This window comes from Amblyomma americanum, chromosome 5, assembly GCF_052857255.1.
Source record: "Amblyomma americanum isolate KBUSLIRL-KWMA chromosome 5, ASM5285725v1, whole genome shotgun sequence".
Taxonomy (NCBI): Eukaryota; Metazoa; Arthropoda; class Arachnida; order Ixodida; family Ixodidae; genus Amblyomma; species Amblyomma americanum.
Window position 1 is genome coordinate 119,112,560 of NC_135501.1, and position 72,089 is coordinate 119,184,648.

At 43.6% G+C, this 72,089-nt stretch overlaps 1 protein-coding gene and 1 non-coding gene across 2 annotated transcripts; one reads left to right on the forward strand and one right to left on the reverse strand.

The window, feature by feature from the left end:
• Positions 1-25,212: 25,212 nt before the first annotated feature.
• Positions 25,213-59,298, reverse strand: LOC144132623 (actinia tenebrosa protease inhibitors-like). Its single transcript, XM_077665155.1, has 15 exons — positions 59,205-59,298; positions 53,760-53,812; positions 51,055-51,124; positions 48,029-48,202; positions 47,440-47,483; positions 44,727-44,808; positions 41,337-41,510; positions 40,796-40,857; positions 39,364-39,430; positions 37,168-37,341; positions 36,753-36,796; positions 34,276-34,351; positions 31,121-31,294; positions 27,508-27,567; positions 25,213-25,843 (listed from the first exon to the last, which is right to left on the reverse strand). Exons 1-15 carry the CDS (start codon positions 59,245-59,247, stop codon positions 25,641-25,643), a joined length of 1,500 nt encoding a protein of 499 aa, XP_077521281.1. The 5' UTR covers positions 59,248-59,298; the 3' UTR covers positions 25,213-25,640.
• On the forward strand, positions 55,403-55,474 carry TRNAS-ACU (transfer RNA serine (anticodon ACU)). Its single transcript has one exon. It is a non-coding gene; the product is annotated as a tRNA-Ser (tRNA).
• Positions 59,299-72,089: the final 12,791 nt, after the last annotated feature.

Below are 72,089 nucleotides of genomic sequence, written 5' to 3' on the forward strand. Positions count from 1 at the left end.
AATCCATTTGAAACAAGATGCATATCAATGCCACTGCGTTTCCAGTAGACTATTTTAGCCACGAGCCTGCGTTCTTTTTTCTTTTATTAGTTATTTCTGATATTCTGTTCTGAACAGGCCTATCTTCTTGGTTAGATACTGGGTACACAACTGCATTTATGCCCTATTCCATGTATTTTGTCATTACACGTATTTGCGATTCATTTAACTGTAGATGTTTTGCAAATGATCTTTTCTAAACAACAATCTCAATGATTTCATGCTACACGCCCTTTATTCCAACAGCGGCAGTCACCAATTTAATATGCAATTGCAGAAATGTTTTGCAGCTATCGCATATAATAAATAAAGGAAAATAAACGATTTTCGTTTTATACAAGCCTTTGGATCTGGCACATTTATATTTTCAATATATGCCGCCACAGGCCTCTTAGAACAGCAAGGATAGGGTGAACGACAACGGCAATGTGCTTGAGTACTTCCTTATCAGGGGTGAAGCGCTATTTTATTCCTTCGTCATGCATAGCCCGTTCACGTACGTTTCGCCTGGGATTTAGGCGATAGTAGGTGCCTTCGGCTAGGGTGATCGGACCAATGATGTCTGTGAAAAAGACGTGAACATAGCGTTTTTTTATCACTATACATTGAATAAATTTTTGTCTTGGCACGTTCATTCTGTGGACACAGGAAAAAGCTTTCGGCAGGCTCCACCGACAGATATCCGTAGGGCATAAGTGATGATAAATTATTTAGCAAAACGACGGTTACGCCTGCTTCCCTATGACTAAAAAACCGCAACAGACGCAGGACAGAGCGAGAAGACAACACAGGGTGGTCCGCCCTGTGTTGTCTTCTCCCTCTGTACTGCGTCTGTTGCGGTTTTTTAGTGTTAATGTCGCACCAACTGGCCTACAACTTTACCCTGTTAAACGCCTACTTCCCCGCTTTCTTTACACAGGTATGCTCCTTCCAATTAAGGAATAGCCCTATATCTTGGCTGTTAATGTGAAATTGTTTTTGATATATAAATCTGGTTTTTTAAAAAGAAAGAATAACTGTTCACACATGTGCCTCAGTTTCTCGAAAGTGGCGATATTTACCAAATTTCATGTCGGAAAATGCCTTCCCAGTCATCCTGAGAGCCACAGATTATCGTTATTTCTGAAATGGATCGGTTACAATGAGACTGACATATGCAGTAATCAAGCGGTTTTAAATTATACAAGAGAATTATCCCACTCACAGGGACAGTTGTTCTTGCACTGTTGAAGCGTTTCGAAGTTGTTGGCGTTGCCTTCGCAAACGCCCTAGATAAACTCCTCGCATGTCTTCGAAGTAACGTCGTAATAGTAACGAGGGAAGTAGCCTTTGCAAGGCCCAGGTTTCTTGTGGTCGAGACAGGCGGCGCTGATGAGAGCTGAAAAATGTAAATGTGCAAGCCTTGATAACAATCCTTCTCACAAACATAATATTAATTCCATTCTTGATGTTGTCAAATGCATTTACTTTTGCAGTCATCTCTTTATCCTCCACATGCCCATACCACTCAGCAGCTGTTTTAGTTCTTTGTTCAGACATCGAAACACAGGAATAGTCTTCTTACTGAGTGTTTTACTCTGCAGCTTTGCACAATTAAAAAAAAACACCCGTAAAAGCGGTCTCCTTAAATATATACGCTACACTTTTGCTAATACCTTGAGCTGTAATTTCTGGCACCTCTCCACCGTAATTTCAAATAAATAAATAAGTAATCTCCTGGCCAAAGTCCCACTCAAAGGACGAGATTGTCACATCTATGACCCCTCCTAAAAAGTGCGATGAACGCAGGTGCTAAAGGCATGCCCCCTCCCCCGCCTCCAACGCTTAACTCTTTACTGCGCGTTGTTGCATATATGCAACATAGCCATAAATGGCACCAAGAACGAAAGGAATTTCGAGTTAGAGCTGCCTGTGCTCGCGGTTGCTTTTCTGAAACATACATATGAAACATGTGCCGCTTTGTGCTGCCATCTCTACTTCTTCAGCGGAATTATGGCCAAACTAACATGGTGGAAGCTTCTCGAGCTTACGTGCAATAACGCCGCTAAGTGTTTGCAATTTTATTAAGTTTCTGTACTGGATAAACTGAACAAAACTTTTTTGCGCTTTGATACTTATCCATTTTATTATGTAGAAGCCACTAAACTTATCTTGGAGCTGTTAGGTTCTGACGACTGAAAGTTGGTATGTTGCGCATATGCAACAACGTGCAGATGGAGTCTTTTCTAGTCATAACAGGCGATGGACCCTTAAACCTTCTATGGCCGGGCGATTCCTTCGGAAAGCCAAGAGAGTGATTTTTTCCGGTAGTGGCGATGATCCCGAGAGTATAAGATTATTGCCTAGAGTAGGTTTGTTTTGTGGAATGCCTGAATTTTTTCGCACGAGTGCTATTGTGGGGGCCCAAAAGCACTCACTCCAACAAAGAATGTCAGGCTCGATGAGGTATAATTTTTGAAACATCATGCCTTGTTTCATCATGCCTTCTTTTTTTAAAATTATCCTTAATTTGTCTCCTTAGTGTTATCTTTTCTGTATTGTATTTATCTCAATCAACCACTCCGCTCTTTAATGGCCCAGGCCTTGAGGGTAAAATAAATAAATAAATAAGTGCTAATAACTGCATTGCTGTTTTCAGGTAGGTGACTGGGTCCTTAGGAGCGAGAAGAGCCAGCGTTGAAAGTTTCCCAAATGCACAGCGATGTGTATGAGCTACTGCTCGAAGTGTAGTACTTACATCTCCTCGACAAACAAGAGCAACTGTTTTCTCTAGTACCACACGGCGAAATGACGCATTTGCTGTTTCATTCAATACTCATTATCTGTATTTCATTCTCATCATGCGCGGCATTCATTTTTGTAATGTGTTCTGTATTTTCATGTTGTTGCAAATATGCAACATACCTAGTTCGGGTCAATAAAAACTGTACAAGACCATTGAACCAATTTTCAATGTGCACACAGTGATTTTTTTTTTTGGCTGCCTGCGTCTCCTGAAATAATTTTATGATGAAGCAAAAATCATGAATTAAAGAGCTAAGGGCAATGCGTGTCCTAGGAGAGACCTTGTTTTCGCCACAACGTAAGATATTTTATTTTATATTTGCTTTTCGATGCTCTCAAAGCCATCAGGAGTGCGAATGCTAGCTGTCGTTATTAACCCATGGCCGTCGTCCGTGTAATCCTTTCTCGAAATGTGCTTCATTTCATATTTCGCTTTTCATTCAGAATCGCTACTGATGGCATCTATTGGGAATGACATTAAAGAACACCCTGCTATTGAGAGTTAAAAATGGTTAAAAACTGTAATAACTTGATGTCTATAATCACTGGACCCTTCCCTTAAAAGCCACATAATGCAGCAGTAATTCCATTTAATCGTCATCGCGCATGTAGTCAAAATGAAACGAGCTTTTTACTGCAACCATATGGTATTAGAAAAAGTTCCAAACACTGACTGACACTGACTTTTTTACTTTGGCGCATGATGGCCTGAGTTGTCTATAAGCTATAAAACCCAGTCCAACACAACACAAACACTGTTTAGGCATCTTACGTTCTAGCTGAACCCTTGTGCACTATTTCATATGTCCCTCGCAATTTTTTCGTCCTTTCAATGTCTTTCCAACTGCACTACAACTATAGCCTATAGCTGCATTAGGAAACAGCGGTTGTTTTGGTGTCAGCAATTCGTAGTGTGTCTTGCGAACGGTACTTAGATTCCCTCGTTGGATGCAGTTATATGCCCAGTGAGCGGAGCGTGCCACGGTTAATTTTTAATGCAGAAATGCATTCCACCTCGCAGTTTCCATGATCGTATTCGTTTTCGGACATTTTCTTTTCGCTAGAAAAGTGATGTGCCGGAGAAAAACATGTGTCAACTTTTAGCGCCCCACCTTTTGACCGTGTCGGTCGGTACCACCTCTGACAGCGCTGCTATGTAAGTGGGAAACGTTCTTGTACAGATGAGATGACAGTTGCTTGCACTTGAGCAGTAACCAAAGGATATGCGGCTGATATCGTAAGCGTGAACATGAAAATGAATTTATCAAATGTAATGTTTTAAGGCCAACATACTGATCTCAACACGGAGTGTAAGCTGCATTCTGGTCCTGCGCGTCCTGCGTTAATGTTTTCTGTTGTAACAGTGTGTCCATGGGCGCACATGTAACTGCTCTGTAACAGTCTTGAATGTGAGGATTTTTTTAGTAAATTACAGCGAGTCCAACTAAAACAAACTGTGCCTAATTGCACAGGGACGTGTAAAAAGCTAGTGGACGATGTTGATGCTCTCTCGCGGGAGTTTCCTCACGACGAGGGCCAAGACGAAAATCATGGGCATAAAAAATCTGGCAAACAACACGTCTATTGTTGTGAATGCATGTGGCAGAGAATAAAATTTAATTCATGTGAAATATAGAGAGCCTGGGATAGCAGAGGGATCTGCAGATGCTGGGCTCCTCCAGAAAGCGTATGAAGTTACTGTGTGCAAAGCGTGATGGATGTATTCATTGAACACTAAACGTAACTTAATTTGGGGATGTCTCGCAGTTTGCTAGACATGCACTCATTGAGCGTTCCTGAGTAGATAAAACGTTTTTGCCGCCGTTAGAAATTATAACTCGCGAGGAAGCGAAGAGTTTTAATTATTCAGGCTGTTTCACTGAAGCTTATTTGTATTTTTTTTAAAATGGGTACTTTGAATCAAATAATGTGTTGACAGTAAATGACAAGAGCAGATACGATGCATCGACGGTTATGGCATTTGGTCCTGTGCTTTGGTGTTTCTTAAATCGTATCTAACAGGTGTCGAAGGCGCTTGCGGCTCCTTCGCGGATGCATTCTGAACACTGGCTGAAACAAAGACTCATATTTGAACAGAGAAATAATACAACGGGACACAACAAAGAATGGACACTACAGGCGCTGCGGTGTTCATTCTTCGTTTTGTCTCGTTGTTTTATTGCGCTGTTCAAATTTGAATCAGTACCAACTCGCCCAGTTCGCAGCCTTAAGAAGCAAGGGCTATTGAAGCGAAACCACCAGTCACCATGCTCGAAACCGCACCTGGACGGTATCGTTTGCTGCGGCAAATTTCTTTCACTCCATATGACTTGCGACCTATAGTGTTGAGGGCTCTTTCAAATATATTGCTTGTGATCGATTCATTTAAGAGATCAAAACGGACTCGCCAGAGACCTCCGAATCTGGCTCTCGAGGCAGCTCCCGACCGTCATAAACTGATGCCGATAGTTGAGGCTCCTGCATGTGTTTTTGCAGTCCGCTACAAAGGTAAAGGTGACAGAATCATAAGGCACGGCCAGCTGCAGGTAGCTGCAGGAATTTTTGTTTTGAATCCATCTCAGAGCTCTCCCAAGGCCGTCTCAAATGTGTTCTTAATGCACTGCAGCTTTTCTCAGGAAGGGTAGGAAAAATATCTGGGCGGAGAGCGACGGAAAAGAAATACAGGAATTCAAAAACTCCCATAATTGATTGCGGCCTTCATGCTACATATTTATTTTAGAAATGATCACCATTGAAATTTTTAAATGATTGGCATGTCAAATGCTCATAATATTTTTGTTAGCAAATGAGTAGTCAAAGTGCCGAATGTAAACATAACTTAAATCATTTTCAGTCCTTGGAAACAGAAATACGGGTAGCAAGAAGTGAAAACACAATGTTACAGTGCACTACGCTGAATACTGTTTGCCTGTGAATTCCAAGTAAAAAAAGGAGATACAGAACCGCACACCTTTACACAACCTTGCGCCCGAATTAACTTCTTCTCTCATCCGTGCACTTTTGAAGTGTGCACTAGTTAGAGCTCCGCCTTTAAGAGGGCACATATGTTTACTTGTTACTGCTGACGAATTTTGGCGGCAAGTGACAACATCTGAGCATTGGGACTGTAGTGGCTCACATTACCGGCACTAGTGAAATTCAAAACGCCACTGGTGTTGGCAGGGTGTCGTCTACCGAAGCGGAGGGGCCTACCACCACTTTATATAGTGTGTCTGCGGTGTCATCATTGCTGTCAATCAACTATCATCCTAGAGTATCATCATGCCATCATAGCTCGAAATGCTGTTGCTGAAATGTGGTGCCGCAACAAAAACCGACTTGCATGGCCTACACAGCAGACGTGCAAAGAATTACCTGCCATTTCCAGAGAGCTTTCTAACATATGGCGCATTATATTTTGGCGCCCAACGCGGACTTAATATTTTCAGTGATATTTGTTACTGAGATATTCTCTGAGAAAAATAAACAACCGCCGCGAGTACTCGCAGGATTCCCTAACAATTTCGAGTTTTCCTGCCTTAACCGTTTCCCTCTATACCCCTTTATTGGGCTACACTAACGCCAACTCCCCTGTTAATTTACACAACCCTATAAACAATTTAGTCTGAACGTAAGCAGCCATCATTTCTGGCACACTCATATCACTAAGGTGATACCATCTGCAAACATATATTTTAGGTTTTTAAACCGCCACCTACGGCACGCAGCACAGCACGCAGAATTACCACCGCAGAAATCGCTTATCTCAGTGAGACTTCAATGCGCATCTGCAATCTGGCAACCACATGAAACTCTTCAAGCCAACCCATTTGAAGCACCAGAGAATCGAGTTCTTATCGAACTCTCAACTAGCCCACATGGTTTCAAACGACAGACGTGTCATCTTATATGAGAACTTTTAATCAGTTGTGCTTTCCTGTGCATTCGATTTTTTTTCTAAGTTATGTTGGGCTTATAATTTCTGATCAGTGCCCCGCCATGGATAGCATTTCATACGTGTTCGCATATATGGTCGCGTACATGCTTTTCTCAGCTGCCTGTAAAATCTGTTCATTCTGCACAGGTTTAACACGTGATCCTTAACAAATTTTAACTTATTCCTTGAATGCAACTTGCCTTGTTGAATGAACAGGGGAGTCGGCTTGTCTAGCTGTTTGACAGTAGGTTTTTACTGCCGTTCCCAGAATAAACATGGTTCGTTACCTGTACTGACGTTCGCACAAGAAAGAATAATATTTGCACCCCTGCGGCAACTAACCCCTTTAAAAACCCAGCATGAGGTAAACAATATATTAGGTAAACCTTCCAGAAATCTCTTGAATGCTTTCCTTCACTCGTAAAACGCGTTATTTTATTCTTTGGAGAGTCTAGGCAGTTTAGATACCTTCGGGCGTCTAGTCTTTCCATAAGCGCCGACTTTTTCGGCCCTGGATACGGCTGTGAAAATGGCGTCAAAATATATTATATTCGTTTCAGAGCCTAAATACAATATGTTGTTGGTCGAATAATACTGAATATCGGAGCAGTTAACTGCAGTCTACACTGGGGGACTTTCCTAAAGTATGGGCGGCTGTGAATCTATTACTTATTCCTTGCTACGGTACCTTCGCTATGAATATTTCATAGGCGTTTCTACGCCGGTATGTTCCTTCAAATGAAGGAATTTTATGTGGTGTATATTTTTTCTTTATGCAACCTATTGTGACATGCATCAGCGATGCGTCTTTGTTGAGTCTGCGGTGAACCTGTTGCAAAAAGACGATGTTCAAGTCCCGACAGCTCTCGTTCAAAGTCATCCTACACACCGCATATGACAAAGAGGGGAGAAATTATTACTCCATATAAAACAGCTCATAAACCAGACAGTAGGTTTCTGTCGCTAGCTAACTTATTTGCCGTGCGAATGGAAGCCGACGCCTAATCAAGAAGTTTACCGGCATACGGCCATGCTGCTCTGTTTAGAATCTGTCCATCATTACTCTTTTCGTAACTATCCGTGTGGTGAAACGATGCTAAGCACGTCTATGAGGCAGTGCTACAAGAAGAAATACTTCTAGGAGTTATTAATTTCGCTGCCTCTGAAATTCAAACATTTTGCCGAAAAAGGCAGTTAAAGAGAATGTATATTGCTACCAGCCTTCAAATCTTGCGGATTTCCAGAGCCTGCTGCTGATCACGAAGAACATCTGAAATAAAGTAACATTTGATATCCCAGTGCAGTACCACTAAGTAGTTTATGTCCCGTCTGTAAGTACCGCGACTAAGGATTTTTTCCTTTTTGAATGAAAGAATTTAGACATCAGCGGACCTGAACTGAGGATGGAGTGAGCGCTGGACGCCACTGCATTTCGGGGCCTCCAAATAATCATAATTGCATGACAATAGCGGGAGAGGTAAACAGGGATATTGAATATTACAGTGTTTTAAGAGTTTTGTTTTCAAAAATAGCGTGAAAAAAGCTGTCTTGCCTTGTGCCCAAACATGCTTTCCTTAACACATCTATTAGCCTTGTTGTACCAGCCGTTCCCTAACTTTTCTTATTATCCCGTTCCATAAAAGGTTGTTGAAATGCTAAACTCCACGATATCGATTTAGAATTGACTTCTCACTCGGTAGTCTTGATTTTAGCTCGTAGTTTAACCATAGTCTGATGTAGTCTTATACGTCTAATTTAGAGTGTGGGCTGGAAGAAACTGGTAACACAGATGCCAGCGCTCCTAACAATGCCCATTTCGCTCTCTTTGAGGGTGCTTCTCCTTGAGAGGTCAAAAAAAATGGAAAACTCAGCGAAATATACGCTCACATTTCTATGGAGAGGATCTTTTAGCTGTAACTTTTAATTTTAGAGATTTCTTCGAACCACCCTCGTAACGATGGGTTCATGTGCGAGAGGCTTGAAAACTTATTTCTTACTTTGCGGTGATTTCTGCCTGGTCGCAAATTTCTCGTCCTTCGTCGCGAGAACATGTTACGTACAAGGCCTTGCGGAAGAGCACTATTGAGGTTCTCCTCCGGCATTCGTACCATACTCTAGTCCCAATAGATAGTGGATAAAGATGCGTAATTGCCTACAGTTGTGCTGAGGATTACGGCCCTGAATGATAGTGGTCAGTAAAGCCCAATGTGAATGGGTTTTTTTGACAGGACACAACCTTTCATCCAGAATCTAGCAGCAGCGTTTCACGCAAGAAAGTTGACTACAAAATCAAAGCCTTTTTGAGCTCCATCGTCCCTTAACTAGAAAGAACGTTTGAAGTATAGTAGAGCATACATCATCAGTATAGTTAAACTCCTAGAATAAAGAGGCGTAAACGCTTGCACAGCAACGACCGAATAAATTCCCGTCAGTACTGATGCATTCTGCACTGTCTTTCCTAGAAGTAATCAAATTGCCAGGTTTTGTTTGGTTAAAAAGCTCAAGGGATGAGGATGTAGACACAAGAGGACACACACAGCGCTGACTTACAACTGCAGAAATTCACATGTACATATACATATATTAAAACGATGCATAAAAAAATAAAAAAACGATGTAGCTAATTCCAAGGACCGCAGCCTGCCACACCACTGCCTGGAATGCACAGAGAAACACCAAAGAAATGCAAACTTTTGTTTGATGCAAGTCCAGAACTGGCAGAAAGAGTAAGGAATACATCAAGACAGAACTAATTGAGGCTGAAAGAATTGTAGAAGTTGGAGAGCGCTTTTTTAGCACCCCTTCCCTGGCGTTATCGGACAATGAGCTAACGTACTTGACAAGCGGTAAAAAAGATAAGCAGCTTTGGTTTTTCGCTTGCGCATCGTACCTGCTTCCATCCGTCACGCCTCGAACAACGCATATATATATATATATATATATATATATATATATATATATATATGTATATATATATATATATATATATATATATATATATATATATATATATATATATATATATATATATATATATATATATATACACGTGAATTTCTGCAAATAAATCAGTTGTAAGTAAGAGTGTCGGCATCTGTCTACATCGTCGTCCCATGGAGTGTTTCATCAAACTTAATCAACCAACAGGCCGCACGTCAACGCCGCTCGTAGGTAGCATAGTTTGCGTCCCACTAGTACAGGAGAACCGTTACTGTTTCCCTAGAAATAAAAAGCTTTTGAAGCTGAGAAAAAGGCTTCTCCTCACCTTACGAGAGTTAGTGCTTGAGGGGTAACAGAAGCGCTTCACTATACGTGCAAGTAGCAAACGGTGCAGCCTGATTACTTTTGAAGAGCACCTTTTCAAATGATATTGCTAAATTTTCTAATTTTCGTGCAAATGTAAGAACTACAACAAGCGTGCTTCCGCAAAGCAATGCAGCCATTCTACGACTGAACAAAATGGGTGCGAATAAAATCCTCAAGAACTGTGTATAATCAGAGCACGTATTTCGAAGGAAAAATTAACATCTCTTTTTGGGCTAGTTGGTGCACACTTGAATTGGTGAAAAAATAGAAATCATGGAATCCATTGTGTCTTGGCTTTGTTCGTTCTTGTGGTTTGCATGGCTTGGCGCTATTTTGAACCAATTCACAAGGTGAAGCTAACCGGGGGTTCTTAAAAGAAATTGGATGGATTACAAGAAAAGGTTAGCGCAGCAGGAGACAGCTATAAGTCAGGGAGGCGGTCGAGACTACGAAATTTGCGGGTATAAGGCGGCCGCAGTTGAAACAAGACCGAGGCAATAAAAGGGATATGTGAGAGGCCTTTCTCCTGCAGTGGATACAGTTGGGCTATCATGATGACGATGACTACTGGGAACCAAATTTTGCCGCGGTGAGAAGAAAGCAAGTCATTAAGCTTTGCTTAGACTGTCTCCGGGCATATAATGGTGTGGCTTGAGCGGAACATAAATTACCAGGCTATCTGTTGTTAGGCACATTTCTCACTTTTGCGGAAGTGAACTGGATGATTACGAATAGAGAAATGCCTACACCGACAAGTAAAAATGTAGAAATGTAAATTGCATTTGGGGGGACGCTATGGTCTCTTCGACAATTTTTACCTGATCAAAAAGCTCTTACTGTCGACATTCTGAAGCAGCACTGAACATTCAGTTTCCTAATTCGTTAAGTGGCTAATGGCCTAACAAACAAGATTCAATGGTCAGTCTAATTAGTAGGGGCAGGTTTATAAGCAAAGGATTTGAAAGAGGGTCTAAGCATCAAGTTTTTGCACACGACGCCACTTATTCAAGATCTTTTCATTATGGATAGTACCCTCAAGCGCATAATATGCTATGAAATTTTTTTGAGGAAAACTTTTGCGAATACGTAGCTTAAAACGCCAGGTGGACGTTCACTGTGTATTCTTACATTAGGCGCAAAAAGTGGTTTTTGAATACGGTTGTGCAGGCCCGCCCAAATTGCGAGCGTGTGCATAACGAGGTCGCATTTGTTGTGAGAGCAGTCAGTATTCAGTGTGCGTAATGACAGAGTGAGCAGTTATTACAAACGCAAGTTTGCAAGGGTGGATCAATTGTAGAGTGTTTCACGTGGTGCCAGGATTGTCTATTGCGAATCTTGTACAGAAGCATTTCAGCACTAGGAAAACTGAACATGAAGAAATCGATCACGGATGCTTTCTTATTGCTTAAGCCACATTTCTAGCTTATTACGCAGTGCTTAAACGAGAGCGGGGCCAAAAACAAAGTGGTCTTAGTGGATTCAAAGGAATCCCGAGTTAATGAAAATTAGTTTTTCATTGATTGACCACTACTGAAAGTGTGGCATACGTCGTTCATCCGTAAAAAACTGGACAGGAGAATTCACAAATGCGCTCAGAAATTAGGCGCACAACTGCAAATTACCCGCAACATAAATGAATTTTCTAGATCATCCGAGCTTCTGGTGAGTAAGTCTTCATCAAGCATACAGTTTGGTTCCCTCCAAAAGCATTAGTAGCCTGAAATGCAGTGACTTAAACTTGCTGATTCGCCTCATGTTTTTCGAATATCAGTCTGTACTCAACTTTCTGACCGTTTCGACACAGGAGCCCTGCAAGCCACACCTTTAGAGTTGACGCCACAGTTGCGTAATTAGCGTTTCTAGAGCAGTTTTCACGCCTCAGTATTTCTCAACTTCCACTCTTATGGGTTTCGCGCAGCGCCATGGGTTTACTTCCGCAGCCCAAATGTCCGCCGTGTTGCCGCTCCAAACTCACCGGAGTTAAAACTATCTGAACTTTTGCTTTGGATCATCTCCGTAGACTTTACAGACAATGGAGCGCTGAGAAAAAGATTAAGACACAAGCTCACTCACACAGTGCACTGCCGCACAGTGCCAGCAGCACGACCAACTTCATGCTGTGTCCAGGAGCGTCGAGGTTTAATAACAGAGGTACACTGCAAACACCAGTTTTTATAGGAACGGGGAACCCTTCGGAGATGCTCATGAGCGAAGAAGATAAAGAGACCTTGGCCGACCGTCTTTTTTCAGTGGAAAAGTGCCGCACTCAGACGAGTCGGCTATCAGTTGCTGTCTACAAAGGCGTACAGGAGTGATGTTGAAAGAAAGTCTTATAAAGCGCTTGTAGGTAGAAAGGCTTGTGCAGTGCTTCACAAGCGCTATACAAGCCTTTCAGTGCTATACAAGCCTGACACGTGGCGTCTAAGGTTTCGTGTGACCGGCTCTTTGAATTCGCTGCGATTGTCCACATAATGCAAAGCTTCCAAAATGATTTCCATCTGAGCACGTATCTAGCTGCCCCGTGACCCTTACCTAATTTCCTTCCCTTTGTAGTGTTTCTGACGAAACACTTTTTGCAAGTCTTTTCTGTTGCCAATATACTAGGACATTAAGCTGCAGATTTTCAATTAGCTACAGTTCAAAGACTGTCTCGCAAAGGGACAATTCCTCAAGTTTTGTCCACCAAGAAGTTTCAAACATGTATTCAGAGGGCTTGGTTGGTAAGAACAGGCCATTAATTTTAACAGAGAGCGCAGTAGTACCCTACTACTTGCGGAAGACATTGCTTCGTTAAGCAACTTGACAGATGTACAGCAGCACATGACAAGAAATGACGCCATCAGGTCATAATATGGGTCTGTGAATTAATATAAACAATAAAAAAGCTACTCTCAGTCTTGAAAGTGGCTAACAGTTTACAATGTTCAGGTGGGGATTGGAATTTTGTAAGGGAATACATCTGTCTAGGCGCACTAATAACACGAGATACGGAATATTACGGGGAAATAACCCGGATATAAGGCATGAATAAGGAGGTGAAATGGATTTCGCAGGTATTTTTATGTAAACAAACCAATGTCATCAATATATTTCAAAAACAGATCGCATATAACTCTATTATGCAAGTGCACACCTGTGGGGCAGAAACTAGGATGCAAACGGAAAAATATATTGTACTAACGACTGCGCAGCGAGCTATTCAAACAAAAATGATGAGGTAAAATGAACAGACAGAACGAGGAAATGTAGCTTAGGGAGCGAAGTGAACTTGGTAGTTTTATGGACTGGGTGTATGGCTTAGGAAAGAAAGTGACATGGGCAGGCGAGTCAATTCAGAGACCGGATCATTGATATTCCTCTTAGGATAACGGAATGGATTTCAAGAGAAAGTAAACGTAGACAGGGTGGACAGAGAGTCAGTAGGAAAAGTTATATTAGGCCGTTTCTGTGATTAAGATTGTGACGAAGGCGCAGGACATGCCTAAATAGACATCGATAACATGAAAAGTTTGGCCAGTTGTGAAATGCCGCACACAAAAAGATACTAGGAAAGGGCGTACACAATGGTGGAAATTAGAGGTCAGTATGAAATACCCTTGTCTTTCAGTGCAGGTAGTATGTCATATGATGGTGATAATGCCCCGTTAAGTACAGCAGTAGCCTACCTGTTGCAGTACCACTGTTTGAAGAAGCGTCGTCATCGGCTTAGGCGTAGGATGTCACATCTGATAAGTTGGCGTTTGCAAAATGGCGCTCTAGACAATGTGTCCTGAGCAAATCATATGATCGTGAAGGCTGTAGCCTTGTCAGATTCTACAATGGACGCCCCTTTCCGCAGAGTCTAGGATAACAAGGTCATCCTGTCATTCTCGCTTCTTAGCGTGAACAGAAATTAAAATTCGTAAAGTATTCTGGGCTTTTCTTTACCATCCCTTTGTATTTATCACAATACTAGGCAGACATAATGCCTGTTCCATGAGTTGATTTCGCTAACGGCGTTTCATTACTGGTTTCTTAATGAAGTGATGAATTCAACGGCTACATTGTCACCTCCCTTTTCCGCATATTTTCGTCCAGCAGGTTTTCATCTACCAATAACACTTCACAATTTTGAAAATTAAAATAGAGGAGAAAATGCGTGGTTCCTGAGGGATCCGAGCCCAGGTTTCTTGGGAGCAAAACTGGCACTATAACCACCCGGAAACTGCTATTTATTTTCATTAACAAACCGAGACGATAAAATAAACACTGTACACTATAGAAGAAGGCTGAAAATGGTTAAAAAAGAACAACAGCCCTACATAAAGAGGTGGTAGTGCTTCGATGAGACGTAGTCATTCTGGTATGGGATTCATGTTCCTCAGTGCCAAAAAGAACCGACTCGCCGACTACCGTAGTACTCCCGGGATGGCCGAGCATCAGTGTCTCCGTGGCGTGCAGCCATTGCACGGAGCCATATGCTGTACAAATCCCGGAGCATTATCGCATCAAAGGGGGCGCTATCCTCGCTATTGAATGCTCCGCGCCTGTGATGGCTTAGTTTATTTTATGGCGGGTATAACTTCCCAAAGCGACTCTGGCTATGAGGGACGACGTAGTGAAGTGCTCCAGAAATTTCGGCCACCTGGGGTTCTTTAACGTGCACTGACGTCGCAGAGCACACGGGCCTCCTGAATTTCGCCTCCATCGAAATTTGACCGGCGCGGCCGGGATCGAACCCGCGTCGTTCGGGTCAGCAGCCGAGCGCCACAACCACTGAGCCACCGCGGCGGCACCCGTGATGGATACTTAGTGCGCTGTGAACGGTAGGGCACAGCGGGCAATGTGACGCTACAACAAGGGATAAAAGCGAGAGTCTGCTTACGTGAAGGAATGCAGAAGCGTTTGTTTTGAGGATAACTCGTGGCCTCTTTTTGCTTCCCTTTTTCGTATAAGGAGGATTTCAGAAGAAAGTTCGCACAGTTACCGTAAAAAAATCCGCATTTAAACTCAATCATACATTTTTGTTTTTCAAATATGGCGCCCATTGCTGCTTTCCCGTGCACCTACTGTATGCCGGCCATCCTATTCGGTCATCCAAAGACTTTTGATTCTAATTAATTAACTAAATATTGTATGCCAATCAAGCTTATTCTCATTAATTATCACTCACCAAAAACATTTCAATCCATTTCAAACTTAATTTCCACTTCTTTGCTTATTTTCACTGACTACATCGACGCCTGCGCTATTTCGACGCTTTGTCAACGTTTTTGGCTCCAATTAATTAACTAATCATCCTATCACCACCAAATTTTGTCGCACAACATGCTCACATCATCCTCTATCAAATTACAATCATTCGTTTTATCCTAGTTGTTCTAAGAACGACAAAACGGCTGAGGACACATTTTGTGGACACGACCTCGCCGACATAGCCAAGTAATGCTTACGCATTAATAACGCAGCTCAGTAAGATAGAGCTTGGACATATTGTGAAACGCGGGCAGCACAGAATAAAATATGCGAAATACGCCAGGAAAACTAGGCGATGAAGTACGGGTAGCTGTAATATTTCAGTACTTAATAGCATTAGACGAAAGTTGCGGAGGAGGACTGGAGAACTAACCAGTGAATGTGGAATCCATGAAAGAGATATAAAAAGCTTTATATGCATGGAGTGAAAGGGAGAGCGAACAACTGAAAGATTCAATAGAAAAGAAGTGACCCTTGACCTCGATCGAAAGGGGAAATCGGCTGTCGTATTTCAAGATATTTATAATATACAGGCCGTAAAATGGGGACTGAAGGGTAGAAAACACAGGACAAGGAAAAAAAACAGTGCTTGTCCTGTGTTTTCTACCCTATTGTCCCCGTTTTCCGCGCTGTATATTTTCAAATATGTTTCACCAACTCGCCCGCCTTGTTATCGTATTGAATTTCATTTCTAGTACTACGGGCTATGTTACGTGTCCTACGGTTGCTGTGTGTGTGTGTGTGTAAGGCTCGTGTACCTTCTTGGTATGCAAGGAAAGGATTATGTCCACCAGAACTTCAAGTGATTTTCGGGTTCCTGCAACCGTCCAAAGGACACGCACGCCGCATGTGTAAAATCCTGTCCTCGGAATGGTGGCACCAAGGCCGGTTTTTCGAGGACAGCCTGAGGGTTGCCTGTGAGCACAGCGGAAGTATATCTCGCCATCCTCAAGTGTACCGTGAATGGTGTACAACCACTGACATGTGCACGGAGCTCTTATGGATTAGGGCGCGACCGCATCTGCCGTCAAGGAAGGGAACCTCGCCACCAGCAGGAAAAGTGATTATACTTGGTGATACGCCATTACCAAAATCGCATGAGAACCTTCTTCGGATGGGCCCGCCGAAGTTCTGTGTTGAGCCGCACCTACGCAAGGTAGAAAAGGTGATCCTGGCGGGTTCGAGTTCTCGCCTGGCACCGGATGAGCATCGTAGCAGGTGAGTTGAGGAGTGCACTGTTGTTTTAGCTATGACTTCTACGGCGGTTAAACGTGGGAAGGTATTTGGGTCACTGATTAACTTCCTTGTTTCCAATAATTTGCTATTGGTAACTGCTGATAAAGAGGGTTGTTCTAAAAAACAGCGCTTGTCCTGTTTTCTACCCTTAAGTCCCCGTTTTCCGCGCTGTATATTTTAAAATATGTTTCACCAACTCGCCCGCCTTGCTTTCGTATTTCAAGATGCGCGGCCCTGCAGTTTGAAGAGCGATCAGCATGCCTTAGGAAACGAAGCTGCAGAAATTTAACCACTGTGATGACGCATGCGGTATGTATGCTAAATCTGCACAAATAATGAAGTATACATGGCTGCAATATGGCTATATCAATTCGCATGTTCATGCAGGCACAGTCGCATTGCACGAGGCCTCGAAGCCTAGAAACAGCGGTAATAATAGTATTAATAATCATGTACGTGCTCTAAACAATCGTGAAAAACGGTTCTTAACGGCTCTTAACCTAATATTACGCTCAAAAGTTTCGTCCACTTAATGTTGGCATTACGAATTTATGCTCTCAAGTATGCCCTCATCATCACCATGCTCTCATCATAGAGCGTTAGCTCTATGATGAGAGCATGGTGGCACCTGCCACCGTCCTGATTCAAAGGGAATGCTCTTAACACCCCTCGACCCATGCCAGTGCGCGAAGGCAGAAGCGGAGCTGTCCCATCGGCAGTGGATGCCAGAGGTGGCGGCTATCGTTCAGAGCTGCGCTCAAGAGCCAGACAACCAGAGTAAGCGCAGGCAAGGTCCTACAGTGAGAGCGTGACCAGGAAGAGTGCTGCCACCAGATCAGCGCCAATAGTGCCCGTGCTTACCTCAAGCGGAGGAGGGCTGGGTTTTTGACCATTCCGGACCGTCGACAAGTGCAGGCAGTCGTCAGGTGGGTTAAAAATTAGAAAACGCAACAAATCAAGTTATAAGCTAGCACTAGCATTGAAATTGCGACCAAGAATACAAGCAAGACGGGCTGCAACGCAGCGGCAGCATCCGCGGTGAATGACGCGTTGTGCCACATAGCTTAAACACCTCGCAGAAAGCTTTGGCAGGGGTTACATCATTTACACGAAGAACCTTAAGCTTGCGGTATAGTTTTTCCTCGCCTGCCATCTCGGTCTAAATGTTGGCAGTAGCAGAATTTAATCTCAAAAGTATATTGTGATTTCTTCTTTTGACGCGCCATGATGTGTTTCCTTTGAAAAACTCTTCTCCAACTAATTGGTATAATTCGGACCTCAGAACGACATTATGTAGAATTAACCACGAATCACTGGCGGCTGACTTTTCACATGAATATGCAAAAATTTGTACAAAGTGTCATAAAACATGAAAACTTCATAGAAATGCCGCAACGTTTCAAGCAAATACCCGGAAATCCCGTAGAAATACCACCTATTTGGAAGATGCACGTTACGGTTGAAATTGTGAAAAAAAATTAATGTTACTGCTGGTGGCTAAATGTGTCTGAACAAAAATGGTGGACGATGTGTTACCCCGCTCGCTGTTTCGTGAAAAGTTGCTTACTGCGTTTGGTATATCCCCCAAAAATGCACACTATTTTCGACATCGAGGATACTAAATTCATCTCAAAGAACGAAGTCACTCCCATGTGCACCCCACTCTCAGAAAAAGCGGGGAGTTTCTACAGTACACAACTGTGTGCATAGCTTGTCAACGTGTAGAAATTAGTGTCTACACTGCACCTTGGTGCCATTCTGAACGGTAAATCTCTGAGACACTGAGACACCTAGATCTAGAGTTGCAGTGCGCTTAACCAAGCAGTAATTACGCACGTGCGAGGGGTAATTGTAGAGAAATGAGAGAGGTTTTTCCCTGCAGTGGGCACAGTAAGGCTGATGATGATGATGGTGATGATGATGGTGATGAAGATGATGACTGAATTCTTAGCTCTCTTGTCGTTTGATAAAGTACCGAGCCTGTTAAGCTGTCGCACCACCTGAGAAGAGTGAAGGTGAAATTTGGAGTTGGTGGGTTTTCAGCAACCCCCAAGATCTCTAAGCTCTCCGCTTCAGTAGACCATGAAGGGGCTCTCAATCCAGCATGCGGAACAAAACACAGGAAGCCGTTAGTTACCTGCACCACAGACACTGCGCACTTGTTTCCTCTCACCTGTTGCAGCGTGCGAATAGCGTGTACGGGAAGATGTCTGAAAGTAAGGCTGCGGCATCATGCCTTTAAGCTCGCATGAAAAGTGCTGAATACCTGCCCCAGCACTGAAATGAATATAAATATTGTTTTCAAGTTCTAAGTCATACCGAAGACGTCGCATTCCGATGCCGTCTTGTAGCATTGTGAAAAAAAAACCCTGTGCACCAGAACCTAAAACTCGAAGCCACACACTCGCCTTACGCGAACATTAAAACTTGCCGGCTAAAAGCGACCAGGACGAATGTTACGTCCACCATGCGCTTCCTACGGACGAAACCAAAATTCACGTTGGGTACCAAAGTGTGGGCGACCTTTAAAACTTGTCTGTTGTGTAAAGCATGACAGTGAGGAGGCCAAATCAATTAGCAAAAACAGGATTTTTACTGCAACGGTCAAACAACCCATGTATCGCTAAGTGGTCTATGAAGTGATGCCCCCTATTGGCCAAATGAGGGGGCTCTTGGGAGCCCCGTTGGGATCAATGTTGATTCGGCAACGAGGGCCCCCGTGGGCCCCCGTGAGCTCCTTTCTGGCGCCCACAAGCGCCTTGATCGGTCCCATTTGGGACCGATTTAGGTAGCTCATGTGGAGCTCTCCGCAATTAGCCTACTTTGTCTAATGTGGGTAGCCCACCCAGCTCGCCCATTGCTCCTCGTGGTGAGATGTAGGTAGCACCTGAGGACGAAGATTAGGTCTTCATCTCAGCCTTTTCAAACTTTACATGGGACATACGCGGGTTCTAAACGGGTAGGCCCGATATGCTCTTGCCCACATGATACCCCAGGGGTCTTCTGTGGATGCTTTGGTGGCAGCCCCAGCCCCATTCGTCCCCAAGTAACCTGAAGGCGTATTATCAAGCACTATTTTCTTAAATGTGTCGCCTTACCTAAACAGCACACCAAAATTTTCTTAGTAAGCCCAGGGGAAATATGGGCTGCCCGCACTGTACGCAGATGGGATTTGTGCAGGCAGCGCGGTTTTTGTTGGCCTTTTCGTAGGCAACTCAGGTGCGTGCTTCAAAATATAATAATGTTTGCCGAGTTTTAAATAGTGCAGTGCATCCTGATAGGTGAGCGCAGTTATACCTGCGCATGTTCTGATTATTTTGCGCAATGCTCTTCAGCGCTCGAACCCAGAGCGTATAATTTGGAGGAATCTATTAAAAATGCTGTGAATTATGCTACAAATTATCTGTAAGAGTAAGTTATGTGTGCTTATAAGACAAATTATTGAACTGAAAAAAAATGCATACATGATATGGCAGAGCAACGCTGGTGAGTTCAGCCTCGCTGTAGCCTATGTAGGACGGTCTACGGCAATGCATCAGCAGCCCCATTTGGGCTTGCCGCGTATTGGACGCGATAGCATTAAGGAGCTCGTGTCGCGGAAATTCTCGCGTCAGCGCCGTTGACCGTGAGCACATAATCTACGAAAAATCCCATGAGAAGCCACCAAATCATGAAAACCAAACTATATTCCAAATGAAAACCAAACTAAATTACGTAGAGCGATACACGCCAACACATACAACCCAGGTATTGCTGCCCAAAGTTGGGAAGTCTCACGTGATAAATGAAATATCTACGCCCTGTGGCAACCTCCTCTGTCTACTTTCTTTTCGTTCATACCCGCATGAGGCTGTAGATGGCTCAGACGTTGGAAAACAAGCTAGTAAAGGTGGCTAAGCAGCCACGCTTCCAGTATTGTTATGTATTTTCATTTTATCAAGCAGCAAATTAACGCACACAAAGCAATCTACACTAGCTGTACGATATCGAAATATAACAATCACACAAGAACCCGAAGTAAGATCTCGATTATACGCTTTGAATATCACAAAAACATCAACCACATCGAAACTCGATGCGCGCCAGTTCTTTCCTTCCTCCGTGCTGCGCGCCTACATGGGTGCCGCCATTATGTGCGCACCACGTGACCACGAGCGACGAGTTGAGTAGCAGCTGGCTTCGCAGGAGGGGCCTTAGCTTCTGGTGAGTTTTCCTTCTTTTAGCAAAGCCTAATAAATATAACATGTTGAAATTTTATATTTTTATGTTTCTATCTTCGTTACTGTAACGTGTTTTAGGGCTTAGAACATTCAGTGCAACTGTCGCAACTTCTATACTCTTAAAGGTGCACTATAGAGGAATCTGAACTCGTGTTTTTATCACGAGAACTCTATCTACACGTCCCAGGCATTCTTATAAACGTCGAATTATTGTCTTGTGTAGCCGATTTTCCTAATTAAGTCGGACTAAATGTCCCGCCTCCCGCCTTTTTTTGAACTCAACGTGGTAGGTAGGAGGAACCAACCAACGCGACAGCCAGTCCCGTGGCGGCTTGCCGCTCTACCATCGGCGGAGTGATATGTAAATCAAAAGGTGCACGCGTATTTTTATTTCCGTGGGCCTAATTCGCGGCTATATTGTCTGTGTCTGAAACTGTTTATTCCCAGAAGCCTAAAAAAGAAAATAAAAACGAAGCTTCCACTGGACTGTCTGAAAGCACTCCACGTGTTGGTTGACTCCGCCTACTTACAGCGTTCAGTTGAAAAAAAAAAAGGCGAGATCCGCGACGTGTCATTCGATTTAATTAGGGCGAACGGGCGCACAGGCAGTAATTCGAAGCTTCTAAGAATGTACGGAGCGCGTAGATCGAGTTCCCGCGGTAAAAAGACGAGTTCAGGTGTTCCTCTTTAGTGCTAATATTAAAACTCGAACTACGTCCTGCGTTCGAATCAGCAGTGAGTTTCGTTTTCGCCCCCTGCTACACTTCCCTTCTCTTGGAAGGGAAGTGTAGCAGGGGGCGGCAGAACGTCAGGTTGGAGGATAAGATTAGGAAGTTTGCGCGAATGGGGTGGCCGCAGCTGACACTGGACAGGGTTGATCGCACAGATATGGAAGATACCTTTGTTTCGAAGTGGGCGAAGTAAGGCTGATTATGATGAAGGACGAATGGCTCTGATTGGCATTTACGGATTATGACTTGTTCCGGTCCTGGGTCAGACTTGCGTGTCCTGCTGGTGTGTAGTTGTGCTTTCAGCATATTCTGCAATGCGCTAGAATGGCCTATCGATGTCGTCAGGACGCATACGGTGTCCATTATAAAGTTTGCGGTGAACAAACATTCAGAACTCTAGAACCCTGTCAACATGTTAAATGCTTATTTTCCGTCTGCGCGAAGACACTATATCTTGTGCTGTCAAAAGTGAATGATTCAATAAAAGGGAATGAAGTTGAGCGTGTGACGGAATCTCGTCTGGCCGGGAGAGTACATTTGAAAAATAGGAGACACCGACCAATTAAAAAAGGTTCGTTCTTGACATTTAAACGCGATATACGCACTCTCTTTGCGCCGATTATTCAACCATATTTAAACGACCCTTGTTTGGTGATGAATTCATTGTGAACAAGGCTTCCGTGTGGGAGCCGAAACGTCAAGAACAAACCTTTTTTCACTGGTGGGCGTCTCTTATTTTGCAAATCAATAAAAGGGAGCATTATCTCTTATATTATGCACAGAATAATAGTGGTAATTCATTCCGAGGAAAGCTAGAGATAAACGCCTGATTGAAGAGATACAGGTGGGGTAAAAGGAGAGAGAGGGAGGAAGAGTTTGCATTCCGCCGTCACCAAAAATTTGGATAACGCATTGGCAACCCCAGTGAGAAATGAACGCGATAGCGTGTGGTACTACCACTCTAGCTTATGATCACGATTACTATAGGCTGCTCCCTTTGCACCGGGCAGACACGACGTAAGCATCCTAGCCGGTTTGAGGTGTGCTTTTGTGGGACGACCTTGCGCGGCATCTCTTGGTGCTTCGGCGTAAGAAGTCGCACTCGTAGTTCACATGGTGGGGCATAGTGTGTTTTGCAGCTTCTCCATCAGCAGCTCCCCTTACTATTAGTCACATGTGTGTTATATTGGAGGTCATTTTTAAGTATATGTATACAAATATTCGTATTCAAACGCTGAATTTAGAGCTATTCTCAACTGTTTAAAAGTCTTGTGCGTGCTTCCTTTTATATAAGGCAACCTGGCATGAATTTTGGCGTGCCTGCCGAAGAGTCGCAACATGAAGGCAAGATAAAGAAGGAGGCATTGTTCAGGTGCATTTATACGGTATCTCAACACTTCTGCCACACCTTTCGAAGGAAGAGCTTGCGCACTCATTTGAAGCCACGCCTGTCTTGCGTCCACTAAATTGCCTTCGCCATGAGCGCCAAGGTAAGAAATGTGATAAGCCAAACATGGACCCCTAATAATTCAGAATGTGGTCGCGCACTTGTCAACGCCAAAGCATGTTATGGCGGCGACATTTTTTAGACAGCGCAGTAAAGCAACTCCCGCTCCGCCTCTTCACTACACGTTGCCTATAAGACGCTTTTATTGAGCAAAATACGTTGACTTTTGTTCTTAACGTACAATTTTGCAAGATTTTGCAGTAAGGATGCGATATGCTTTTGGCGGAGTATTTAAAACTCATTAACGTCCTTGATGTCCTAAAATACCTGCACGACTTTCTGATATAGGGAGATAACAGCTATTGAGGGTTTTCAACATATTCAGGGATTGTTTCCTTCCTTTAAGTCTGACCCATGAGCTTCGCTTGACGATAGCATTCATTTCCCCAACTTATGCCTTCCCTTTCTGGAGCACCACGCACGTCAGATTTTTGAACCGAAGGAGAGAAACTGCTTTTATTGTAGGACTCAGAGAGATGATTCAAAGAGAGATGGCGAGGCCTTTTTTCTAAATGGAATACACACATGTTACTGTCACGCTGTAGACGAATGTATAAATAAACAGACCGTTTTACTTGGAAGCCGCCACTGTGACTCAGTGGTTATGGCTCTCGGCTGCAGACCCGAAAGACGCGGGTTCAATCCCGCAGGGGCCGTAGAATTTAAGTGGAGGCGAAATTCTAGAGGTCCGTTTACTGTGCGGTGTAAGTGCATGTTAGAGAATCCCAGCCGATCGAAATTTCTGGAGCCCTTCACTACGTCGTCCCTCATAGCCTTAATCGCTTTGGGACGTTAAACACTCCCTAAACCAAACCTGAACTAAAGCAGAGAATAGGAAAACTAATCATAAACTGAAGACACAATTAGAAAATGGGAAGTGGTCGTACCTTATATTCATAAGATATCGCAGAAGCCCTTGAGAATAGGTCAGAAGGCAAGCGTAAGGATGATTTTTTCTAGCCATCTCAGACTTATGAAACTATGCAATGCTACGAACGCGGTGAAAAAGACAAAACTGGCTGCGAACTAGCGTAGCAGGAACCGTTTGTTGTCTTCAATGATGGTGTGATTGTTAACAACAAAGTACCTCGGGGCAAATTGTATACCGGTTGTAGCAAACATATCTAATCGAAAGGCACTGTGAGGATATTTACATTGTTAACATTGCTGTATCAGGATGTTTAGACATCTATTGTCGGCGTTGCGGAAACAAGCATGCTTGTCAAACCGACTTGCCATGCTGTAAAATCCTGGATAGAAGTTTTTGCGAAATGTTAAGAGAAATCATCGCAGCAAACGAAATGGCCTGTGTAGGTGACTCGTGCGTTAGCATACCATCAATTTTTACATAATAAATAGGTGTAGAATTTACCGTTATGAGAAGATGAAGTGCGATTAACGTTGTCTGGTGTCCATACTATGTCATTCTTTGTACTTCTTTGTGCGTTTTCTTTTTGTATTTTATGTGACTCGCTTATAATTCAACCTTAGTTTGAAGTCATCGCTTGCTGCAGTCGTTCTTTCCGTATTCCCTGTTTTTTTCCTGGTATGCTTTCTTAATATGACGGCGAAGAAACTAGCCCAAATATCCGCTCTATTACAGCCGCGTCATTTTAGTTTTTCATTAATTGAAGGTATTTCTCTTGGGTGTCCAGGTTATTTGAGTTATTTAAGTATTCATTTAAAGTTTTCTAATGCAATACATTACCATTTAGCTGTCATTATTATACACTTCCTCCACTCCAAGTAAAATCAAGAGTACTATAGGCAACAGCACACTCCCGGTTATGCAGAATGGTTCTCCATAGAACATGGGTGCTTAGAGGGTGCAGTAAGCAGTTAAAATCATGGAAAGACAATTTTAGCATTCATTATGGTGCAAATACTTGAATTAGAGCACAAGAAGTTTTCAGACCTGCTCCTAGATGAAAAAATTGTTACAAATTTATGGTGCGCACATTACCGCCGCTTGAAAAAGTGCCGAAAAATTCGCCTCGGTCTATCTCAACCACTGCGCAGCCGTTGCAACAATCGATCACTGTATTCGCGGCTGGTAGAGACCACGCCGCATGTGTTATGTGATAGGCGTGCTCCTGTCACACGCCCGTCACATATTCAGGCACATATTCCCAGGCCTGTAAGACTGGGAATGGTGGAATTATCAACACACTCGTTAATTCCATGAGATCCCGCCGGGAAAGGTGCATAGGCTTGGTAGGAGACAACTTTATTTCATTTTATTCCTGGAACTGCATCACACGGTAAGGCGGATCTGAAGACATCGCACAGAATAAAAACTGTCGGTATTACTTCATGCTCAATAAACTGCATCCCATTTTTGCGTTAAGGCCAGAGAAACTGCTTATTTGATTTTAGCTGAATTCGTTTACATCCCATGTGAATCATAAAACTGGCCCAAAAAAGCATTCGTTAAAAAGCGACGTGCTTCTTATATTCTAGACTCGCATCAGGGAAAAAAATCCTAGCTGAAACAAGTTTAAAGCGGAAATTTCAGATGTGTATGCACTAAGCATAACACTGCAGGAGCTTCATTCGAAGCTTCAAGTACTTCTTTCCTCCTTCGCTTTTAATATCATCTCCCATTGTTTTGTGCAATGATTCTCAGTTGGAAGCCGGTGCTCGCCTCAGGCGCGAGGGATGACGCCCAGGAACTTCTTGCACTTGTTGTCGCAGTCGGCGAATGTGCGGAACTTGTTCTCGTTTCCACCGCATCCTCCGTAGACGAACTCCTCGCAAGTTTTCGTCAGGGTGTTGAAGTACCACATCGGCATATAAGCCAAGCATGGCCCGGAATCTTTCGGATAGGTGCACACTTGAGGCGGCTTGACTGTGAAAGGAATTGACGCCCGCATTGATTAGTCTAACAACTGTTCCGGCATAAAAACACAGCGAAAAATATTCTGAAGGCTTACGCGATCGCACAGCAACGGCGAATATTGTGTTCTGAATGCATAACCTAAGAGCTTATAATTCAAATTTTTATAAGACATATCGTACCGATATGAAATCGCTCAAGAGCCAATGCAAGGCACAAACGCGATGACTTCATATTAGCTCAAGCATATACCGAACTGTGGCACCATTATTCAATCGCATTGAAGGTACGGTGCACATAGTGCATGGGATCGCTGGCACAAGCTTCATTACGCTGCTTCAGCCTCAGGCGCGTTTTCAACATTGGCAAGAAAATATACTTATCGCGATCAAGAGGGAAAGTACGACCTACTTCCTTATTACTCTTATTTTCAAAGAGAAGCCTTTAATACGGGCGTAAAGTACTTCGCTGCGTTCTATCACTTTTTCGTTTCGTAATTTTTCTGGCAGGAGTCACATAACACCCCTTTCGGGGCAATACACGTAACACACATGTCATAGTCATGTGTAATAGTAATAGCTAAGTTTTATAGTAATAGTCCTGTGTATAGTAATGTAATCTACTCTTTTTCACAAAACTTCTTAACGAAGCACACGCAGGCCTTGAACTCTATAGGTCCGTTGACCTTGCGAGCTGGATCCGACAATCAGGCGCATCAAGTTTAAGGATTACGAACCGCACTTGAAGCTACCCGATTGCCGCTTCCCTGTGTACACAAAATCAACGTATTTTAAAAAGTTATCGTTTCTAAGCTGGTTGCTTCGCGCCCTTGTCGGGTGTGCAGCCCGCGTCTTTCGGGCCAGCAGCCGAGCGCCGTAACCACTGAGCCACCGCGGCAGCTCTTAAAAAAGATGTCATTCAAAGAATTTTGACATAGAGATAGTTCTTTGCGTGACTTTTGCTACATTTTTTTTTGCTGGAACACATTGAGCGTGCCGTCATAAAGCAAAAAGTAATTTCCTAGCGGTATCCCTAATTTCAGTATTCCAAAATATTTGCATTGCTACGTTAGGTTTAGCCGTCGAGCACGGTTAACGTAAAAGAAACAAAAATTTGTTAAGCTATGCTTACTCGCTTAGCGCATGAATCACCTTCTCCAACCTTGTCCCTCTCTCTCTCCTTCCTCACTCGAAACAGTGGAGATGATTTTCCTCTCCCCACTCTTCCACCTGCCACCGTGGCAGGTGGCCCTGATATGCGTCTGTTGGGTTGGCAGATGGAATATGGATTGGCAGGTGATAATTTCAATTCAATTTGCAGGAGGCAATTGAATTCAATTTATGCAATTCGATCCGAGACATTATGGTAAATTAAAATACTCCGCTAAATAGCTAGTCTTCCGCCTAATGCTGTAGCTTACATGGTAGAATGCAGGGCTACTTGGCTAAACCAAAGCTACAACAGCGACGCTCGAGAAACTCGCCGCCTATGGCGCCAAATTACAGAGGCAATGCAGCCGTGGATGAGGAGCATGCAAGACCGCAGCTGCACAATGCAATTGCTGCCATGCAGCTTAGCAATACATCAAATCACTACGTTGTCTCTCGTCTTGCATTGCCTTGTTGAAAAACCACCAGTATGACATCAAAAAGCATGTTTAGCAAAAGCGCACTTACATGGCCAGAACGGGGGATCAAATGTGCCAATGATGTCGATTTGCGCTTGGCTCAGGGATGCTGCAAGAGAAAGTGAACAATGCTGCTCAGCGATTATGTCCTATCTTTCACCCGTCGTATTCGTCAAGCCTGCGCTACCTCTGCAGGCGCCATGTTTCATTTTGATACAAAACAAATATTCTTCCTCCTGAATTGCATACCTAGGCCTCAAAAAAGCCAATTGGTTAGCCTGCACAAAGTTTCTTACAAATTCTCAAGAGATGGATATTAATACTAAATAAGCAATAATGGTGAAAGTAGCACTCTAGAGATAGGAAAATTGGGAAAATGGTTTTTTAAGCAAAGGAAATGATGAAGTATTTTTCTCACGTATCTAAGTGGACGATCCAACCGTGCCAAAAGGTAAGGGACAAAGAAGGGTGTGAAAGAAGAAAGGAAGAAAGAGGTGCCGCAGTGGAGGCCTCCGGAATAATTTCAACCACCTGGAGATTTTTAAAGTGCACTGACATCGCACAGCACATGGGCGCGTTCTGCGTTTCGCCTCCGTCGAAACGCGACCGCCGTGATCGGGCTCGAACTCGGGTACTGCGGCTATGTAGGCCAGCAGCTTAACCACTGGGGCACTGGGTTTGCGAAATAATTTTTAAATTTAAAAATGCACGTCACTAAAGAAATTTCCGCCTCCCACCCCTCCGAGAAAAAAAAATATTTTTCAGGTCCCAAAATCTCTCTCGAAGCAAATGGAAAAGAGGTGCTAAAAAGCTCCCTGGTTTGTGAAATAGTCCTTGCTGCGTTTGCGTGTTGGCATAAAACAAAATTATATTTGCAAGATGAAGAATATTAAATTCGCCTAATATAAAGAATTCTGTGCTATCATAGTCTGAGAAAAAGCTGGGAGTTGGCAGCGTACACAGTTGTGTGCAATGTACCTTAAAGGATTACTGTTGCGCGCTGCGGCCCGACTTTAATGGATTAAATCCTTTGGGGAAAATAACCAAAGGGAAGAATGCCACAGTGATGACTTGCCCTTCCGCTTACGCTTGTGGACATGTTACAGCGTTATTGTATAAGGGTTATACTTGTCAGCTTCATGTACAAAATGTTTCACACAAGATTTTACAGTTATTAAAAATTGGCTCTTTGAGTTAAAAATGCGTTTTTTTGGCATAGCATTGTCAGTGGTGTACTACATTTGAATACAACTAATATGGGCTAAATAGCCGACTAGTTAATTAATATTTGTTAGTTAGCTTTTAACTAATAATGTAGAGCTCACTAATTATTGAGAGGCGTGTATCTCATTGTGAGCAATATCCATATCAGTTTTTAGAATTTCCAAGACGCAGTTACCCTGGAGGTGTGGCCGAACAAATTTTGTCTACATCGGGCCAAAATTCGTGCGCTTTCAAGAGTCTTGCAACCAAAGTAACCTTTCCAGTGCACGTAACGCGTCGAAATATCGAAATTTATTGGACCACAGCGCCGAGGGTAGTGACGTTTCCGGAATCCTAAGCACTCTGTATAAGTCTCTTGAACAAAAAATACTTAGAGCGCGTTATGGAGTATGCGATTGGGAAATTATAGGACAGAGTGGACAGACGATGGGCAACAACAGTTGACTCATATTTATGAAGGCTCTTGTTATCCGCGGTTTTCATTCTTTTCATGTAAATGCGAACTAACTGGCAGACGACAAATACGGTTTGAACCGGAACTGGTTTTAAGCACAGAAGAATAGCGAAGAAAAGAACGAAGTTGAGAGGACTGATCGCTCTTATTCCCTTCCTCTTCTTCCTGGCTCCTGTACTGTCGTTGTTGTTGTTGTTAACCTATCAAAAGAACAACAACGACAGTCCTGTCAACTTGCGAGAGCGCTCTTTTTTGTCATCTTCGTTCTTTCCTGCGCTCTTCTTCTGCGCTTCAAACTAATTCCTGTAATGCGCCATCCAGCTTGCAAAGACGTCCCCGCAGGCTTTGAGCCCCATGAATCATGCCTGATGGAGGTAATAACTTCTTATGTAGCAAGCAGGGCGAAAGAAAAACGAAGTGTGGAATTATGAAATGTAGTCACGATAACATTGGCATAGTAAAACGCAGCCATGACGTGCCCTCCGACTGTCCGTGGTGACAAGATTGTTAATGTAAAGTTAATGTAAAGCCTTGGTTGGCAAAGGCTCCAGTCGGAAGGTGAGGGAACTCATTTTTTTATATAAAATGTAACGCCATTCGCGTAGGAGAGGTTTCTCAAAGGCGCATTCATATATTAAACATGCAGTGATAACGTTACAACCAAGCGCGTCTTCTCTGTGGCGCCTGCATAAATTTAGGCAGTTTTCAATCATATAAAGTCGGCGTGTTCAGATAACGTGAGTCTTTCGGTGAGCACCGGAGTTTAAGAGAGGGAAAGAAAATGGCGCGGATTTGTAGTCTCTTCGAAGCTGTTTTGGCGACACAGTTTCATTCGCAGTACCAGATATTAGGTCTTGACGTTTTGTCCACACTATTGCTCATGTTGGGAACTTTTTAATTGCGAAGAAAATTCCCTAAGGTGGTATTGTATATTGTATGGCTGGTTTTAGAGCAGAAGGACTCCACAAAGGATTTAGCCCATGTTTCTGTGCATTGGGCAAAAAAAAAAAAAACGTAGTGGTGCTATGCGGAGACACCCTAAGGAATCTACGAAGAAAACAAAAAAAAAAGCCTTGTCGTTATGAGTCATCTCAGCTTTGAGCTGCGTGATGCGGAAACAAAGGTCAGCAAAGGAGAGGACAGTATGAAAGCAATAGACAGCGGTCTGCCGAAGGCGTATTTCTATTTTTTTGCATTTTGTGTTTCACGTGGTATGGGGAGAACCTCAATTGTCTTTTATCAAACCGTGCATATGCAAATAAAACACGTACTCACATTGAACGTTTCGCTTTATAATAAAGTGACGACAAAGCTTAAGAATAACCACCGATTTCTTAAAGTCCTGAAAACTTTAACGGAGTGAAAATTCTTTTTAACTTTTACCGAATACACAAGCAGGCACAATGGGCAAGATATTGGCAAGCAAGACATGCGGAAAAACTCATAAAAAACACCACTATTAGAAACATTTCGCATGAGAGCATACAAAGACTCAAAGGAAAAAGAGAAAGAACACGCTAGAGTCGGTGTAAAAGAAAGAATTACGACCGGCGTGAAGACACTCGCACCAAGACAAACACGGTAAAACAGGACACCCAAAAGAAGACAAACCGGCCATCCATGGTGTATCAAGTGCCGTACTGGATACACAGAGCACAAGGCATTGAACATAGCCGGTGCCGTCAAGGATTCAGCAGCTAATACAGTCGGTAACGACATAATAACGAGCTGCAGAAATTCTCGTTGTTGCTCTTTCGCAAGCGTTCTTGCGTTCAGTGAGCTTTGTTAGGCATTCGCCCACAGGGATTTACATGATAATTACGAACACATCAGGATCGTAACCGCCTTTCCTGTCTTATTAAGCCTTAGCGGCTATCTAGAAGGTGGAATCCTGTGGCTACTACACATTTCTGTGGACCACAGAAGACGACACTCGCAGCAAGCAATGGTTCCGCAACAGGAGGATCGTATTTCCCGCACTCACCCCAACACCTGTTCTTGCACTCTTCGAGCGTCCCAAAGTTGTTTCCGTTGCCCTGGCAACCACCGTAGATGAACTGTTTGCATGTCTTCGTGGTGTTGTCGTAGTAGTAACGAGGGAAGTAGCCCTTGCAAGGACCGGGGTACTTGGGCTCGCGACAGGCGACGTCGACGCGGGCTGCGATTATCAATCAAGGAAGCGTTCACTAAAACTGTACCATCACAGTTCATTTTAGTTTTGTTTTAATATATTGAAGAATAGAGTGTTATGCATTATCCGTAATCTCCCAGGAAGAGAAGATAAAAATTATGAACACTACTCGCCCTAAACAATACTTGGATTGGGGTGAACTGTAAAGGTAACCAGCAAAACGTACCATATACAAAAAAACTAGAAAAATAAGTATAGCCTCCAGGTAACCGGCTGTACCTCAAGGCACTCGTTGTCCCATTCTGCCAGCTGAGGTTTATTGCCGCAAGCGCAAATTCATAGACATTAAGGCGCGGCATTTGAACGATATGGAGAAGAAGCAATAGAGCAGTTGTGACATTCGCTTGTTTCAGCACCGTTATTCGCACACTGAGCGATATCGTGTCGACGTCATGCTGTATTCCTTTGATAGCAAGAGAGAAAAAAATGTTTTCTAAAGCCGACTCTGCGAACGGACTAGGTTACATTTCAGAATTCGTCAATTTGATAGCAGAAAGTCGTGGGATAACGTGCTAATGCGGGATGCGATGCTTCGAAGCATGCTCTGTTTTAAGTGAGCTTTGGTGTAAAGGAGATGAACTGGTCGATATAGCCTAAGACTTCTTCGCACTCGCCCCCTTAGTTCTTCTCAGTAATCTTTCAGTGTTGCTAAAAACAATGAACTAAAGCTAGCATTGTTCTTTGTGCCTTCTTTCAACTGTATTTGTATTTTTTGGGGCTATTTTTGATGTTGTTGGAAAGGCTTGCCCGACTACCCGATGCCCTCTTACTTACCAATGGTGTTTCTAGAAGCCGTGATGGTAAATTAAATGCAGTTACTCTAATATAGCTGAAGCTTGATTATTTTTTCAAAACGTTTTACCTATATGTCCGTATATTCCATTATTGCTACTGGCGCGATGATCATAGAAGTGAGTCCAGCATGTGTCAATTGGCTGTTTACACTCAGCTTACGTCTCGATCAACAACACCGGCCAACCGCCGCACAAGAACTTCCCTCAAGACTTGCTGGTTGTTTTGAAGTAATAGCGAGGGAAGCTGGTGGTGCAAGGGCCGGGGTTCATGAGCTCTCGATACGCGATGTCTGTTCGAGCTACGAGTGTCATTTCACTTCGTTTATTCCGTGCAGTCTTCAGGACATGAGGGATGAGAGAAAAATCTGCATATCAGCAGCTTGACAGCAGCCTGACAAGCATTGATTAATAAGGCTTCTTTCATATGCAAAATACATTTCGTTCGCCACCTGTTCTGCAGCATTTTTCAGCAGAGCGTTTAGTTCCCAATAATCACCTGGCAAGCAAAGCAGAAAATTATGAGCGCAGCATCTCCTAAGCAACACTTAAATTTTTGTGAATGACACTGTTAGGTACAAAAAATGTCATTCTGGTGAAATGACACCAGCGCATGAAATGTGGGAAAGTGCAAGTGCAGAATTACGAAGGCCACTAACATTCGGTCCCTAAGAAGATCGAATGCACCTGGACTGTTTACTTATATATCTCTTTTCTGCAGCACTATCAACTTATTGCGCATTCTGATGTGGAAGTAATACTTCCGTCTCCGTGATACCTAGCGAGAAGAAAATTTTTACTTATTAGTATGAAAGCAATATTTCAGGAGTTCAAACCAGCTGACCGAGTTTTAAAGAGGTGACCAAGGTGACCGTGGTAATACCTAGCCTAGCAACAGCCCCTGCAGACACAAAAAATATTACCGCGACTTGGTTTCGAGCCGCGGCGGCGCGAATAAATCAGCTTCGCTGGCCACAGCATGAGGGCAGTATTCTATCTTCGCAGGCGACCACGCCGCGTGTTAAAGCGCAACGCACTCTCACGCTCTGCATTGCACATCGTCGTCTTCATCAGCTTCTATCGGCAGCGGGAACAGAACAGATCAGCTTAACTTCAATCGGAGCTTAACCTTAGTCTAATATCGTCGCCAGACGTGCCCAACACCCCGCAAAGCAAAAACATGAGCCAGCCAGGCTAAACACTTTCTTTCGCACGTCTACTGGGTTTGCTTGCGTTAAAACCCTGCAATTTTCTTTTACTGAAAATTATTACTAATATTTTGAAAGAAGCCGTTTGATATAAAACAGAAAGTTGATCTAAAGAAATTGGCTGTGGTTTAGCTCTGCTTAAACCTGGAGTGACGCGATAGCTATAGCTTGCTGAGTGCAACTTCGTCACGTGACCAACCACGTGACGAAACACGTGGTCAGCCACGGCGCCGCGCCGCCGGCAGCTGCTCCTCACAACGCGCCGCCACGCTGAAGGCTCGAAATGCTACAGTAATTAGTTATCGCTACAATAATCAGGCAAGAGAGAATTCAATCAAATATCTCGTATCTGGCCTAATCCATCAGTGTAATGAGAATGGAATGGTCATGTGGCTTTTTAAAGCTGGCCCCTCCTTTCAGCATCTTCATTTCTTTGTACCGGAATAAAATTATCACCTCATATCAGCACGGTTCTGTGACTTACTGTGACTTCTTACTGTTATCTTTCTTTGTCTTGTGCTTTTTTTAAAGATGCATAGCCGGTTAGCAAAAGCCCTCACCCTTCCAAATCACATTTTTGGAAACAACTGTGCTGAACTCACTGCAATGGTTGGTTAGATATTTTATTTTCAAGAGACTCTGACCATTCGTATGCACAATGTGTTAAACATTTACACACTCGAGCGAAGTAATTCTTAACCTCCGTGGGTGAGTTTATCACTCACTGAGGCTGCCACGTGGCTTCCCACGCCATACTGCCTAAAATACGTTTTTTTTTTTGCTTGAAGCCATTAGTCCACATAGTGAAAAACCTTCACGGGCTGTTTTTTTTAACTTCAAAATTTATTTCACTTATATCGCCAACTTCACCACCTATTGTTTTGGTGTGATGGGCTATTCTTGATATTACTCCAAAAGGCAGCGCAATTTGAGATCAATATAGACTCACCAGAGATATAGGGAAGGTCAAAATCACGCCGTGGCGCGGCAACCAGTTCAAAGTCACCAGCCACGTCTGATGGTTCCTGCGTGTGAATACAAATATTTAACGAATGTAAACGTCCTCGCCGGCCATTAAGCATTGGTAATTGAAGGCAGATCACGACTTTCACATTTTCAAGCCATTCAAAAGCTGTCCGAAGTCTGTCACAAATGTATCCTCTATGCATGGCAAGTACTGTCAGTAACCGTGGAAAATATATTTAAGTGTGAGCACAGAAAAAAAGAAACCTTACATTTACTGCCTGCATAATTGCGCGAAACATCCGCAGTCCAGAATGGATATTCGTTAATAGTTACGGCGTTCTTATGGTGTGGTGGCCTGGACTCCGCTAAGGTGATGCCTAACGTACTACGTTCAGTGCGAGATGTACTGAAGTGCGACACAGAAGTTCAAACGCGTTAGTGGAGACGATGAGTGCTTGATGTGCGGTGCCGAAGGAAAACGGTGGAAGATGGAAGGGGATTATAAGACGGGGCGTGGTTGAGCTCAGATGATCGATGCCTCAAAACAATTATGCAATGGCCGTGAAGCACCGTCGTTACATAGAAAGCAACTCGGTGGATTGCGTGACGAACCGCTTCCCCCAGCTCGAGATCCGACGCAGAGCCAACGCGATAAGCAGACCTCGGTCGGACGCTCTCGAATCCCTTAGCGGCAAGGCTACCTCGAGATGCGTGAGCTTGGGGAACCTTACGCCTGCGTGCTTCGTCCGTTTCGAAAATGGGAGAACTTTCACCACTGCGCAACACCCGTTGTCAACTCTAACGGTGTGCCCAAGATTGTTGACGTAGCCTTTGGTTCCTTTCATTGTCCTTTCCTCTCTGTATGAAGTTTTCTGCATAAGTTCTCGCCTTGTCTCACTCTCATTGCAGTGAGTGATGACGCAATCAAGAGTCTGAGAAAGGTAGCATACCACGGCATTGTGTGCAGTCTGGAACGCGAAATTTTTTACGCGTCAGATCTCGAGCTACTATAAAGTAAGAATATAAGCCTGTTGAGTTTATTAGATTTATGCATTTCTTGAAATTAACGTACTGACTTTTCGCATCGCTCCTTCAAGTCTGTTAATGTGCTTCTTTTGCGACACAAAATCAAATTTTTTCGTCATAGTACAAGACTAAGAGTTTGAATGCGTCAGTGTGTAAACGTTTAGCCTCGTGTGGCGGTTTCAGAACACCTTCTCTAAGGAACAGCGGTCTTAAACAATTTGTTGTGATATTGTACTTACTAAATGATCCCCACTTTAATTTTTCTGAAACCGATCAGCCAACTCGTTTAAGTTTGGGAACCCGAGTGAATATTGTGGATTTAATTCTGATTTTAAAGTTGAACCTCTGGTTTTTTCAGGTTATCGATAAAAGGCATTGCTCTCTAGATCAGTTACATTTGTCGTTTCTTACGCCACGTGACCATGCCATGAAGTGCTTAATAGAGTTTAGTTGTTTCTAACGAGCGCAGCCATCGGTGAAATTATTAATTTAAATCAGCTGTAAGAGGAAGTCGCAAAGTACATAAAGAATAAAACTGATTCAAGAACAGACCCCTGGGGAATACCTGCTTAGACTAACGGAATCACAGCGCTAGTAATTGCGACAGTAATTACCCTCTGCTTTAAATTGCTGGCTATAATGAGTGCAGTTCCAGCAGTGCAAAGCTAGAGAAACGTGGAAACATTTTTTGCACTTCGGAAGCTTAGTAATTGTGAGGGGAGACTAGCTACCCAACGGGAACATGCCGTTAAAAGACGCATATGTTTACTCAAACAACTGAGTATCGCGAAAATGTTCATTTCATATATTACCAAAACCCTTAAACCATCGTAATAATCATTTCAGGCAGATTCGTTAACTCATTTATTGCGATTGATAATTGAGTGAAACAAGCTAGTCGTTTAAAGAATCGTTCACACGTTCTGCGTAAAATTTTTTTGGAAATTTTTCAACAGGTAATTCATAACATCCACAATGTTTTAGTGGGCACCTTCGTTCTTTTTGCTGCCTATTTTGAATTTCAATAGCTGCGAGCTAATACAGCAGCCGCACGCCAGTAATATATTTTGTAGGAAGCTAATTATTCAGAGATCAACAACTTGCGATATTTCAGGAAAGGTTGCAATGACGACTGCGTTTTTAGCAGACAAACTTTAAAGGTTTGTAAATGTGAATAACTTTCATTTTGTTCGTTTGTTCGGTTGGGTTGGTTTTATGCGAGTTTAGCGTGCCAAAGCGACTCACGCTACGAAGGACGCCGTTGTAAAGGGTCCGGAAATTTTGACCACTTGCATTTTGTTCATTGCAGTTGCTGATATCACACAAATCACTTTACCTCGATGTGCGAAGCGATGACAGCCCTGATTTGACCAGATTACTCACATCGTACCGTGCGCGGTAATATTTTGGGTCGTGTCTTGCCGGCCAACCTACCTCCGGGCTGAAAGACTCTTCTTTGTAGAGCCCTGCACGTATGTCTGCAAGAAACCCATTAAAATATTTTTTTAGTCAGAGTCACTGTACAGGTAAAAAAATCTTTTGAACAATGAAGTTAAACACCAGTAGATCATATGAACCTTACTGCTACGTACCCTTAATGTCATTAAAATGCTACAGAGTACAACAATTGACCGTTTATTCCTCTGAGCAGATTCTTCAGTGCTTCTACCATCTTAATGTTTGCACGGAAATATGTTGCTCTCGAGCAACAATTGTTGGTTCTGTTTGTAATTTCTTAAAATAAAAAGGCGTGCCTGATCGTACATATTTCCACATTCGTGATATGGGACGTTGAGGAACTCCGTTAGGAATGGTCTCACAAACAAACGAGCGTTATTATCACACTCACATGCACACCTCCTCTGGCACTCAAGGAGCGTTTCAAAGTTGTTTCCGTTCGCCTGGCAACCTCCGTAGATGAACTGCTCACAGGTCTTCGTGGTCACATTGAAGTAGTAGCGAGGAAAGTAGCCAAGGCAAGGACCAGGGTACTTGGGGTCCAGACAGGCGACGTCGATGCGTGCTGCGGCAGTCAGTTGCGCAAGAGTTGATTAGAAAGGATCACTTTGAATGCTCAATTCATTTTAGAAAGCGACCAATTGTACAACATCTGACTGCAGAGCATTCAATCCAGCAATGATGATTCTCTATGAAGGGAATGTGCAAACTATGACGGCAGCATCTCCCAGATAGTACTGCGGTTGGTGCGAATAAACATGGCATCGAATAAAAAAAACAACGCAGGACCATTGCCACTATGTAACGCGTGATTCAGCGATAGCTGTTCGGGCATTTAGTTTTCGGGATATTTTGAGGTAGAAAGGATACAGTGACCTGACATCGCAACGGTGTAGTGGTCAAGTGATGCACCCCTACACTGGCTGGCGGCTGTACCAAACAGAGCCACCTGTGGGCTTATGCGACACAGCTTGACCGTGATATAAGGTGAGTGCTTTAATTACTGCTGGGTGCGTTAATGACATTCGGCCGGTGGGTGTATGTCATTAACGCAGCCACCGGCTGCGCCAACGACGACGACGCGCAAGCCGGGGATGGTCGCCAAATTTATCGCTGCAATTTTATTCATGTTGAATCCAGAGCACCCTGGACTTCACTACGACCTGCGCACACTTGGCTTTGTCGCAAAAAAAATACATTGTTGCTGACTGCCAGGCGCGATGGCTATGCCAAAGTGCGAACGGCTGGGGTATGAAGGCCCACTGCTCACAAGCGGGGCACACTGCAAGTGCCGGAGTTGTCCTCATATATGTATTCTCCCAGCTCCTAAATGCTCTGACCAAGCGCTCTTGTGTATCTGCCAAACCTTGCTCTCTTTTGTTCCTAGCGATAAAAGCATTGTTTTTACTCATACAAGCTATTTCACAGAGGTCGATGAGAAATGCTTCAGGATAGATAATTTAAGACAAAAGGATGTTTTGAGACAAAATGATAAGGCGTGATACGATACTTTGAGGTACATTGTATATAACCTCACTTTACAGCACCCGCTTTTTACCTCTGCCACTGTAAAGGATTTCTACCAAAATCAAACAATCGGCTGAACTTAGCGCTCTGCGATGCGCCATCGATCAGGCGTCCTTTTTGTTTTTCTGCTTTTCATTTTTTTAACATGCACCATTCACTGAACCAGACGGCAAATATTGCAAGACATTTTTCTTAAACGTTTTATGCGACATTTGTGCAATTTTCTCTTTAGATTTTCAGATCGGATATTCCAAAATGCCATGATGATCGATCGGAAAATTTTATTTCCCAATCCATACTCTGCACTATAAAGAACCCGGATCCTTTGCATGGACGTCATCTGTACGTAATCTCGAGAAAGACGGCCTCGGTGCACGATTTGGGAATCAGTTTACAAAAAAAAATTGTTATTTCTGTAAACTTCTTGTCAAAAAATCTTTTTTTTTCGCCACCTATTCTGCATCTGTGAGGAAGGTTTGTGTGTGCCTTATTCTGCAAGAGCGTTAAAACAGAAAATATAGACACAACATCTCCTAAAGAATACCAACACTGCTGAGAACGAGAATTAAAGGCCTTCCGATATCCATGTCTTCATCTGGTCGTAAAGTTTCGCATTTTTTTTCTTGACCATGCACCAGGAACCTGCGTAAGCCTTTACTCTCGGAAACCACATTTGTGGAATTGTTTCTTCATGATTTTTTGTCTGAATTTCTACATAAAATTCACAGTCGGTGAAGCTAAAGTGATGAGCGCTCAGCTCATATTTCCGAAAGTTCTATTACAGATCGAAATTCTACGGCAGATAATTGTTTGTGAAAGGCGTTGGACGAATCTTAGACGCTTAGTGCGGCTACCACAATGACAACATAAAGACTAAAATGGAGCGATTCTGGTGGAAGCCTTGAGTCATCATATTAACATCGCTTAAGTTTGGTTAGTTTTAGATCGGTATAGTATTGTTCGGTGTATACTTTTTACGATTTGTTGTTCTGGACGCGTAATTCGACATATTAAAGCCATATCAAAGATCGCGTAATTCGACATATCAAAGCCAACTTACCTTCGACATCAGGAAGGTGAGTTGCCCACACTTCCCGTCGGGGCAAGGGAGTAACCGTCTTCGGACGCTGCGTATGTTATTGGAGTTGTTAAGCGAGCAGTCAGCATCATTGTATTTCTTGAAATCGGGGGAGGGGGGGGGGAGAGGAGTGGGGATGTTGGTACTTACGAGTATAATTTTTAAACGCTTCAAAACTGTGTGAAGAGCGACGCAAGTATTCCTTCACTTCACCGCAGGGCAACCTTGCAAATGGCGCAGAACCATTACGGCTTGATCGCGCATATGTCATAAAATCACGGAAGGTCCAATGCTCATTTAGCATGTGTGATTGATCTTTTGTATTCCTTTGTAGCGTGTGTCCCTAATCTTTTCAGGTCAACGCGATTTGATTCGAAGCGTATATTATCTGGTGTGCGCTCACGCTCGTCTCGTACCTGAAGTGAGCATGACCAATGATTTCATGTGGTCACATTCTGATCCGCTGTAACTCGTTTGTGCCATATAGGATTTTAAAAGTAACCATTCGTAACAGCGACGCCAACTCGTATGCAGTCTTATATAATCCTATTCTGGACGCAGTGTGGCACGCAGAACTATTATGAAGCATGTAAGAATTCGTCGGAGGCATGCTTGGAGGTGAAAACGCTAAGGCGCCCGCGTGCTGTGCGATGTCAGTGCATGCTGAAGATCCCGAGGTTGTCTAAATTATTTCGGAGCCCTCCCCTACGGCACCTCTTCTTCCTTTTTTCTATCACTCCCCCATTTATCCCTTCCCTTAAAGCGCGGTTCAGGTGTCCGCCAATATGTGAGACCGATATTGCGCCAATTCCTTCCCCAAAAAGCAATATTCAATTTTCATGCTTTTCATACATACTACTCGTAAGTATCGCATTCCATTTCATACAAAATACTTATCAGTTAAAATACGTTTATAATAAAGTTACTGCCTTCTATGTGTCCACGTTCCTTTCTATTTCACAAGTAATTTCAGATATTTTGTTTTGAACAAGGTGCTAATTATGGTTACTTTTTGAGTATGTAACTGCATATGTGCCCCTGCCCGCGAATTTTGTGACTGCCCGTAAGCACGATTCATTTCACTGTATATGCTTTACACGTGATTCGTTCCAAATTTGAAACTCATTGTTTTTATGCAACAGGCCCTCCGGAACAAAGAGGCGCCGTGACGTGGTCAAGCTGCGCTTAGACCAGCTTTTTCTAGCTGTTCCCTCATTTGCATAAAATGAGAATAAATGATTTCCTATCTGCACCACCTTTTGGATGGGGAGCATTTGTAGTTTCAGTCAATGCGGCTACCGACCTCTTAGAGCATCACGCATTATGTCGACAATGAGAGCGATACGTTAGAGCGTTCCTTTCACCCGGGTCATGCGCTATTTCACTCACTGTCGTGTCTGGCCAGTCAACATACCTTTTCCGAGGGCTTCTTGTGGTGGTAGACGCCTTCGAGTTGGGTGGTCGGGCCAGCAACGTCTGTCAGAAATGCGCAAACAATTTCTTTTTCTATTATAGGCATTTATTCAATACATTTTTATGTTGAAGCATTAAATAACTGAACATGCACAAAACTTACTCTAATCCTTCCCCTGAAAACCTTACTAGGGTGTCAAAGAAGGTAAACTAATTGCTTGTTCCTTGGAGCAGATCTTCTTTGCGTCTACTTCCTCAGTGTTTCTACAGAGGTATGTTGCTTTCATTTAAGAAATTTTGAGTCCCGCATTTTCCTAGTTGATCTAAAATTAATGGCTTACTAATGACCAACAATTGATATCTTTGTTTTAGACTCCCAGAATGTGGCGATACCGTCTACCTTTAATCTCGCGGAAAGCGTTCACGACCATCTAGACAGCCGCAGCTTAGCATTATTTGGGGACATGAGTCAGCGACAAGAAGACTGACGCATGCAATAGGGAACGGTAACACAGCTAAGAAAGAGTAATTATCCGACTCACAGCGACACCTCCTCTGGCACTCTTGGAGCGTTTCGAAGTTGTTGCCGTTGGCCTGGCAACCACCATAGATGAACTGCTCGCAAGTCTTCGTGGTTACGTTGAAGTAGTAACGAGGGAAGTAGCCTTTGCAAGGGCCGGGGTACTTCGGCTCTAGGCAGGCGACGTCAATGCGTGCTGTGAAATTGATTGCGCGGGCGTTGATAATAAGCCTTCTATCAAACATAACATTCATCCCATTCATGATATGTTCCATTGCATTTCTCATTGAAGCGTTAGCTGTATCCGCCGTATGCCCGTACCACTCGGCATCTGTTCTCGTTCTCTGCTCAAACAGGGAAACACGTAACAGTCTTCTTCGTAACAATATTTTTGGCTGCAACCGTCCGAAATTAAAAAAGCCACTAATATTGCGCACTCATTTATAAATACATGCTACTCCTCTTGCAGTAACTTAATGTATATGTCTTTTCGTGCCTCTCAGCCGTAATTTGAAAACAGTATATACATAATAAACTGGCCGAAGTCTCAAACTGCGCGGCTGTTAGCATCTATGACCCGTCCTTGAATGTGCAGCGCACAACATGTCAATGTGGGCTCCTCAAGGAAGACCCCTTCCTTCCCATTCAGAAAAGGCGCTAGGTATCATGATGGGAAGCTTTTCTTGCCACAATGTCAGGTGATTAATAAACTGAGCAGTTCGTTTCACATGTCATGAAAAGAATTATTTAGAGCACCAATGAGAGCTCTAAATGATTATTTTCATACCATGCGAGACGAAATACGGAATATATAAAACACCTGAGATTGTGGCAACAAAAGGCAGCTCTCGTTATATCGTGTAGTTCATTGCCGTGAGTCCTGTAGCCGTCTTTCAAGCTGTCCTTCATTCTTACTTCAAGATGTTCTATTTCCTATTCCGAAGCGTTGTTAAAGGCCACTATCAGAGACTATGTTGAAATAACAGCATGCGATTGTTTGTTTGAAACGATTCAAGCTTGCATTATTTTGCTTTCACTAATAAAATTTCCTTCCCTGAAGAGAGATTGAAAGAGTTCACTTAATTTTCTAAAATCCATTGCTGCCGCTAATGAACAGCTTCTAAAAAAATGATAGCCGACTTGCGTAGTTTGGCAAGTTGCAAAGTAGGTGCTCTAGCGGTTCTTTTTTCATTTCGGTTCCGTTGTTCGGATCAATTGTTCACGGATGGGAGTCGTCTAGATAGCTGAAGTGGGTTAATGCGCATATGTACGGAATTGTTCGTTGTCTATGTTAAATTGATAAATCCTGGCATGTCCTCACACCGCTCCTGGAGCAGTGGTGCAGCGGTCAAGCGATGCGCCACTGCCCTGCGATGGCAGGTAATGCCACGGCTGGCGTTTGTGCGACCTCAGTTGCTCTTCCCGAGAAATCTCTCTTCAGACTTCGATGTTTTGTGACAATGCGGTAGAGGACTAAGTATGGAGTTATGCGAGTTGTGAATTTCGCATATACTCGTATGAGCATTAACACGCGAACGAGGTCGCCTCATACCTTTTAGGCGCAGCTAATGTGTTCGATTCAGTTTTTGTTTTTGGCTTTATAAACGCATGACACGAATTGTTGCGGCATTATTCTCAAAAAACCTTCTTTGTAACAGCTTTCAATCTGCGCAGTTTAATACGATGTAAACCCGCATGAACTTCATAAACTGCGCTTAATGCACACCACCGTTGGAATAACTGCCGACCCTGACGGTCGTGGCCAACGCGAGTAGCTGACAATGAGAGCCAAGGTGGAAATTTTAAACACAATTTCTTAAGTACACTCCCGTTGGTGTAAATGATAGTGGCGGAGATAAAATGTCATTTACGATAAATATAGAACAACAAGAACTTCAATCGTAGAGTCTTGCACACTCCTCTACGACACACAGAAAACTTCACGAAACCTGGCCTTTTCGTCCTTGCACATTCCTATGAAAAGTGTTCAACTCCTCGTCTATCTAAAAGCTGTACCCAGCCCGCCAGTCCACAGCCAATGTCGTAAATGCAGAACAGAGCTCTCGGCTAGAGCGCTTTAGACAAGTGTGTGGACGACCATACGGGCTGAAGCCCGGTCCCTCTCCACAGAATGCATGTTTTCTGCGGGCCAGATCCGATGGCTGCGCGAAAGAGCGAATTGTCAATGTACGAAATTGCTTTGCATTCACTATCTGAGTACAAAACATGCGCATTAGCTGTCGTTCATTATTTTCTTGTCTCTGCAGTGAAACGCGTCAATTCTGCGTTTTTGGCTGGATACCACGATTTTCCTTCGTTAAAGCAAGGGCAGTAATGGAAATTTTTACTTATGCCGACCCGTTCGTCGAAGTTTATAAGTAATGTTTCAAATTCTGCTCCTTGAACTGCAAGGGCTGGTTGTTGCAATGTCACATGAGCAGACAGATGAATCGAGGCCCACCGTACCTAGCCTAGTCTCCTGCGTAGCGAAAATTATTCTAACATGTGTTGGTCGGGCCTTGCGGCCGCCACGTCGCTGCGATCTACACACAACCTAAAACAAAGCCGGTTTATTAGAAGTCATTAGTGTCGTCTTATCCAAAAGCACTCAGGGTCGGCCTCGTATCAACCGGCAAAATTTTGTTCATTGCATTTCTTATTGACCTTATCGTGATGAGCGTTTTTTTAATATATACAGACGCTTTTATATTTATCTTCCCATATTTTACAAATTGTCTGCGTGCGAAATACAGAAATCATCGAAAGGAAACTTCCTTCCGAATGTATCATATCATCGTCCACTTTCTTCGATACGTAATTACACATCGATAGTTGCCTGAATTTCCTGTAATAACTGGAATACTAGGGTCGCCCATGGGCACAGTTTTCGAAAAGGCTGGCTAAGCCGCCTGAACAAGCGGCTGCGTGCCCTGCAGCCTATAGAAGCAACCGATTGCTTCTGGCCAAGTTTTGCGGATCCTTGAAGAGACCGTTTCGTTTGGTCGTTCAAACGAAGTTCAGCGGAGCAGCGATCGCTCCTTTAACTAATGCAACATAAAACTGATTTAGTAAGCTTCAGAACAAACGCGCAGCCAGCCCGGCCACCAAGCCCGGCTCGCGGTTGCTCCTTCGTCCGTCAGGTGGAGCAGCGGCGTGGATCAGCTCCTTGGCTTTCCTCTGCGAAAACTGCTTGCTTCCTAGAGCATTTTCTCATTAATTCTCTAGAGTACGGGCAAGCACCGATGTTTAACTACAGCCAAAGGTGTAAACCAAAATAAGCTACCTTGGGATGCTTTCTCTTTATTTGGAGAGTACACTGCTCGCAGGAATTTTTTAAAATATACGCACACATAACTACGGAAGCCTCTGTAGTCCAAGATGTCTATCATTTGTGGTAGCGAAATAGACTCACCGGAGACATCCCAATCGCGGGGAAAAGGCAGATCCTCTTCTTCGTAGAGCGAAGCCGCCATCCTTGGCGGTATGTCAGTTACCTTAGAAATACAAATGTCACAGCGGTTCATTAACGCAGTAGAGACACGAGTTTTTTTGGAGCCATGTTTTGTTTATACTGACGCACTGGACATTATTATATATCACTCACGCCCTGGTATTCAGCTTTGCCAGGTCAATAATTCAAAATTCATTGCGTTCTCCTGTCGTTTCGCTCAGGCTTTGACGTGACACACGATATGAGACCACTTGAGGCATGCAAAAAGTGGGAAATAATCACTGCTTGTTCTTTTTTGTCACTTAATTTCTCGAGGAGGTTTGCATAGAGTTCGTGTGAATTAAAACGAAGAAAGCAGGAAAACACTGCATTATTTTGTATGTTTAACTTGATCTGAAAGCGTCCTTTACGTTGCAGCCTTCGTTTACCTGTTGAAACCGTGACCGCATGAGAGAAAAAATGTAACTACAAATTATACACTGTTTTTTTCGTAATGCGCACAGCCGTCTGTATTTTAATCCGCTGCGAATCATTGTAAGGAGGTAATACGCAGCTAGGATTTGCTGTGCCTTTCTTTATTAAACGCAGGAAGCTTGACGCAGCTGCAGCAATTTTTCAAACTTTTCAAGTTGCTCTGAAATCCGTAGCAACAAATCTAATGCCACTAAGCGTATAAAAATTGTTAGGCGGGAGTGCGAAAGAAAACACATGATACAATTTATTAAATCTCCTAAGTTACTGCGTGCCTAGGTTTAAAGTATTTGGTTTAGACACTGTCAACCAAGCAGGCATTTTCGCGTGATTGGGATATCAAATGCTGGCATTATAGGTCTAGCAAATGACCTTTCCTTGTACATATTTAAATCCCCGTTAAAACGATGGTCATCCGTCATCATCATCAACAGCAGCAGCCTAAGAGGCAAAGACCTCTCACATGTCTCTCCAACTGACCCTGTCCTTGCCATCTGCGGCCAGCGTATCCCCGCGAACTTCAGTTGGAAAGAGATTTAAAGACAGAAACAAGTGAAAACAAATCATCTCAGCGCACTCAGTCTAGGGTAATTTTTATTCCGTCAAAGTAATATAGAGTATACGGATGATGTTCTGTACCGCTGGGTAAATTGCCTTTAATGTATGGCTAAGCTTGACAAAACTAATGCGCAACGATTGTAGGATGACTACGAATTGCCCATGTGAAGCGTTATTAGCGACTCATGCATCAAAATTCTTCAATTTTGTTTTTATAAAAAGAAAAATAATACACAGGTAATGTAAACTTCAGAACACACAAATTAAAACATCGATAGTCGGTAACAAGAACACTTAAAACTACTTGATTTTTAGCAATGCTGATTCTTGGGCTAGTTGGTACTGTTCACTCATAATGGAAAAGCCTTTAGCGCAAAAAACGAGGACGTGAGAGCGCTGTCCCGTCTTCCTCTCTTGTCGTCGTTTTTTTCGCTAAAGGCTTTGCCAATATGATTGATTTCTAGATGCCATGCGGACGCGTTACACGTCATGAACTAAAACGCGGAGAATGCCACTAAGTCATGCATCTATAGTTTACTAGGACGGCAAACTACACATCAAATAGGAAAAATTTTGTAGAACTTAGCTACCAAGCTCCGATATTGGTCATGTTGCACCTGGTTCATCTTGGTGTTGTGGGATGGACCCTGTATACCTAGGTATTTTCACCAATGTTTTAGCGTTTTATCCTAAAGTTATCATACAAATCTTCGGCTATAGTTTCGCTATAATTTTGTTGCAATGTATTAGTAACATGCAGTGTCCCTACTTCACCCTTGGCATGTTGTTCTCTATTTTAACGTACTCACCGACTTAATGTATTTCTTTTCAAGGGTTACTTCATTAACCTTTAAATCCCGTCCTACAAAAATTCCACAATGAAATATTACTCTGCATAAATAAAAAAGAAACATCTGAGAAGATTTGCATATTCGTTAATAGTTTATGTTTTTTTGTCGCATTAATGTCTTGATTCTAATAAAGAGCGGTATAAGAAGCAAATATCAAACATGCTGTGTAGAAACTGGAACAAAGATTTTAATCGCGCGCCTGGATTACAATCGTTGAAAAAAGCTAAAATGATAGCGGAAGTAGTTCGAAAATTAAATGAACTCTGAATGTAATAGCTGGCAACATTGAGTGAAGTTTCTGCTTTGGGGAACTAGAAGACGGGGTTATTTTTTGAAAACCTTTGAGGGCTGTTAAAGCTTATGACGAATGACTAGTTATCAAATTGAAACAGACCGTTAACCCAGAAACCACTTCGCTAAAGAAATCAGTTTTAAAATATCGTTTAATTTATTGTTTAAAACGTATAGACCGTCGTTGTCGTGATTTAAGGCAACTGTATTGTCCCATTCACTCACTGCGTGTGGTAACTGACGGGGAAAAGCTGGCTGTTTAAAATGGCAGCACGTATCTTACGTGTTTAACCTTTTGAAATACTTAAATAAAGCTGCATTGGCAGCAAATATAAGTTCTCTGCTTTGAGGACTAAGAACAGTTATTTTGTTGGTAACTCCGGTTAGTCTTACATATAACAAAAACAAGGACGTGAAAAACTATGACAGCGTTGTTTTTTCAGGTCATTTTCATTCCACTACGTGCTGGTTTATTCTTCGCCGTAACTGGAGAGTCAACATACCTCGCTGAAGAAGCTCTCTTCTTTGGAAGGCACACCAGGAACGTCTACGAAAAATAACATAAGAGATATTTTTTCTTTCTACCGATGAGCGTACCAACAATATATTTTTAACAGCGAAAATTATCCTGCAAAAGACGACAGAAAGAGACAGCTGTGTACAGCTGGAAACATTTTTGGGGCAGAGCAAAATATTCTTGATCACTTATTCCTCGGAGCATACTTTTAGTTACCTCTACTGCCTTGATATTTGTTCGATGATGACTTCCCTTTATTACGTAACGTTTGGCTACTTAGTGTTATCTTTTGTTACAGACAGGTTTCATCTCATCGCACTTGTTTTGTTACCTGTGATATCGTTGCTCGAAAAGTTTTGAAGACGCAAGCCGCAGAAACCCCTTTTCCCCCGTGCAGGTTAGGGAACCGGTTATTGTTCGGGTTGACATCCCTGCCTTTCCTCTTTCTCCTCCTCGTCCACGCGGACATCAGAAATTCTACCGTTTATGAATATTTGTCCTTAATCGGAAAAAGACATTCACGAACGCCGTAAGGAATAGTCTCACAAGCAAACGAGAGTTATTATCATACTCACAGCGACACGCGTTCTGACACTCTTCGAGAGTTTCAAAGTTGTTGCCGTTGCCCTGGCAACCTCCGTAGATGAACTGCTCGCAGGTCTTTGTGGCGTTGTTGAAGTAGTAGCGAGGGAAGTAGCCGTAGCATGGACCAGGGTACTTGGGCTCCAAACACCTGACATCGATGCGTGCTGCGACAGTGAATTGAGCGAGTGCTTATTAATAAAGCTACTGTAATATGCAGAAATGACTTCATTTGGCATCTCTCCTGCAGCAGTTGTCAGCAGCGCACTCTTTTTGGGTATGCTAGAGGTAAAAGGTGCAAGGTTCGGTAGCTCAAAAACAAAGCTGTGCATTCAAGCAAAACGCATAAACAGCTAGGTGTGCACGGACGCTGTTTCACAAGCGCGCAATTGTTATAACTGCTCATGTGCCACACATTTCCGGAGAGCTAATGACAGGTGTTTATGCACTGAATTGAATTACGCTTTGTCATGAAGTGATTATGTGCATTTTTTTCTAACACGGTGCGAGTTGCAGCCACAGAGATTTAATATACGAAAGGCTGCACAACTATCAGCCTGCGGAGATTGCTATACCAGGATTGGAGATTCAGAGTTTCGGTATGGCATTACATTCTTGGGATGTGTTCAGACACCTCTAAAACTGGATCAACCGCATAAATTTTAGATGTGTTCTAATTGTACTGCACGGTGCACTCATATAGGATAAGGAGAAGTCTTATTTCAGTTAGCTGGTCTCATAACAGTTCAGTGACTGCATAGACTATAAATGCACTATTGTGATGTCTAGTTTGTGTCCGCAAAGCATAAACGAAATTTTATTTTCAGAAAAATTGAATGCTTCTGTGTCTACAAAGAAAACACGTAAAAAGGTGTAGATCTTCCTATTTTGCTACATTATTTAACAAATTATCTGATGTAGGTGTCAACCTTTCTTCAATAAAAAGGTTAGACGAATTCCGAATGATGTGTACCTGAAACGTGTATAAATCTCTTGCACCTCATCATGATTTGCGTCGTATGCCTTTTCTCTTGTTTTTGGCTGATTACCGAAAACGGACGCTATTTATTTGTAATTCGCACTGTTCTAAATAGTGTGATGTAAATATTTTCTTTGCACGGACAGTATACCATCGGCACAGCCGCATTTTCAGTGCCGCTGGTGACGCAGGCAGCCGCAACACTGTTTAAGAGGTGTTAGATATCTTTCTTTCTATTAATAGCGACAACCGTCAACAGATCATGTTGTAAACAACACTCCGACTTCTGCAAGCGAATATATAAGCAAACAAAACGTCATTCACTAGAAACATAGAGCCCGCAACTTGAGTAAGACCTGCGGAGAGTCCCGTATGCTGCAAGTAATCATGGTTTCTCTCTGCCAGGTGAGCTGGCTGTTAGGAACTACTAACAGCTGCGACAAGAATGCCAACTACTTGCAAACCCGGCTCACTGCAACCGCGGGAACTTTTCTCATATTTGCTTCTCCTGGCAGAGTGTCGTGCATGGGCACTCACGTGAATTGGCTACACTTCGCGCTGTTTCTTTTATCTTGATATGAAAAAAAGTGTTTCTTGTAGAAGCTCTTTCATAAAGTTTGTTAGCAGTGTTTCAAAACTTAATATTTGAGATAAATGAGATATATGACGTGTTGACGTAAAAGGAAGACCACACATAATGATGACAGTGAATTTTAATGGCGCAAGGGCATCTGCGGAAAAAGAACGTCATGGCACAAGGTATTTTCGTTTGTCAAGGTGGGGTCAAAGACACATTTCACAAGAATTTCACACTAATTAAGCCGAGCACCAGGCCAGGAGAAGCTTTTACCTAATGTACAGCAGCGGCCAACCAGTGGCACCGGGGATCGAACCCCGCACCTCCCGCATGCAAGGTGGTTGCTCAACCACAAGGCCACAGCTGCAGTAAACGCCTCGAGGTAAGTCGTACATAGCTTACAGTTCCTTGGTCTAACGGGAATGCAGCCGTTTTGTGGAGTCCGGAGATTCTTGGTGTCCACCCTTCCTTCCCGCCTCTATAAGGCAGTTTTACCAAAACAAAATATTCACTTGAAGTTTGCTCGTTCTGTGTGCCTTATTTCTGTGGTCCTCATTTCGTTTTTGAACTACTACTTCTTGCTTGGCTATGCACACATCCTAACCGAATCGATCACACTTTCAAGCCGTATTTCAAAATTTTGTCTGCAAATTAACTGCAATTTTCTGGCTTTAGCTGTAGTTTGGTTATGAAGAATTGCTCCACTGAATAGTAGGCATATTCTTTTTCACAATCTGGTTCTTTCAAATGCAATTTGCTCCAGCATTTTGCAAAAAATCAGAGTGTTTGGCTTGTGAGACAAGGCCCATCTTTGCATGATATCACAATCAATTAAACCAGATTTGATTCATATTTTTTCCAAGAAACGTAAATCTCGTTTTCTTCGCCTCGCATTCTGCATTTGTAAGTAGAGCGTGGTTCCAGTAAAATTCTCACAGATCGCGGAAATCAAAACTATGAACACATCGTCTACTGATAGAGGCAAAACCTCGCTCTTGGAAACCGTCTATCTAAAAAACTTAGCTGCATAATTCTGTCAAACTATTTTTCTCACTATTTCACCTTCCAGATACAACCATATACTGCTTGTCGTTCAATTCATCGGATTACAGACCCAGGAAAGAGGAACACAGAAATTTTTCTTACAAAGGTCGCTGGCGCTGTGACGCCCCGAGTAGCTATTACAAGGGTGCGAACCCTCTGGGTTTCTTAAACCACGGCCGCTTCGAACACGCGTGCGCGGCGGGGTAACCCCGCCGCGCGCTCCGATCCAGGTAACCGTGCTTAAACACACAACTTCTGGTCATTCTGTAAAATGCTTAATAAATATTGGATAAGTTCATTAAGGTTTGCATCGACGAATATTGTTCTCTGCATATCTTTTACGACTTGTTGTGATGGCCACTTTACCACTAGAGTTAGCAACTAGAGGTTGAAAAACTTGACACATCAAGCCGACTCACCTTCGAAGAAAGGAGTTTCAGTCGACCCCACACTCAGCAGAGGAAAGGCAGTAACCTCTTCATCCGGAAACTGTATTGGAGATATTACACAGGCTGTCAGTATCATTGCAATTTTTCAAGAAAAAGGAGAATGCGAGAGATTTAGTTAGTAGAGGCAATTTTTTCTGCATTTCAAAACTCTGTCAAACAAAATGGAAGCATTCCTTCGTTCCATTCCCACAAAGCCAGCTAATGCAGAAAAATATTATGCTGTCAACCCGAAAAATTCTCGGTGTAAGAGAGGGTTAACGGTTATTTGTGCTTGTTCATTGCCAAGCTCTGATTGATTATGTGAGTTAGACAAGTAAATATTTTCAGGCGGTGCTGGTAATTCAACTAAAATCAAACACTCATCTGGCCAATTGATCAATTTTTCGACGAAAACATCCAACGGTACGTTTTTACGGAAAGGTAGAAAGTTTCGTATTAAGGGTCAAAGTAGCTAGAAATTTTAGCTTGCAAATTCTAGAAATTCTCTTACGAACACCTAAGGGACGGTGTGGTACCTACTACCATTAAAAACTTGCAGATAGCGCTGTATATAATTAACCCTAATAATTTTATTACTGGCTTTTACTTTTTTATTGCGTTCAAAATGTAATTGGCGTCTAATTTTTAGTAAACGTAACCTTAATGATGCCTATTAAAAACCGTAAATTGTAAATGAAGGGATTTATTATGGAACAACAAAGCTCCGCAAATTGTAGCACACTATTACAAAAACAGCGAGCTTGCTGCGCACAAAGTTGTGTACATAGTGCCCTCTAGTGCCAGTATTTCTTTGATATGCTACAATGGTGGCGAAGCTAGAGCAATGGGGAACCACACAGACATCCCATATGCTACATATTGAAAACTTCGGAGATGTCATGAGTTATAAAGAAGTTTTCTAATTACGAAACGCACTGTAAAGGAAATACGCTTTCACTAAGAAAAACAACGCTATATTATTGTTCAGTCAATGCCTGCCGCCATTTAAATCGCTCTAATCGCAATCATTTTGCTGATACCTGGGCTCTGAAGTGTTTCGCAAGGTAAATTCACGAGACAAGGGGGGAACTTGAAGAAATCTGCACATAATGTACTTGTTTCATTAGAAAATGATGCAACAAAAATTCTAAATGCTAGCGCTTATTTGGTGGGCACCGTGCTTTCTCTCTGCGCATGAACACACTGTTTGCCGCCAGCAGGGGTCGCTTTTGGCACAGCGAGCAATATATATTGTATGAGGCATTATCTTGGCCGTCAATCAAATATCATGCTTCCGTATCAACATAAAAAAACGAATCGCAAGGCGCGCTGCTATCTACAGCCCACGTAGCTTATATTTATGGCAATAAAGAGGTCTAAAGCGGCAAAGCAATGAGAATGTTATCAGTAAAATGGCCTGTCCTTTGTTGCATTTTTTTTGTAATCCCGCATATTGGTTTGGCGCGTGTTACTCGCTCTTTTTCATGCGTTTCACGGAACAGGGTGGAACTAATACAACTCTAACTAGCCGGTATGCGTTCTTTCATACGAGGCGAAACGCGTTAAACTGAGCCACACGTGATTTCATTGTGTTTGGCTGTGTCTTGTCGGTTTCTGAGCACCACACGTAAACTCATGTGGGACACACTGTGACATGTGTGAAAGCGTATGCAGCGCGGGTGATTTTAATTAAGGCATATTTGTGACACCTATAAGGTCGTTTTCAAAACGAGTGAGTATAACAGACTCGATGTGGCACGCAGGAATTCTAATGCAACAAATAGGAATCGTTTTACGCGAAAATTTATGACTCGTACCAATTCATGCCAGACACATTTGTGACGCACTGGAACTTGAAGGTAGCACACAGGAAATCATGAGGCATATTTGTGACACATATTATTCTCACGTGGCACATATGGTTTGAAAAAAGACTTATCAGCTCAAGTGAAAACGTTGTAGTCCGCTTCCACGTGTGCGAGTTTTTTCCCTTGAGTCGGTTCTCAGCTTTTATTCTGATCAGTATCTCCGTCATGAATACTAGTGCTTCCTTACGTGTAACCCGGCCGCGGCGGCTGCGTTTTTATGGAGGAAAAACGCTAAGGCGCCCGTGTGCGGTGCGATGTCAGTGCACGTTAAAGATCCCCAGGAGGTCGAAATTATTCCGGAGCCCTCCACTACGGCGCCTATTACTTCCTTTCTTCTTTCACTCCCTCCTTTATCCCTTCCCTTACGGCGCGGTTCAGGTGTCCAACGATGTATGAGACAGATACTGCGCCATTTCCTTTCTCCCTAAAAAAACCAATTATTATTATTATTATTACGTGTAGACACACATGGTAGCGTTCATCCATTTCGCGACTGCCTGTAAAAGCATTTATTTACCTGTGAAGGTTATAGTTGTTATCCCTCCCAAACGTGTAACTCACTGTATGCAACACGCCCTGGTGAACGAAAAGGGCAGTCAGCTTGTTAAACTTATTTGACAGCTGCTTATTACTAATTTTTCCAGAAAAATAAACTATTTCTTATCTATACAGGCATTCGCATTGCAAACATTCATATCTTTGCAACCAATGGGATGCGATCTTCTTACAACACCAAACGTTGGGTAAAAAAGACAACGATGTGTTAGGGGGTTCCCATCAACCATGTGAAGCGCAGTGTTCAGCGGAGTGGCTAGACAGTCCACGTACCTGTGGACGTTTAGTCTTCCAATGACGGACCGCACCTTCGGCTCCGGAGATGGCTGTAAAAAAGGCAATAAATATTATTTATTCGTTTTCTGAACAAAGATCCACTATTTTCTTTGCCATAAAAAACTAAACACCTCACAAAGCATACTAAACTCTACAGCTGTGGACATTCCAGCGGCAGTTGCGAAGAAAAATTAATCACTTATTCCTTGCAGCAAAATCTTTGTTATCCCACTTCCTCGGTGTTTGTACACAGGCATATTGCTTTCAGTGAACTAACTTTCTGCATTATATCTTGTTTTTTACGTGAAATACAGGGGCGGCCACCATCTCTCGGCAGTTCTGGGTGAAGTGTCCTGCCCTACGCTAATAGAACCTCCTCAAAAGAGCGCCGATAGCTCACCCTTTAGTGAATGCTAGAAACTAGGTATCATGAAATGGATAGCTATTTTTGTAAATCATTTGAAGTATCTACCGAGCTAATAGTTTCTCTCACTAGCTAAACTTAGCCCGAATAGCAGTCTTTGAGTAATCAAGCAATGCAGTGGAGTGCGGCCATGCAAGCCTCTTTCAACCTCTCCTTCTTTTCAGTTTCTGAAACGATCATGCCGAAACAACACTAAAGCAGTCTGTTATAGTGGTAGGAGCAGGTAACCTGCTATCAGTATTTGGAAACAGTTCAAACAAGCATTAATTCGCTGCCTCTGATATGCCAACTCTTTTCTTGAAAGCCCTTTAAAGAAACATTTGATTGTGAACTCTTTTCTAACCTTCCGGCTTTTAGAGCCATAGGTGTCATAATTAGGAATATCTGGAAGAAAGTATCATTTGCGCAGAGTATGCACCACTAAGCATGAGGATTTTTCTTTTTCGATAAATTGATTGCAACATCAGCAGACCTAAACTCAGTATAAAGAGTGCTCTGGATGCAGACTTGCCGTTATCACTTTGACGTCGAAGAATAATTGTATATAGTAACTATATAAGCGCAGACAATCAAGTTCCGGCGAAATGCCTGTTCTGACGGCGCCCTAATTACTAGGGTACACGAGCTCTTGCATGAAGAATTACTGATTTTTGAGTGGCATTTAAGATTCACCACAAAAAGGGGACGAAAATTCAATGAATTCTTCGTAATGTCGCGAAGTCGGTATGAGACCAATGATAGGGTGCCTGTGTCCAAATAACACAACACTGCCGCGAATAGGGCGAAAATTCCACGAGTAGAAGATCCATTGACTATGCGTAGCACGAATTTTAGCAAGAACATCAGCAGCACGCAGTGCCAAATATTCCCGCTTAAGTGCTTCTACATCGATTTGCGTGGCGCGTACATTTCGATATTGGGCCGTCAAAGATTATCCAGGAAGTCGGTGTCCATCCTTCCCGACGCGTTAATCTTCTCTGCGTTCCGGCGCATGCGTGTGGGCTAAGGCCTCCTGCTTGCGCGTCTGCATTCCGAACGCCACCTCGCGGCGACATCTATGCCTGCCTAGCAGCGGCATTTCACTGTCCGATTCGTGTCGGAAATCAGAGAAAGCCAGCAGTTCGAAATGCAGTTGAACGGTTTTTACCGATACTAGTACACTTGTGCTTCAGGCTCAACGTATCTTGGAAACCAGCTCGTCTCGCATGCAAGCCCCGCCGCGGTGGCTCAGTGGTTAGAGCGCTCGACTACTGATCCGGAGTTCCCGGGTTCGAACCCGACCGCGGCGGCTGCGTTTTTATGGAGGAAAAACGCTAAGGCGCCCGTGTGCTGTGCGATGTCAGTGCATGTTAAAGATCCCCAGGTGGTCGAAATTATTCCGGAGCCCTCCACTACGGCACCTATTCTTCCTTTCTTCTTTCACTCCCTCCTTTATCCCTTCCCTTACGACGCGGTTCAGGTGTCCAAAGATATATGAGACAGATACTGCGCCATTTCCTTTCCCCAAAAATCCAATTATTATTATTATTATTCGCATGCAAACTACACCCTGAGCACGGGCGTCTGCGCTGACATTCCGTTTTGTTGGTTGGGGTGCACAGACAAGCCATACCACACATCACGCCACCGCCGAGTTACACGGGGCGGCGGCACGCGCTGTTGTGTAGTCCGTTCGGGGTTGCTTCCCTCCACTTCCGGCGCCCGAAGGCGCCTGGCGTATTGCATTGAACCGCGCCTTGCCCCTTCGCGTCTTGTTGCCTACCCGCCGCGGGTGTTCTGTTTCCTCCTCCCCCTCTCATTCTCTTTCTGCGAGAAAACTATCACGTACGCCGCCAGCTCGAGGAATCATGCATGAACAGCAGCGGCAGAAGATTTGTGTTTAAACAGCGCACCAAAGGTTATTTTTATTGCGTGCTTAACGATGCCTAATCGTAATCGTCTGGAATTTCGGTGCCGCTGGGCGAGTATGGACGCAGTATGGATGTGACAATATACTCTTCAGTCGAAGCAGGAATGAAAGCATTGGACAAGGTCTGGCAAGCGTGCTCGAAAGGATAAAATCACCTATTTCTAGTGTGGTGAAGAAATGACCGGTCTTCTGACTTTCAGGACCACCAAAAAATCAAAAATGCATAATACTACCGGAGGATAAAAAGCCAGGGTGCACTTTCGAATCTTATAGGACTATTCAAAAATTTCCAATCGTTTGACCATCCGGCTCCAATGCGGGAGTAAAAGAGTTCGATCCCCAAAGCCCCCGGGTACCCACCTGTAAAAAAATTTGTACGAGCTTTCGCCTGGACTGGTGCCTGGCTTAATTAGGCTTATGTGCTTGGGAAATGTGCATTTGATGTCATTGGCAGTTTAAGAAGAAAGGGACACAATGAGCTTTACTGCGTAGGGCTGGTTTCGGTAGCTTGCGGATAGTTTTTTTCATTAAGTTAGGGTAGGGTGACTTAAGGCCTTTTTCCAAGTATTTCATTCCAGAAGATCCAACCACACGCCAGCGGGAATCTTGTACCCCACTAAAAAACCAGCAGGCACACTGCGGCACTGGGGATCGAATTCAGCACTTCCCGAATGCCTGGCGCAGACTCATCGAATAGACACAAGTTTGGTCTGTCAAAAAAAAAAAAACGGTCAAAAAGCTGTCCTTGCTTGCGCACAAACGTGCTTTCATTAACTTCCGCATTGACTCTTCTGCTTAAACACTTTTTAACCCCTTTCATTCTGTGAACACCCGTCCCTAAAATTGATCGTTGGTATACTAAATAGATACGAAATTGTTTAGAGTTGGGGCCCTGCTTTAGCTGTCTGCTTTAAATACGTAATTTAAACGCAGTCTGATATCTTCTGTTACTTGTGCTCTAGAATGCGTCCCGGAGTAAGAAAATTTTACATAACAAACATGTCAGGCAGCCGCCTATGTGTCCTTTAAACTTTTTCGGCGCGCTTTTTTTTCTGGGACCAAAGAACTCCTATCAAACCGCACTCGTGTAGACGGGTCGCATGCTCTGGGCTCGAAAACGTTTTTTACTCCGGCGATGATTGATATTTCCGAGCACATTCGATGCAGTAGGTTTTCATGTCGCTCAGTCTTTCCTCGTAGGAAAGTGTTACAGCTCACTGCGGTAAAGTATATTTGAGGTACATTGGAAAGGCAGTTCACAGTGCTCGCAAGTACGAATACAAACTGGAGAGAGATGCGGCTTTCTCCCGCACGTGTGCGGACAACTACGTCATTCAGTGACACCGACGATGACAGCCTAAATTGCATGTGCTTCTTTAAGAGGAATCTATATTTAATCAAAAACGCTAGCAGCAGCGTTCAGGACACGAAAGAAAGCGAATAAAATTCGCAGTGGCTCAGCTCGGCTATGCCAGGGTATACGCAGCGTGAGCTACGCTGAGCCGCTGAGCAGCAATTTCTCTCTCCTTCTCGATGGCTATACCACAGTGGCAAACGCCCCGCTATATGTATAACCCCACTGATACCTCTGCGCTTGTGCACAAAAAGAGAGGCGCTATCCGGCTCCGGCGCAGCGTCAGACTTGGCTACTGCGCAACGGACGCGCACAGCTGGGCACGCGCCGGCGCCAGTGCGTCTGCCGCGGCTATGGCGTCACTCCTCTGGAATGCACCGACGGGCGAGGCGCGCGCGGCAGCGGCGGCTCCGGCGCGCCCGGTGTGCACACTGTGACGTCACTGCTCCTCGCGCATGCGCAGCACGGCTCTACAGGAGCCAAGGAGAAAGTGCTCAACCTCGGCAAGTGTAGCTCAGGCTACAAAAAAATCAAAGGTCCTCGGTGTTGGTGCACAGCTAAGCTCAAATGAAGTGGCCTTCGTCACCCGTGAGTCTAAGAAGGAGGGCGCTGATTTCTCGCCTGTCAGGTACAGAACAGGACCGCAACAACAAATTTTTTGTGAACGACGAGAATTATTCAATAACTTCTTTTCGGAGGGCACATCCAAAACCACATAAGCACCTTCAAAACTTTTTCAAGTGAAACTTCTCGAAATACGGTAACTTAGAACACCCGGCGGAGATGCATTTCTGCGTTCCTAAAAAAAGCGCAAAAATAGTTTCGTACTATAGAGGCTAGCACTCGACCATATAAGAAGTATGTTTATAAGCCGATTGCATTTGTTTCAAAGGCAGTTAGCTCTCAATGGGCGTAATGGTCTCGTGTGCCGTGTCTATAGACGAAAATTTTTAAGTGGTGCACTTCTGACGTACTGTTGACGTGTTGGCACGGTACTGCCTACTTTGAATCTACTACAAGTACATTGAAGTGCTTGCAGCATTATAAACGAGAGGAAATAGGTCACGACTACCATTTCATTCCTTTAGTTAAATTTACAGCTACACGCAAGCGTTTAAAGAATTGGCGAACTGAAGAGTGAAGCGTGGTTAGCGGAATAACGGTAATCCCGAATTAACAAGAAAGCCATAACATTGCACAGGCTGAGCACTACTGAAGGGCTTGCGTAGGCTGTTAAGCCATAAGACATTTTATATCGACACGGCCACTACTGAGAAATCCACCCAGTAAAACATGCGTATCATTGGTAATCATTAGAAACACTGAAGAATTTTTGTTAAACTTCCTGGCTTTGGTGGAGAGCTATTGTCATAAAGGGTTCAGTAGGATTCCAATGCGCAAATTACTACCTAAAGCGCGGTGTCTCCTACTCGTTGATTAGGTTTATGCTTTTTGAATATGAACCTATGCTATATTTTATGGCCATAGTGAGAAAGAAGCCTTCTAAGCCACATTTTTTAGTCGCCGCTATTATTGAATTATCACCGTTTCCATTTCGCTCTATTTACCTCTCTACATCTCCACTTTCTATTTTCTGATGGGTGCAGCACATTAAAGGTTTTTTTTGCGCAACTGACGCTGACATCCCAAACTCGCCGAATTTAAAGACTACGAGTGCGCGCGTTAGGTCCACTACTTAATCATCTAGCTTTAATGGAATGTTCGCAAAGTGTTTTGAGCCAACAACTCACTCACCCAGTGCGCTGCAGCACAGCGCCAGCAGCACGAGAGACTTCATGCTGCGTCTATGGGTGTACAAATTCTACTGCCACTGGCCCACCGAAACCGCCGACTTCTTATAGGCACGGGGCCTTCCAAGGCGCCGTTCCGTGGCGAAGATAAAAACAGCTTGGTAAACCGTATTTCTTCACCGCTAAAGCGCCACCCTGGGAGAAGTCGGCTATCAGTTGCTGCCTATAGAGGCGCACAAGAGTGATGTTTACGACGACCGCGCTCCACAACCGCTGCACAAGCCTTTCTGCGCTGTGCAAGCCTGACACGTGCTGTCAAAGGTTGCGTGTGACTTTTAGTTCTAAATCAGCTGCGAATATTCGCACAGTGCAATAGGTACCAGAATGCGTTCCATCTCAGCACGTCCGTAGCTGACCCAGCGACTGTCTCTGAAAATTTTCATCTTTTTGCGTTTCCCCCGACACTTTTTGCGAGCCTGTTCTGTTTTCAGTAGCGAACGTTTTCTGCTAGCTACAAATCGGAAAGAGTGTTGCGCAATCAGACACAATTTCTGAAGTGTGGTTTATCACGTTTAGGAGGGCTGGAAAGTAAACACTGGGAGTAAAAACGAATACAGAACAGAGTAGCAATCTGCATCTTAAGGGTGACATTAACTTGATATGTAACTGATGGGATGAACAGCAACACATGACAAAAATTTTAGCCCGCCAAACAGAGCGATGAGACCATAAGTTAAGAGAAAGATTACTAATCTACTATTCAATAACGTGGAAAGACTCTACGCCTTCAGGATACACGGCTAGGTTTTGAATTTTGTAAGGTAATGGGTCTGTCTTGAGAAATTACTCAGCGCAGACCTGGGCCATGTTCGGAAAACAGCGAAGAAAGTAAAGAAGAATAAGAACAAGGTTGGAGTGATATGAATAGAACTAATAAGTGATAAAAGGAATATCAGTGTTATCTGCAAAAAAGGGAGCATATATAACAGTGTCTCGCAGATACCACACTTTGGGGAAGAATCTTCGGTGCTAAAGGAAAAGTATATTATACTAAGGACGGCGCAGAGAGCTATGGAGATCAAAATGATGGCCTAGAGTCAAAACGCAGCAAGATAAGAGAGCGGGTGAGGGCGGAAATAGGACTTCTCAATACCCTAACTTAAACTAAGCAGATAAAAATAAGCAGAAGTACAGCGTGTAATGCAGATAGCATATGACCGATGTTCCCTAATGGTAACGGAATGGATTTCAAGAGAAGGCAAACATATGCTTGTCACACGGAGAGCCAGGCAGTTTGATGAGAGTATAGTGTCTCCTAACAATATGATGCGATCCTATCCCATTGTAGACCTTAGTGTGTACACGCCTTTTTTCGGGAGGGTAAATTATCACGGTACCCCTTTCATTGTCACTTCCTGGCGCCAACGGAAAGAAAAAGGTCGCGAAGTTTTCTGGACTCCAGATGTAGGGCTTCTTTGTAGTTTTCGCCAAACTAGGCAACATAATGCATCAGTAAAATTTCGCTAGAAGCGATTCCTGCGAGACTTCTTACAAATAACTGCGCGTTCTCTCCCATCCACGACGCTTTCAACGCGTAAGTACCGGCTATGTAATTGTCTGCTTTAATAGGACCACGAACACAGAACACCCTTCGTCAGCTCAAAATGAGAAAGTCTACATTCAGAACAAATTTATTTCCTTCACTACACTTGGCCAATAGAGAAGGCTTAAACTAACCAAGCTTAAAAAATTATTTGATAATTATCTTGGCCTACGTAGAGAGAAAAAGAGGACACAATGCAAACCTTATTGGGTAAAACATTACCAGGCTGTCGCGAAATACATTTTACATCACTCTTGCTAACTTTATTAAATAAATACCTTTAGTCACGTCTTATATAGAAAAATGAGGAAGGTATGGCCGCCACGTATTCGTAAAGCTCACAGCGTTTAAGTTCACAACGTTTTAGTTGATAACACATTTTCTGTAAGCCCGTGACGGCTATATTGTCAAAACTATTACGTGGCAGCCTTTGAAGGTAGCTTGCAGGATTAGGTTAAGCCTCGGCCTAAGCCAACCTTTCACTTCCTTCAGCCACATCTCTGCGGGGGCGCACATCCTCTCTTGCAGTTCGAACACATCTCGCGATGTTAAGGCATTCCAGACACAGACACCGAGATGTTTTCACTGCGAAACCTCTGAGTTAGAGTTCAACATGGCGGAGCAGCACCGTTCTGCGCATTGCGTATCAACACATGGCTGTCGCAACGCAGCTGTTTAGCATACCGCACATGCGACGGCTTCGCGTCAGCACCTGCTTAGTGTGCAGTACAGTGGGCGACCGAACAGTCACTGCGACGACAGAGCGAAGCACAAAACTGAGTGCTGCCACGTTGCGTGCACACCTTTTTCTCAAAGATTAGCTTTAAACCATATATAGGTGCTAAAAACCCTTCAACTACGGGTAGAAAATGGAGAAATTGGAACTGAATTATTTCACTGAAAACAAGCTGACTCTATAAACTTATTCTCTGGCACGATTTGGTTTCGCTGCTGCATTTTCGCTAGCAAAACTTGCGTTTATGGCGGAAAAAAATTGAATAGAAAATTTTCACTCAGTCGCCTAAAACTCCTCAGTCCTTCACTGAGAGAAAGAGTTTATCGTTTTTACGCGATAGGCTGTGCACCACAGCCTCTCGGGTCCGCGAAAAGATCGCGATCGACGGATGTTTGCTTGCTGTAAAATTGGCCTGGGGTAGCCACACCTGATTTCAATTTATTTTTAATTTTTTTTTTAATTTTGAGAGGTTAATTCTCAGCCGGAATGGTCTCTGCCAATAGAAAGCGCTACCATAGCGATAATCTCAGACATTCTTTTCCTTTTACTTTTTATTTGTACTACAGTCACCCACAGATGCAAGGTTATTATTAAAAATTGGTATAGCCTAAAATTCACTACCACTTGTATAAAAAATTTGGAGGGGCCACCTAATCTCCTCCTTAATGGCAGGACACGATAGCGTTATTGGGTTAACGCCCATATATGCGGAACTGGCCGCTCTCTTCCCAACATTCACAGATCGCTGGGAGTCCTCATACCACTTCTTGCGCACTGATGCAGCGGTTAAGTGACGCGGCATATGCCCAGCGATGGCAGATGCTGCCAACGGTGGGCCTTGTGCCACCGAGGTTGCTAATTCTGAACACCCTCTCGCGAACACTCGTTAATTTAAAGGACGCCTTCCACGGTGGGCAGTTTGCTCACAATTAGATGGACAGGTTGTGATAGTGCCACGAGGTCACGTGTCTTACGGGGAACCCCCTCCCCCTGAGTTGCCTCTCCGGGGATTTTTTGTGGTTTTTTGTGCGTGCGATTAAACCACCAAAAATCCTCAGCGTCGACATCGACACGAGCTCATTAACGCTATCGCGTTAGAAAGTATTTTGATACCTTTAAGCATCAGCGATTTAAAATACAAATATTAAGGAAAACATTACAGCAAGTTAACACCCGCCACATTTCCCTGATTAAAGCAGAGCCGCTGCTACAGCCGTCGGGACTGCGCCGAAGCCAGTGCTGCTAAACCTAGCCGCCTATACAAGGTAGATATATAATGGTAGCGAAGACTCCATAGACGCCAATTGTTTCAAAAACTGGCGGCTCATGGGCATCCAAGCGCTCCTGGATGCTGGAGGACACCTTACGAGTGCGTGACATTGAATGACGTCACGCCTACGTATGCTTTTGGCGCGAATTATACACTAGTATTTTTGTAGAATCCGCATTTTCGAGACCGCGTCTCTAGGAGCTTATTGCCTTTCAACGCGCGCCAACTTTTGTTACTCAAATGGGCTCGATTTCCTGCTAATCATGTTCTTATTTATAAGCAATCAGAAACCCAATGAAAGTGGCTGGCAAAGAAGCAAGCCTAGAAAGGCAGCAACCCTTCAGACACAGGATAAGCATGCATAATTCGCAGCGGAAATACTGGTGCAAGTACCTTTACACATAATTGGTTTCTGAGCATATAAAGGTATTATCTACAAAGCACTGGCCCATGTGCACAGCTCACAACAGAGTGTACGGCAAATATTGTCCTCATATTGAAGGCTTATTTCATCAACCAAACAAATACACTGATAAAGCACACCAACAAAAACGCATGTAACAGGCAGGACCAACAGTAGCACTGTTTAAGCTGGCTAATCATATCAATGGTCAAGTGCAGACAGGAAAAAGTCCTGAGGTGCTACAATTCTTACCATCTGGAAAATTTAAATATGCAGAAAACATGCTATGACAACTTCAATTGAGTCAAAAATGATATTAAATAGGCGCACCAAGATACACATGTTGCATAGAGTACTGAAACTACTCTTCACATTTCCCCTCTTCAACTGAAAGAATACAGCAGCTATATTTACACCTGCATGACAATATTAAAAAAAAAAAGTTTTACGATCAACAAACCTGCTCAACGCTAGAGCATTACACCATACATAGGGCCTGCGGAGAGCCTAGTGATTTGCTTCTTGTCGCTAACTGGAGTAATTTCAAGCACTTCTAATCAAACTATAGCATACATGAAGTGCAGCTTACAGTGAAATGCATGAACATTCACATGGCAGGAGAGGACGTAATCGTTGTACTGTACATTACAACATAGCGAGATAAAGCTCAAGCGCTGTTTTGTGTGTTTTATTCTGTCATCTCGTTGCGCTCCGAAAGATCGTGCTAAAAACTCTAAGGAGATAGAGCAAGCCTGCTTAAGGATGTCTTTGTGGCGAATGGTGCAAAGTGGTAATTATGATGACACGGTTGAGTTCGTAATATGGACACGCACGAAACCGCAAGGGGGAGGAAGGCGGAAAGATTAACCTCAACATCACGGAAACCTGTTGAATCCATTACATAAAGGATCTCCTCTGAATAGCATTCGCTTTATCATAATGGAGTTTCATCCAAATTAGTGCATAAGGACATAGGGGAAAACTGACCAAGCTGTACATTGCATAAAAGTACCCTAAAAGAGTGACATAGTGGAATGAAAGATGCTGCATTGTTAAACCACTGCCTCTGAGTAACCATGCCACGTCCTAGCGAAGCAAAATACACAAGAAAAGAAATATATTATGACCAGGCTTTGGATCAGAAAAACCACTTGCAGCCTTTACAAGCCATTACACCAGCCTTAACAGATATGTTGCACACGCATTACAAAACAACTTGCAACTTAAGCCGATAGCTTCGGAACTGCACCCTTTTCAAGTTCTTAGCCTCAGTGCTTCCTTTCTAGCTTTCCGCTTAGTATTTGCTTTGTGGAGTTCAAGATTTTTCCTGCGTGCAAGCCAATGCAGCCTCATCCTGACGAACAGGGCAAACAAACCATCGTAAACTTCATCACCACATACAATCAGCAATTTTTCTATCTTCGCATGAAGCAACACAATCAGCTCATGCCTTGCATGCTCTTTTCCCAAATATTGGAGGCAGATGGGACAAAAAGTTGTTCGCAAGCATTGACGAATGCTACTAGAGGAGGGTGCAGGACCGAATGGCTGCCAAGGTCACCTTCTTTAGGTTTTTTTCACACTTAAGTACAAGGTAACGTGGTTCTAATCGGCAAAGGTTGCGTTTTCTAGCCTCGACTCACACTTATGCGACAATGTGGCACACCTGTGGCCATTCATAAACTTATACACAAGCCAGTCGGCAGAACAGACAATGTTGTTATCTGCAACTGCAGATGGATAATAAGAAGGGAAACCTTGAACTGCAACTGGCAAAGATGTGTTAGCTGGACAGAGATAAGGAGCAGATATAGAAAAACAAACTGGGAGAGCGGCTAGAAGACTAGACATGTCTTCAGCACAGTTGCTGCTTTCCGACAGTTTGAAAAGGTCGCTAACTAAAAGATGCCTGAATGACACCTGAAACTGCCGGGAAGACGAGTTGCTGTTAGATCCAGGTTTTTATCTAACAATTGCAAAGGCGTTTTCAAGTATGTTCTGCTTGAGACGTCTGGTAAGGAGGTATGCGAAACTATACCGAGAGGACAGGTGGTCCCATAACAGCAGCAAAGCCCTCATAGTCTAGCAGGAGCAACGGATGCCAAGAGGCTGTCGTGCACAGCCTAACACTTCGATACTTTGGAAAACTGGAATGCACTCCTACAAAAACTCTTTATGCACAGATCCTTCACACATTGCAGAGGCATATGGAGCCTTTCCTCGCTTCTGTGAACTATTTAAAGTGTCAAAGAGTATGTCTATACTCTCGACAAATCTGGCCGTGTGTATAGCCCCTGGTGGCAATTGCTAGAATGTTGCCAACGAGCATAATGCAGCAGCGCAATGGTTGCTGAACACCTGTGCTGAGAGTTTCACAGACATTTTAGAAGCAAAAGTCAAATAAAAGTGCCGAGCATTCTGCATTGGTATGGACCGAATTTGCAGTTCTCGATCCGTCTCATAAGCTTGTCGCATGTACGAGCATTTCATTGTTTCACTGCCTACCATGACGCCGTACTTGAAAAAGATAATACGCAGGCACTTGAACAAGTGTGGTGCATTAAAAATAAAAAAGTGGCTCACAATTGACACTTAAGTACGGCTTTCCAGTGGTTACAAGCTTTGAAAACAAGGAAACATTTTTGTTTCAGTTTGAAGTGTGAGGCTTTCCTAACACAAAAACATTTATTACTTGCAAATAAACCACTGTTGCCCGTATTGGTCTCACATTTATGCAAGTCAGCCTTTAGCCTACGCAATGAGCAGTCATAAGAACGATGAATTCGCGAGCAATTATTGAAAAAAAAAACATGTACAAAAATAGGACTTTGCTAGCGTGCATATTGAGGCAAAAGGCCGTAGCACTCAGAAGTGCATTTTTAAACTCGTTAAGTGCATGTTTTGTAACATAATACACGGACGCGCAATATCACGAGAACCTTTTCATCCAGTATGCCTTAACCCATGTCGGCATAAAAATGCATTATGAAAACATTGAACATGACAAAACGCTCATATGTAAGCAGGAAGGCAAAGTTCTGGAGTACTGAAATTGTTGAGACATGTGGGAAAGCACTACAAGTTTTTGTTCAAGTTTTTATGCTGATTTGTCACGTGTTCACTCCTAATTTATTTTGAGCTATCAAAGAAGTAACAATATTGCCTTCTGTGTGCGAGGGAGGGCGGTAATGTTACAATGTTTCACTGTGAATAGGAAAGATTCAAATCCCACTTGCCGCAAAACATGTAAAGTTGCCTGTTCCTGTTACTGACGTGCCTAGCAGCATCAAACAGCCTGAACCAGAAGAATGGCAAGCTCACGTTGAGGTCCTTTGGAACCCTCGGCATACCAGCACCCCAACGAGCCGCCGCGGTGGCTGAGTGGTTATGGCGCCCCGGCTGCTAACCCGAAAGACGCGGGTTCAATCCCGGCCGCAGCGGTCGAATTTCGATGAAGGCGAAATTCTGGTGGCCCGTGTACTGTGCGACGTCAGTGCCCGTTAAGGAACCCCAGGTGGTCGAAATTTCCGGAGCCCTTCACTAGGGCATCTCTCATAGCCTGAGTAGCTTTGGGGCGTTCAACCCCATTAAACCAAACCAAACCAAACCAGAACCCTAACTATCTCATTTCCATTATCCTTTATTCTTTAACCCGAAACATCCGGCAACACCACATTGTCGGTGAACTTTTTTCCGCACCCGCTGCCTAGAAACTCGCTTCGACCGCATTTGTCCACCAAACTTTTGACACCAGCGTGCTAGAAGTACAAAAGTTATTGTATGATATGTCGTAAATTTTTCCAGAATCTCACATGCAGTGCATAGCGAGAGGAAAGGAGCTGCGATCCTAACAGTCTTGTGAGAATACAACCGTTACAATAACGCACGCCACTATGAAAGTATAAAGTACACAAATGAAGCCACTTGTGATACTGTCTCATGATGTCTTATATATAAGATATATATATGTGCGCACACGTGAAAGCAATACTTTCATTTTCGGTTTCGCTTAGCAGGGACCCGGTTTTAATTTAATTTGTAATGCCACAAGAGAGGTATTTCTTTTGGCCTACGGGCGCTACAGTGTTAAAAAGAAGTAAAAATGCATTGACAGAAGTTGCCATTTCAAGACTGTTGTATTAATTAAAAGTTAGATAAAAATACACCGCCAGTCCTTCATCGAGTAGGCACAGCACAGCAACCCTCCCCTCAGGTCTCGCAGCTGGCACGCCGCCTTCTCCAGGCTGAGGTTGCGGCAGAGCTGCAGCCACGTTTTGCATCTGGTCATGATGCAGCATGCACGTTATACAAGTGCACCGAAACGAATACCATATACTCCGAACGTCAATGTGCCATGATTCCTTTCACCTAAATGGCGTACATTATATACTAACTATGTCAGTAAATGCTCGCGCCAAGTCTCCGCGCCTCAGAGTGCGGTTACGCTCGACCTGATATCACGCGGCTAGCTGCTATTCTATGCACAAAGAGGGACGGAGCGAACTGGCGAAATGAGTTTAAAACTACATCGGCGGTCATGTATATGTAAACGGCAATTACTACTGCTGACCGAATTCAGTTATGGCACCGTCAAGGCGGCTCACATACACGTGACTGAGTTTTGACACTGTCAGTTGGGAGGGGATCAAAAATTGGCTTCACGATATTAGAAAACCCATTAATGTCATGCTCGGAGCTGTTAGGCAGCACAGTCGGTTCTAAATTGGCCTTGCGGGCAGTAAAAGCCACGTGGTTGCTCCTGGAAGCCCGGTATCAAGTTCACATTGGTGACAGTCGGCTGTACGAAACTATAAATAAGAAAATGGTAGGCCTCTCTCGCACACCTTGGGACTGCGGTTTATTTAAATATTCCCAGTAATATGCAGCCAAGTACGCGTGAAACGGTTACAGCTACGAAACAGGCGCGAAAAGCCTGACAAAAGCATGTCCAGAGCAGACGACAATGGCAAGAGCTCACCTGTGAAAGTCAGGCGGGAAGCGGTGTAGTAAGACACCGACGGCACAGTCCACGCTGTCGCAATGTGCCACGGAGCAAAGTTTCTTCACATGCCGCAAGCTCATCTTGAAATGAAGAGCTAAGCGCTTCAAACGAAGAGCGCGAAGCGCGACACAACGACGGGAAAAGGTTTCACACTGGTCGTAAAACGAAGGAAACGACAGAACCAATAAAGCTGCTGCAGCGGAGTGCAGACCTTACCAAACAGTGACAGAGGAGCAAGGACGACAAAAACTTCTCAAAGGGGGCCATTTAGAGACCAGCGAGCTTAATTTATAAGATTTCCAATACGCGCCGTTTCAGACGGCTGGCAATAAGGAATCGCTTCGTAATCTCCCGCCACAGGCCGCCAACCGAAACAAGGCCTGCAAAGTCGCGCTGCAAATGAACCACACACTCATAAACGGGAGGCGCAACAAGAAGTTGCAAAAAATAGCAAAGTTCGGCATGCTGATTTGCTAAAATAATTTACCTGTTGTATGAAACCTGGAATTAAAATATTGTGAGCACTTTATGCGCTTTCGTCGTCGTCGCCTCTCTGGCTGCGAATTCATCTTTTCATGCACTGTACATTCCCATCGTCATCGCTTGGTGCTGTTCGCTGGGAGCACGTCTTTGCCAGCGGGCTGGAATAAACGTCTTCATTGAAGTCTTCCCTTAGACGTGAAGTGATCACTTGCCTCGCTTCTGTTGGCCTTCAACTAAATACTAAAAAGTGCCATTTCGCCAGGAAGGAAATCACAATTTTAGGCCACCTCGTCAGCCGGGACGGCATTCGATCCGACCCTGACAAGCTTGCCGCTGTCCTGAACTTTGCCCGTACCCAGCACCTCCACCACGTCTAAGGGAAGACTTCAAGGGAGACGTTTATTCCAGCCCGCTGGCAAAGACATGCTCCCAGCGAACAGCACCAAGCGATGACGATGGGAATGTACAGTGCATGAAAAGAGGATGAAGTCACAGCCAGAGAGGCGACGACAACGAAAGCGCATAAAGTGCTCATAATATTTATTTCTTTTTGTTGTTGTATAGCATTTAATTTGTACTTTTATATTTTCTTATATGAGTGTTTTGCCCCCCGATTCTGGCTGTGCTGCAGTCGCGCTAAACCGTTTTTGGGCCCAGCCTTCACCGCCATTGCACATCCGCTTTGGCCTATATCGCTTCGGTGGGGGGCACTCTCTCATTCTCTTCCTTTCTTACATCACAGATGCTCAAATCCATGTGCCATGTGATGAAAGCCAAGAGAACTAGAAGCGCTTGTCCCAAATTCCTGGCAATGCAGTGATGTTCAGTGATGTTGTCTACTCTTCTCACTAATGTCATTTCCGTGGAAGTGTAGTGTATAGATGTTTTGTCTCTTTTGCAATTAATTATGTTCCCTTTGCCATCTCCCATTTTTCTTACTTGCGATGCCTGTACTGTTCGTATATGTGCGGATATTTGTTCATGGACATATTTTCTTTCTGTGCTTGAAGGGGAAGAGGAAAGGGGAAAAATTAGGAAAATTCTTCGATTTAGTGTATTATGTTGGATATGTATCAGAACTCTTATCATTTTTATGTTGTAACCATTCTACATTTATAGTGCAATTTTCTCGTTGAGTGACCTTTCCTTTTACAGATGTATATTTGTGTATCTTGTATGCAATACATGCGTTTGTGTTTTGACCAATGATATTGTTTGTGTGCTGCCCAGCCGCACTGTTATATGTATGTATATATGTATAAATTTTTTGCCTCTTTGTCATGCCCAGGGGGCTGAGGCCTCGTCAGGCGATACCAAGCCTTTAGTCTCAGCCCTCTCTTAGGCAAATGTCTAAGAAAGAAAGAGAGAAAGAAAGAAAGAAAGATCCTGCCGTGCGTGTGCGAAGCGGATTGACGACGGGGCCTGGACGAGCGTCGCCACCAGATAAACGCCAGTAGAGACCGTGATTACCGCAAGCAGAACGGGCTGAGGCTTCGATCACGCCCGGAGCATCGACCGCAGGCAATGGCAAACCGCCCGACAATCGCAGAAAGCCGATGAATACTTTAGAAGTTCACAAACGCGCCAACCATTCAGCCCTGTTTCGCCACTTTTCGGCTAATATAGGCTCTTCCCTTTTATTTCAACCTGTGAGTAACCATGCAAACGTGTGGATGAGTGCCGTTGCTTGACAACGCGCTATTTCCACTGCCCGACGTACTGCATCAAGAATTGCATTCCTCCGCCTAATGTGATTGGGGCTGTTTGGTTAGCTGTAGACATCTACGGGCCACTGGAGCCATCTAGGGGCCACTGGAGAAGAGTATGTCGAATCTTGAAATCAGAGTCCAGCCCTTGTCCTGCGTGGTTCTTCTTTGTGTGCACATCTTTTTTTTTTTCGCTAGCGAAACCTTTTTTAATATTGTTAAGTGCCAAGCCACTGTGCTCCACATGGGGCCTGCACGAGGACTTTGAATAATTGGTCTTTAACTGTCGTAATTTTACGGCATCCGAAAAATCATTACACACTGCTTTAAGTGTCCGCCAGGACTGCACACTGTGCCTCGAACATGTAGGTGATCTCTGGAATGATGCAGCTTTGACGTCAGGTGGAACAAAAGCGCTGTAAAATAGCCTTAAAGCCACGAGTCTGGGACAAAACCTTTTCATGCCATGTGTGTGTTTGTGAGTGCGCGAGTATTTGATGCGCATGTTTTGTGTTTCGTCCATTTTCATCCTCACGTCGAGTAGCCTGCCAGGTGTGCTAATAGATTACTAGGCAAAAAATACGACAGAGCAGATCCGAAATTCAACAAAATATTTTTGTCATTCAGTAGTAACATCAGGTTTTTTTTCGTAGTTTTGCAAAGTTGTCTTTTACTACGACAGAAATGGCTCTGTCATTGCAACAGGTGAAAGCACAATGCTAAGAAAATCCGCTTGTCACTACAAGAATTTCTTTTCGACAGGTCCCAAAGTACTACTGAAAAATCTGTTGTCGCAACAGAAAAATTTATGTTCTGTTTACCGATAGCGAGAAATCTTCAGTAACCGCTAAAGCGTGCCTTCTTTTAGGAGGCACAAAGGGCATCTCAAAACATAGCGCTTCGAGGCAGCCAAGCCTTTCAAGGGTGGTAAGGCCCAGCGCACCAACCAGAGGTAGTGCCACTAAAGTTTGAAACCTGTCTGGCCATATACCTTCCTCAAATGAACTATCTTTTGGCTGAAATTACGACATATCTTTAAAAAGAACTGATATGAATGAAGGTCCGTCATACGTGTTTTACATTCGCTCTGCTCTCCAATAAAAAAGAGGACCTCTGGGTTTACACATTTTGAAAACCAGTCTGGCATGGCACGGTAACACAAGTAAAATTATAACGCGTCTGCAGTGCTCACAGTAGGACATCCCAGAGCAGTACTGTGTCTGCACAATTCACCAAGCAATGCTCAGTTGTCTGTAGAACGTCGCCGGGTTGTCGTTAGTCATTTTGCCGACGACACAAAAATGCTGTTTTTCTGAAACCATGCTTTTTTCGACAATGACTCTCTGCACAGCGACATCAGAATTTATCATAGTCTTGAAATTACGTCATGCCCAAGCAGACCAAAACGCACACAGTGCTACAACGGCGGATGGTAGAGAATATAATTCAAATCTCTGTACAGCCGTTAACGCGACAATGTGTGGCGGCCATCACCGCAGGGTCTCACACTCAGTGTTCTAACTGGTAGCCTCTCGCACTACATGTTCTTCCGTCGACTTCTTCACCTTTTATAATTTCGTTTTCCGCTTACAAGTGCTATGCGCCAGCAGTGCTGTCACAAGAGCCGTGCAATAGAGCCAGTTCATTGAAGAGCTCAAATACTGGCCTATATAAAAACTTGTAGCT

Coding starts and splice junctions, on each gene's coding strand:
- LOC144132623 (XM_077665155.1), bottom strand. CDS start 59,247: ATGAAGTCTCTCGTGCTGCTGGCGCTGTGCTGCAGCGCACTGG. Junction 48,203..51,054: donor TGAAACTCCTTTCTTCGAAG/GTGAGTCGGCTT, acceptor TCACTGTCGCAG/CACGCATCGATGTCAGGTGT. Junction 34,352..36,752: donor AAGAGTCTTTCAGCCCGGAG/GTAGGTTGGCCG, acceptor ATTCACACGCAG/GAACCATCAGACGTGGCTGG.